The sequence below is a fragment of the Dendrobium catenatum genome, unplaced genomic scaffold, assembly GCF_001605985.2.
Source record: "Dendrobium catenatum unplaced genomic scaffold, ASM160598v2 fragScaff_scaffold_1105, whole genome shotgun sequence".
Taxonomy (NCBI): Eukaryota; Viridiplantae; Streptophyta; class Magnoliopsida; order Asparagales; family Orchidaceae; genus Dendrobium; species Dendrobium catenatum.
Window position 1 is genome coordinate 1,085,289 of NW_021319567.1, and position 72,089 is coordinate 1,157,377.

The window sequence follows — 72,089 nt, forward strand, 5'->3', positions numbered from 1 at the left end:
CACCAATCCAAATGCGAAAATGCGAAAGCCGAAAAATAAATAAAATGTTTTAACGCGAAAAATTCGGCAAAAATTTTGCCCAAAGAAAAAAGTCCTCGAGCAGCTAAATACCTAGAAGTGAACAGCAAGCGATTCCAGGCTTCCAGCTAAGACCCAGGGGTATATTGGACTTTCGATCCCTGCATATTAAACGAGGAAAAAATCGTGGGAAGCTGTTCCCCGCTTCTTTTTACAATTATGTGCCGATAATGACCCTGCAATTTCATTTATTTCCCTAATGCTATATCCTTTACAATGACCGCCCTCTATTGAATTCAAGGTGGGGGATCGAAAAGAGAAAGAGGGGAAAAGAATGCGTTCTTCCTGTTTCTCTTAGGTCCCGTGGCAGAAAATTCTGACTTTTTTGTCTTCTGGACCTTCTTCTATCTCTATTTCTTTGGTGAGCGGATTAAGATGCAAGAGTTTGAGGTCCGCGTTCTGGATTTTCTTCTTGTTTATTAGTACGGAAGATCATCGTCTTCCATGGCAAAGCGAGTTTATCAAGTTTGGAAAGGGAGCAATGTAAGAGTTTAACGTCTTTTCTTTTATGGAATTGCTTTTATTTTTGGATATTGCCGAAACGAGGAACTTGGAAAGGTTTCAGCAGTAGTTATTTAAGGGCTTTGCTATTTAAAGCTGGGCGTGCCAGAAATTTGGAGATCTTGTTAGGTGTTTCCCCTTTGGGCTTTTTTTGTGTTTTATGATTCGGTTGTGGTGCGGGATTTTGGTTCAATTTGGAACAATATTAGCTATTTTTGGCGGACTTGTCTGACGCCTGAAAGCAACTTGGTTTTTGTCCATGATGGCGTATCTAGTGAGTGCTTTGGTGATTGGGGTGATGGTACACCTTGCTATTTCATTGTTTTGCTACGTCAGGTTGTATTTTTGCTTGATTATCAAGTTTTTGTTTTACTAGCTAGATCTTGATTTCGACACTTCCATTAGGTATTTGGACATTTTACTGTACTTAGCAGTTAGCATCATCACTCCTCTATGCGAAAATTGGTTTTGATTGTTTGTGCTATCTATGCATGGATATGTTTATGCAGGCTAAATGAGCCGGACATTCCATCAAAAATGTTGTTTTTGGTTCTAATATATTAGTATTGTATACGTCTGAGTTAGAAAGGCTTCTTCACCAGCTCTCCATACTGCATTTCACTACTAGATAATGTTGCCTGTGTATTATCCTAGAAAAATTGCCACTCTTACTCAATGCTATAAAGTGTTAATTTGGCTCATTGAATCTGATTTGACCTCAGTAGATTTTCCTTTGTAGTAGGTCTGATTGAGTTTTAGCAGCTAATGGGTATGGCTTTTCATATTTGAGAAGTTGAAAAGCTGTCCTCAGAAAAATTGTGGGGAAAAGCTATTGATTTTTTTTAGCTCAACTGTTTTGCTTGTTTTGATATAACGTTTTATATGTGGTATAAAAAAGATGAAAGAAGTTGCTATATTGCCAAATGTTGTCGGCGATGGATAATCTTTAATACAATGGATGATGAGGAGAGGAGCCCGGAGGTGTGGGAGGTCGTGCATTTCCCAAGGTGAGGGGTGATGAGTTGAAGAGGCCAAGAGGGTTTCCATGATCACAGTCTACAGGGCATTCAATGGCGCATTAGTTGGAGGGTTTGGATTAGCACACAGTGAGACTACTATAGAATGTGCGGAATGAGATCATTGCAATTGAAATGTTGCAACCGGCGGAGAGCTTCTAGTTGATGGTGCGACTGTTGTTGTTGTTGTTGTTATTTTTTGAGAAGTTAGATGGAAAACCATTATTGAAACAATTATGATGAAAGCTATTATTTTTTATTTGGAAGATCTGCGGTTGACTTGCTTTTTGTAACTCAATTGCTTCACTTGTTTTGATATAGCATTTATTTGTGCAATAAAAATAGATGAAAGAAGCCACGGTATTGCCAAGTGCTGCTAGCTATGAATATTTGGTAATCTCGGTGGATGATGAGGGGAAGAACTTGGACATGAAGGAGGTTGCATAGATCACCAGCATAGTTTGGGGAGTGTGCTGATGAGACCAAGGAAGCTTTCATGACCTTATTTGAAAAAAAAACATTTGATAATGCACTAGGGGAAGGGTTTGGATTATTACATGGTGTGGCTATTGCAAAACGTGTGGAAGGAGATCATCACCATTGGCATGCTGCAACGGGCAAGGAACTTTGCGATGATGGGTGGGGGCTAGGGAAGCTTGAGGACAGTTACAAGGGGAAATGGGGAAGGAAGGAATTGTTGCTATAGGAGTATACGCCTAGGGTGGACAGATCAATGGCCATTGTTCTTTGTGTGGTCTCTGTAGGTGAACATTTTGTCATTCTTTGAGTGGTTACTTGGCCCATCTTTTTGCACAACTTCTATTTATGCGACCTTTGCTGTACTCCTTTTTACTAATCCTTAATATTAATTTTTTCTGACTATCTTATTGTTGCATCTTTATCATTTTTTGTACATGTTCAAATCAAAGTTTATTATCTACTACCTTATATTCAATAGATGCTACTTCAACCAACATTTTAATATAATCATCTTTTAATCTATATTTTATAGTTTTCCCTCTCATTTATTTTAATATCATCATTTTTATCACCCCTCAACTTGGCTATCTATCCAACACCCATAAATCGGGTCTATAAAACATAGTTAGCCTAATCATAATTTTTATGATTTATCTTTAAGTCTGTCTCATGTCACATAATGCTATTATGGTATTGTACCTTTTTAACAACTAACATTAATTTTAGAGGTCACATTATTATTCTTTGGTAGAATAGATCGTATTTATTTAAATCTATAACACATAGGTATTACTTATCTTTAAGGACTGATAATTGTTAATTATCACTCTTACTAAAGTTTTCTACTTTTCTATTATATACTCAATCTATTCTACTAACCTTGATGTTGTAATATCATTTTTCCAAACAAAGCTTATATTATTCGTAAATATTTGTCCATAACGTGAATTCTATCATCTATATTGAAAGTTAAACTTATATAGCAAGAGGAAATTGTTGAAAATATGCAAGTAATCTAATAATATAGAATGCATAGTAGTATTATATTTTTGATCTTTTGCTAATCTCAATAGTGATTTTGGCATGAATCTTTAATATTTTCTCAAATTGTTTAGATTTCTTACGATTTGATAGGATGTCAATATTATCTAGGGTTCTTGTTCCACAGGATGAAAAGCTTGAATTTTATTAAGCAATCTACTCCCTATTTATAGATCTATACAAGGTATATCAATAAGGAAACAAATAACTCTTATAATAATATGAATATACTTATTCCTAAATCAATGGGAGGAATTAATGCAATCCTTGTAGTCCTCCCACGGATTACTGTTCACAGCCGTGGATGTCTTCGGGATCGTAAGGTTGAGATTTAACAATTATCTAGGGTTCTTGTTCCATAGGATTATTGCTACATGCTCCTTGATACCCTGGGAGATATTAAACATTCATTTTTCTGGAAGGATGGACCTTTGGAAATAAAAGCCTAGTTTGGTACGATGTAAATTTGCATAAATTATTTAGGATAAAGTTCTTTCCTTTTGTGATCAATTGAAACAATTGAAGTTTTAGGCGAATTATTGCCATGAATGATGCCAAAATGATTTTATGAACATTGATATCAGAAGTGCACTTGTACTTGTATTTTGTTCTCTAAATATAAATGGAGGACAAAGGTGATTGAATGTCACAACCCAGTTTGGAAGCTTAGAGTACTGAGGTGTTAACAAATGATTGATTATAGATCTAAAATTTCTGAAAGGTGTGTTCCTTAGCCAATTTTGGAAGGAGTTCTTTCGTTTGCAGGGTCAGTCTTGAAGAGAAACACAACATATCATTTCCATACAGATGTCCAGACAAAAGTATTCAACAGAAGCATAGAGATCTATTTGAGATGATTTGTATCAGACACGCCGATGAGTTGGGCAAGGTGGATTGCGTGGGCAGAATATTAGTACAACACCTCATACCATTCAACAACAAAGACCACTCATTTCAGGATTCTCTATGGAGAGATCCACCCCATCTGATTTATTATGGGCAGAGTGCTACACCCATGTCTAGTATTGAGCAGTAGTTAGAGGAGAGGAACAAGGTATTATATGAGCTAAAGGGACATTTGTTTAGTGCCCAACAGATCATGAAAGGAAGGATGGTGAGAACAAGAGAGAAGTAAACTTCGAGCCAGGAGATATGGTTTACTTAAAATTAAGGCCCTACAGACAGAAAATACTAGAGAAATCATCCCTGTGGTACTTTGAGCCTTATGAGGTCATGGAGCGTATTGGAGCAGTAGTTTATAGACTTATGCTACCACCTTCATCAGTTTTACACCCACCCAGTCTTTCATGTCTCACAACTGAGGAAGACAATAAGAGAGCATACACCATCATCTCTACCTCCAACTTTGACAAAGGACATGGAGGTCATTTTGGAACCCCTGGAAGTAGAGGGTGTGCGCAGAGGGGAGATAGGGGCACAAGGGGTGCTAATTAAGTGGAAAGACTTGTCAGAGCATGATGCCACATGGGAGCCATACGAGGCAATCATGAGACAATTCCCTAACTTTCACCTTGAGGACAAGGTGCATTTGGGGAGGGGGGTATTGATACGAGAGAGGACAATTCATCCCCCTTGTGGGGCCCATCATTAACCTATCATTACATATGTGAGAAGAAATTATGAAAGGGAATAAGGGATTAATTAGGAGATGTTTCCTAATTAAAAAGGGCTGATTTGAAGGAGATTAATTAGGAGTTATTTCCTAATTAAAGGGGGCAAATTTGGGGGCTGAATTGGAGAAGATTAATTAGGAGATATTTTCTAATTAGAGAGGGCTGATTTGAGAGGAAGTTGAGGGAGGGCTGTTTTAGAATTTGTTGTTTTATCGTTTGCTGTAAGTGGTATGATTTATGTTATGTTTGTATGTATAATTTGATAGGAGAGTGATGTAGTCTTCTTTTTGTGAGGGATCTTAGTGGCGTCTTGGGTTTGAGAGAGAAGATCCTCCTCTCAAAAGAGGACCATTGTATCTTGCTTTATTTGTATTTGATTTCCTGTCAATAAAAATTTGTTTTTGTGTTGAATCTCTTGGAGTTTATTATTTTTTATGCCATGACACAGCAGTATGGTGCAAAAAAAAAAGAATTATGCTGATGTTTCTTCTAGCTTTATCTCATCGAATTCCTTATCCACAATGTTGTAGCATGCTCCTTTGTTGACAACTTGTGATCATTCCTCCCTTCAAATTACCCAACTCTATAGGGTTAACCATACATGTCAATGGCGTAAAATGGCGCGTGCCATTTGCCATCATGGAGTAGTCTCCATCCATTTTGTTGATGATTTTCCATTGGGGCAACGAAACAAACAAAGGATGGTGAGATTGGCTATACAACTTGAAGGGGTTGAATTCCATGGTAAAAGTTTTGTTTATAAACTCATTGGAGTAGAAAATTGATTGAATAGACCTCTTCTATAAATGAGTTCTTTTTTTTTTTCTCAGAAATATAGCACAATGCTCTAAATTCGGGCTGCTCTTAAGAATACATGCTAAGGGTATTATGATTGTGACCAAATACTTTAATACTCTTACGTAATTATGACAATATATGAATAAGTTTTATAAAATCAATTGGATTTTTCCAAAAGATAAATTGAAGTATAGATAAATGCTTGAGAACTAACGCATATTTAATTTCCTTATTGGATTGAATAAAGATTTGAATTAAGAGAAAATTTATTGGGAATGAAAATTTTTCTCAACATACATAAAAGATATGCAGAATTATCTAATATATTATAGTAGAAGTATAATAGTATATAAAGAGTCGTTTAGGACTCAAGAAACTGCTCAAAATTAGTCTCACAATGCCAAAATCAACTACAGTTAACTTTCCAACAATTATAATCAACTAGCCTTTTCCACGTCAGCTAATGTATGAAACAACTAACGTTCTGGTAAATCATACTAAATTCATTTTTAACATATAAAATCACATTTAAAAAATTCAAGGACTTCAATGGAATATGAATTAAGTCTGAATTCATTACTTGTTACATATTTTATTTATTAGTACCAATTTTTACATAGTTTCAATAAATTTTATATAGATTAAATGAACTTTAAAAAATCAGTAGCATACCTTTAAAATTTAAAACAAAAATAAGAAGTTTAAACCTACTTAAAAATTAATAAGATATAAGATAACAATCCATAAATAACATAATTAAATATGATTAGCATCTAAATAACAATCTAATGATATAAACTCAAATATACCTTAGAAAAATGTTAGTAATTAATTCTAAGCGTAATTTTTTTTTAACATATTATTGAGAAATAGTAATTATTCTAAATCATGTAATAATAAATATTAGTAAATTAAACAAATAAATCTTTAACATAAGTTTATGTTCATCATCTTTACGATATTTTAAAATAAATAATAATAATCATTAGATGGAAATTCTCATAATCCCAATATTAATGTCCGTATTATAGGTAAGATAAAAAATAACCTCAATTACCTTGATGATACTTTAGTTTTGTGCCTTGCCATTATCTAATATACTCATTATGTCCATGCTTGAGTATGAATTACACAGGTTCTGTCATTGTATGGCTTGTTTCTGAAAGCTTTCTTGCTGCTATAAATTCACCTCAATGATGTAGGGCTTACCTCATTTGCAATCTACTTGGCTTATGCTTGGTTTCTGTACTAGTCAGGACCCTTGATGTTAATGTTTTAGATTGTTTTTGAATATCTGATATCCTTATCTTGTAAAAAATTTGGTTTCTTTCATGTTACATTTGGAAAGCTTAACAATTTTCTTTGACTTTTGTAGAGGTTCATCTGTGGTGGGAGGTTGATATTTGGACCTGATGCGCGGTCGCTCTTTATCACTATTTCACTTATAGTTATTCCTCTTGTGATATTCTGTGTCTTTGTTGCAAGACATCTTCTCCACAAATTTCCTACATACAATGCAGGATATGCTATTTTGGTGGTTGCAATTGCTTTTACTATCTATGTAAGTCTTCAAAGCTTTCACTACGAAATCCACATTGGTAGACAAACCATGTATTTATTAAATCTAATTTTTGTTTGTGTTCACTTACCATTATAAGCTAATCTGGTATTTAAACTTTTTTTTTTTGTTTTTTCTTTTCATAGTTTTAATGAGTTCGGTCAGACAAAATATTCTCTGTCATTATTTTAGTCTGACTTTTCTCTAAAACCGTTGTCTTTTAATTCATCTTCTCACATAGTATTTGTGGTCTAACAAACACATTCAACAAGAAACTTAAAGAAGCACAATATTCAAAATTTGAAATGTGCTTGCAGACTATATTTGAACGGGTTCCCTTCTACTACCTCAACTTCGATGGACTCAATTTTGGTATATTGATGTGCAATGTAGTTCAACGCATTTGTGCTATGTTTTTGGCATCTTCATTTTATTTTTGGTGGTTGCAATTTCTTTTACTATCTATGTAAGTCTTCAAAGCTTTCGCTACGGAAAATGTGCACATACACATTGGTGGACAAAGCATGTATTTATTAAATCTAATTTTTATTTGTGTTCTCATAACATTATAAGCTAATCTGGTATTAAATTTTTTTGTTTTTGCTTTTTTAATGTTATGACCATAGTTTTAATAGGTTCAATTTGACAAAACATTATGTCATTATTTTACACCGTCTTTTCTCTTAAAGCGTTGTCTTTTGGCTCATCTTCTCACATAGTATTTGTGGTCTAACTAAACACATTGTTAGGAAACACTTGAAGATTTAAAGTAATTCCCATCAATTTCGGAAAAATAGCAGGAAAAATTCTTCCAAACTCAACTAAAACTAGAAAAGTAGTAGCTTTTATTGCAATAATCAAAGATATGGATGGAAAATACCAAGATACAATTGATCCTCTATTTGAGAGGAGGATCTATCTCTCCCAAATTTGTAGACGCCGCTAGAGCTCAAAGAAACTAAGAGATCAAATTTAGCCAAATTCAAGATGCCCTAACCCTAGGAAAATAAACTATTTAATACATACAATCCAAAAGAAAATATCTAAACAGTCCCTACATTCAAATTTCCCTCCTAACTTCCTCAAAAAATCTTCCTAAACTGCTCCCTTAGGCCCGGCGGCTTGAACGACACGTATAGGAGAGGCGGAAGACTTCGCCTAAGCCGGTCTCGTGTGGATCGGTTCGACCGGTCTAAAAATACTCCCCTCACAAAGACCCACCTTGTTCGTAAGGTGGAAAGACGACACCCTCCTCCATTCCTTCTTCATCACAAACGGTAAGAGCCTGAAGAGTCCGGTCCTTACACCTGTACCCTGGTGTATACCCCTCGTTACATCTGAAATAGAGCCCCTTCATTCTTTTCTCTTATAATTCAATTTATGTGAGCTTCTTGAAGTTTTTCACAGGTCTTACTCCTACAGTCTTCTCCTTCGAAGTCACTCGAAAAGTATTCGATGTTGGCTCCTTGGTTCCAGAAAGGTAGTGGTCCTCATGTTCGGACCTCCTGAGTTGTTGCCTTCCGTCTCTCTCTCCAGGTGCCTTTAATCCTCCACCAATTAAGCTAGCTCTATAGCCTCTACTAAGTCGCGATGCCTCATTAGTCTCACAGTTGCCCGGATCTCTAGTGTTAGTCCCTTCATGAAATTTCTCTCTAACACTATCTCAAGAAAGCGGTCCAATCGACTAGCAAGTTACTCGAATCCCTCCTGGTATTCCATCACTGAACCATCTCGTGTCAAGGCGAAGAAGTGCTTGTAGAAGTCTCTAAGGGTGTCAATATTGGACAGGATCTAAAAACCCGACACAAAAATTTCATGTTCGGGTCCTGATTTTAGACTCGTTTGGAATTTCGGATTGGGTTTGGGTTTACTCGGAAACCCAGTTTTGACCTGACATCCAGCCAGGAACCCGAACCCGGGCTCGAACAAAAAAGCGCATGAAAGGGAGAAAGTTTCCTTCACAGCGAGCGAACTCCCCTCATTGCTTCCAATCCAAATGTTGTAACTTCCAATCCGAATGGAAGGGAATGTCGTCCAAGGAGCGAAGTCAAACAACGCACGAAAAGGAGAAAGTTTCCTTCACAGCGAGCGAACTCCCGTTGTTGCTTCTGATTAAAATGTTGTAACTTCCGATCCGAATGGAAGGAAACGTTGTCTAAGGAGCGAAGTCGGACAACGCACAAAAGGGAGAGTTTTCTTCACAGCGAGCGAACTCTCGTCGTTGCTTCCAATCAAAATGTTTTACCTTTCAATTCCGACTGGAGGGGAACGTCGTCGAAGAGCGAATTATGCGGGTTGGGTTCGGGTTGACCCGAACCCGAAGCGGGGTAGGGTTTGGGTCCAAACAATCGATCCATTTATAAAAAAGGGTTGGGTTCGGGTTGAACTGAATAGTGCTGGGTCAGTTTCAGGTTGGACCCGAACCCGACCGCGACCTGATTTTGACAGCCCTAGAAATTTCCTCCTCTGCCCGTTCGGAAACTTTCTACCAAACAATATTTGAACCAATTATTACGTCCTCTGACCGGACGCAGAGGAACGTCAGGTCGGAGGCCAAATCCCGTCAAAAAATAAGTTGTACCGAGCAATACCAAACAATAAGGAGGAATACCATCATTTGAAGACCCAATACCAAGTTATACCGAGCTAAATCGAGAAATACCGAGTTATACAAAAGTTGAACCGAGTACAACTTTTGTATAACTCGGTATTGGTCTTCAAAGAGCGGTATTTCTCGTTAATATCAAATAATACCTAGTTGTACCAAGCAAATACCGAGTTTTTTGGCGGGATTTTGCCTCCAACCGGACGTTCCTCTACGTCCTTACACCGGACGTAATAAAAGTTCCGAACTTCTTATGGGTTGTCGCATGTCCCTCCACTGCTACCAAGACAAAACATTCCCTTCCAAACATAGGCCCGCTGCCATTAGTTTCTCCTTCTCCGCCAACCCATTGACGGTGAAATATCTTTCTACCTTGTATTTCCACTCATGCGGGCATCCGACGGTGGACGATATTCAAAGGAAGAGTCGAAAATAGACGACCGAGATCACTCCGTTTTATTTTAGTTTATTAATTGTATTTTGATTTAATTTTGCAATTTTCCTTTTTTACCATTTTTATTTAAGAGTCTTATCTTATGTAAGCCCAAGGGGCAAAATTGTCTTTTAGTTTCTTTTGAGGCCTATATATAGAGGTCCCTTCTCTTGTATTATGAATGATGGAATTATAATAAAAATTTGTGTTATGCACTTGTGTTCTTTTGGGAGGATGTTAGTGAGATTTCTATGGGAAGGATTCAGAGTTTTTACCAGCCGCAGGATGGGTCCGATCTCGTGGCTTGAAGTCCCTTGGAGAAGGGCAACGTATCACCTGTCAGTCTTCGGAAGAGTCCAAGGCTCGCGGTTTTATCTTTCTTTCCATACACTTTTTTCTCCTTCTCCCTTGACCACCGACCATATCCCCTCCATAGCCGTCGGCCAAGCTTCTCTCCTCCCACTCTCTAAACCTAACTCCACCATCCTCATAGCCGCCAGCAACTCCCATCCTTTTTCTCTTAATGATGATTTCAATCATCATTAATACCTACCAAAATTAGCCTACCTAATTCGGGGAAAGAATTAAAGCTATTTGAAATTCAAATTTGAATTTCAAATACTTTCCTAAAATAACTAAGCTAACTTAGGAAAACTCCTAAATTAAGTCTAATTTTATCTTAAATTAGATTTGATTTAATTACATTTTTCCTAATTTAGAATCATGATTTAGGAAGTTTAAATTCCCTCCAAAACCCCCTCTTTCCTTAATTAGATTATCATTAATTTGGAAAGAAATTTAAATTCATATTAATCTGATTTGAATTTCAAATCCTTCCTAATTAATTACTTTAATTTTGGAAGCTTCCCTCGTCCTATTAATTAATCAAATCTGAAATTGATTGATTAATTAATCCCTAATCTACATATATTGAACCTAGACACATCTTCCCTCCCCTCTTTCTCTTGATTGGAGCCAATCTCGCTTTGATAGCCTACTTTCCTAAAATATTATAGATAATTTTGGAAAGAGAATCAATCTGATTTGAATTCAATTCAAACTTTAAATTCTTTCTAAAAATATATAGTGTTAAATTAGGAAATCTCTTAAATCAATCCAAATCAATTTCAAATTAAATGGGATTAATTATCCCTCTTTCTAAAACTGAAATTTAATATTTGGAGATCATTAACTCCAATCCACTTCCCAAACTCATGCATGCCGCCAGTTTCCCCACCTTCTCTCTCCTATCTCCCTCTCTCCCCATTAATTCCCCTTCCCCTTTGGAGTTAAATTTAAATTTCAAATTCCAAATCCCTCCAAATTAAAAATTTGAAAATTAAATTTAGATTTTAAGTGGCTAGCTGCTCCCGTCCTACATCATCCACCCATGCACATCCTCCCCCTGAAAGATTGACATCTTCAGTTTCCTCACCCTCGGATCGCCTCCGTTCCCTCCATAATTTCTCATTCCCAAGGGGGTGGTTTTTCCCCCCAAGTGTCCAAATTATCCCTTCTACGCTCATACCCAAACCTTTTATCAAATTCTCATAGTCTCCTTTCAAATTCAGCACCCCTTGGATCATAATAAATCCCTCTCCTTTCAATTCCAACCCCTATTCAGTTATAGTTACCCCTTTCCCTTTCAAATTCTCCCCTCTTCTCCAATTTAGCACACCTTTGTTCATGCTCCACCTAACGCTTCTACCCATACCCCCTACCCGGCTCCCCTATAGGAACAGGCTCCAGGGGAGGCATGCTCTCTTTTCTCTTTTGAGTCTTCACCTCCTAGTCTTCCCTTTGCCTTATTAGGTTAGAGTTTTCCCCGCTTCCTAGGTTGCCGGAGGCTTCCCTCGCCTCTGATGATGCTGTTTTTATTGGCTCTCGAGCAACTTCTTCAACGTCTCTCCCAAGATGGAAAAATTCCCATCCATCTTCTCGTGGATGGCTGAAATTTGACCTTTGTCATCTGAAAGTTGAGTGTGAAGATATGAAATTTTGAGTTTTCAATTGTTAGATCTCCCCTTTTAACACTTCTATTTTCCTTCATGCCATAAGAACTTGGATATAGGCTCCAATAGCAAGAGCTGCAAATTTGACGCAAATTCTGGCCTCCAATAAGCAAAAAAACAACACGATAGGATACAAAACATAACAAAATTCAGCGAACAAGACTTCTATTTCAGTCCAGGAAATTGCTATGATACCAATTTGATAGAAAATACTTGAAGATTTAAAGTAATTCCTATCAATTTTGGAAAAAAACAGTGAGAAAAGCTCTTCCAAACTCAACGAAAACCAGAAAACAATAATTTTTATTGCAATAATCAAAGATACAGACAAAAAATACCAAGATACAATTGATCCTCTATTCGATAGGAGTATTTATCTCTCCCAAATCTCTAGGCGCCGCTAGAGCCCAAAGAAACTAAGTGATCTCAAATTCAGCCAAATTTAAGATGCCCTAACTCTAAGAAAACAGACTATTTAATGCATATAATCCAAAAGGAAATATCTAAATAGTCCCTACATTCAAATTTCCCTCCTAACTCCCTCAAAAGACCTTCCTAAACTGTTCTCCCTGAGCCGGTCCCGTATGGACCGACTAGACCGGTCTAACACATTCAACAATAAACGTAAAGAAGCACAATTTTCAAAATTCAAAAGGTGTTTGTAAACTGTATTTTAAAGGGTTCCCTTCAACTCCCTCAACTTCGACAGATTCAATTTTGGTATATTGATGTGCAATGTAGTTCACCGCATTTGTGCTATGTTTTTGGCATCTTCATTTTATTTCTTCTTTTTTAGGGGTGAATGGAAAGAAGGATTCATAAAGAAATGGGGACAAAGATTTATAAAGTCATTCCAAAATAGTTGGTATAAAAGCCTAATGATGAGGAGGGTTACATTTGATGTGTTCAAAGCTTTGAAATGCATTCAATTAAGATTTCATTATTTCAAAAACATTGGTTCATCACTGACTTTTAAACATTATTCTATTAATTGTTCCTAAAATTAGACATTGATATTTTATGATTACGATGTTTCTAGATCTCTTCAGTGGTATCTTAAACATCTTAGAGTTTGTTTGAGGCGAATGCAAATTTTGTAAAGGTGGTTGTAAAGTTGTTGTAGGGAAAATAATTTTTTTGAAGGTTGTTAGTATTATAAATATTTACCTTTTTTTTTGTAAGTTTAACAACAACCTTTTTACAGCTATCACATATTAGCACATTTGATTGTAAAAATAACTTTCCATCATAGAAATTAGTGTAGAGCAGTAGCCAAACAAAAATGTAAAAATGATTTGAAAAGAAAAGCAATGAGAAAGTTGTCCCAAACAAGCCCTAAGGATTTCTTTGGCATGTTTTGCGCTGTAGTATGAAATAAAGTCATCACACGTCATGGAGGTTGACAGGTTGCTCTACAATTATGTTTTTCATTACCGCGAAGCTTTGGAGGGGTTGTGCTTGATGGCTAGGAATTGTTGTTGTGCATTTTTGGCTATAAAGTGCATTTCTCTTCTTCCACACTATATAAAAGCAGTATATTATATGTTAAAGAAACTCAGCAATTGAAGCCTTAATTTCATTACACAATGAATATGTGAGACTTGTCTTCCACGCAACCATGGGTTCTTTCATTGAGTCACTCTTTTTTGTCATCCAATGGGTTGCTCAGTAGCATTGGTTTTAATGATTGAGCTAGTTTTTCTAGTTAAAAATTTTCTGTCTCAATATTTCATCAGATTTGGTTTCACTTTTAATATCACAAGTACCTGTATATTTGGGTGGAAATGCATTTCTGAAAATTCTTTTGCTTTTCATGTTAATTAGTTGGGAATCTGTAAGTATTACCATGTTTATGCTAATAGCAATATTTTGTTTTAGGTACTTGTGCTGCTGATGCTCACTTCAGCTCAAGATCCTGGTATCATTCCCCGGGCTTCCCATCCTCCAGAGGAAGAAATCTCCCATGATTCAAGTATTCTGGATTCGACACCCAGCAACCAAATTCCTCGTTTTAAAGAAGTGATGGTTAATGGCATGCCTGTGAAAGTCAAGTACTGTGATACTTGCATGCTGTATCGGCCGCCTCGGTGTTCGCATTGCTCAATCTGTAATAATTGTGTGGAACGCTTTGATCATCACTGTCCTTGGGTTGGGCAGTGCATTGGATTGGTATTTGAATGCTTTACTGTCCATTTACAGCTATAATATGCATAATTCCATAATTTTAATGCATCTCATATTTTGTTTATTATTATTATTATTTTTAAATATTTCATCTATTTCTTATTGCTATTTCTGGAATTTTTTGTATCACATTTTTTTCATGTGGACTAAAAAGATGCTATACATTTATTTAGAGGTTTGATGGAGAAGTATAGAGAGAATGAGGACTACATATGATATTTATTGATTTAGAGAAAGCATATGATAAAGTTCTAAGATAAATGTTATGGAGAGTTCTAGAAAAGAAATGAGTTAATAATGCTTATATTCAAGTCATTAAGGATATGTATGTAGGAGTTTTTGTGTTCAAACACAAGGTGATTTGATCAAGTATTTTTTAATTTCAATTGGATTACATTAAGGATCAATTTTTTAAGCCCGTATCTTTTTTGCTTTAGTCGTGGATGTTCTTGCTAGACATTTGTAAGAGGATGTACCTTGGTGTATGCTTTTTGCAGATATATTCTTCTTGTTGATAAGGCTAGAGAGGGAGTTGAAAGTAAACTTGAATTATGGATGTCAATCTTAGAGTCTAAATGTTTTCATTTAAGTAGATTTAAAATTGAATACATGGAGTGTAATTTTAATAGTAATAGATCTAGTGGAGGGATTGTGACTTTGGGCGATCAAGTCATTAGTAAGAGACTAAGAGTACACGTTTTAGATATCTCGTGTCTATTGTTCAAAGCGATGGTGAAATAGATGTGGATATTATTAGTATAATTCAAATGGGATTGTTGAAGTGGAGTAATGCATCGAGCTTGTTGTGTAATAGAAAAGTACCTCTCTTAAGTTGGATTGTTGAAGTGGAGTAATGCATCGAGCTTGTTGTGTAATAGAAAAGTACCTCTCAAACTTAAGAAAAAATTATATAAGATAGTGGTAAGACCTGCAATTCTTTATGGCGCAGAATGTTGGCCGTTAAAAGAGAAGCATAAAACGAAGTAAGTGTTGCAGAGATGAGGATAATTAATTAACATAATTTAAATAATGAAGTAATTTTAAAATATACAATCAATTTTAAAATACAATTAATCAGCTAAGTAATTGATTTTAAATTAAAACTTAACTTCATTTAAAAATTTATTTAATGAATTAATATAATTAATTAATGCAATTATATCAAAATTAAATAAAATGGAATACATAACAACGTTCACACTAATTGACGTTATAAAACTCACACTAAAACTTAAACTCTTAAAATACTAAAAAAAAAATACAAAACAGAAAAAATACTCCAAAAATCCTAATATAAATCGAGCTCCTAGCAAGTTCTAAACCTCTGGTGAGCTCCAGCTCCTGGCAAAGACTGCAACTGTAGCCACTTGTGAACTCTCCATCTATTGTAACTTTTGTTGACATGCACTTGCAAACAAATAGATAAAAATCAGCACATCATAAATAAAATTAATACTGGAAAGTAAAACTAGCAGGTAAAGCTAATTACTATAGGCAGAACGAAGTGCTGGAAAGCATTTAAAGAGCAAACAACAGTGCTAAAGTAGAGTGACAATACTAAGTAGAAAAAAAGCTACAAGCACACTACTGAAAGCTAGAGTAGAAAATAATTGTTGGCTAGTAAGTTTCGAAACAACGACTGTAGGCTAGTATTGAGGCAAAGCTGGCAAAACAAGACGTTTATGTGGGTGTCAAAACACTGAAATGTGCAAAACATCAAATTCCTAACACGCCAGTAACTTTCAATGAAAGTTGTAAGTCCAACTTAAAAAAAAATCTTTAGGAAAAAATGATTTAACCCCTAATCCGTAATTAACATGCTGACAACTTCTAATAGAAGCCATAAGTCCAACTTCTGAGGGAAATGTCTAGGTAATAACATAACCCTAGACCCATTGTAAGTGCATCATGGTCTATATGGCTAGGTTGTAAGACCCATCATATGGATCATTTAGCTTACAGGGCTAGGTCGTAAGATCCGTCGTCAGGCAACTTCTAGATCTAGAAGTCATAAGACCTATTTAAACATTCAAACCCACCAATGAACATCTTAGTCTATAGGGCTAAGTTGTAAGACTCGCTATTTGGTAGAGGTTGTAAGAATTGTCATTAGGACTACTTTCAAATGAAAGCCTGTGGGCTCCGAAAATTCGTCCCCGGCCTCCGCCCGCTGATGCTTTTCTTCGGCGAGGGAGTTTTAACGAAACTATGTTCCGAGGTAAATTATGGAAGACAGATGGGTTTGTAGATAAGACACTACCCAGAGATTTTGCTCTCATTTTGTGAGGACTTTATGATATGAGTTATGGTTTCCTATAGGCGCAAGCCCCTATAGTTAATTACCCCTCCCGATAACGAGAAAGAACTTTCGATTAAGCCAGTCGTCAATTAGATACGTAGAGTATACGCATTATCAAGCATATAGTAGCAGTATGGGTTTGAAGTTTGAGAATTTGGAAATTTGAAGGTTGGAAGATTGATATTTAAAAAAACTTGAAATTTCACCATCTTGCACTTAAAGCGGATGGTGGGGGAATGGATGATGGACTCGATAAGATCCCATGGTTCCGTCATCCCGGGCCATCATGGTCCCTGGTTTACTTAGTCAGAGGAGGTAGTCGACCCAACCTGACAGAAGGATCCTTGTCGGCAACCATGAGTTTTTTCGTCCAATGGTACCTTGTAGACATGGGGTGAATGTTTGTTTGAGGGGATAAATTTGAATCCACCTTAGCTAACAGAGGGCTTTATACCCTATCGATCATATCCTATTGATTCATAACTCAAGGATTTGATCAAAAAAATAACTCAAGGATTTGATGCCATTAAGGAGCGTATTGGCTCTGACCATAAGAGATGTTTCGTGGTGCCATTTGGTGGCAAAACTACTCAGTTCAGAGGGCCTCGGGTCATAACCGTTTATCCTACGGTGCCATTTGGCGGCAAAATCGCTGGTTAGAGGACAAGTACCACGTCCTTACTAGTAGGAGATTGTTTGAGAGTGGATCATAGTGATATTTTCGACCAGACATTTAGCTCTATGTGAGCTGAAGTTATGTTTGAATTTGTCCATCTCGGCAAACTATTGCGAATGGTGGATGAATTTTGCTTTAAGTGGTGTATGGTTAGATTTTAGTTTTAAATATTTTTAAATTTCTGGATTTTGGATCTTGGATTTTTTGATATATGGGATGACATTTGAAATATTTGTTAACCCCTCCGGTTGAGATTTTCGTTCAACGTGGCCATCATCGGGGTGAAAGGGGTTATTTCTCTTTGTTGATTGAACCCCGTCGACCCTATTAACTTGCCGATAGGGGATCAAGTTTTGTAGGTTTTGAACATTTATTAGTAAATTCTCTTGATTATAGGCCTTGAAGGCCTAATATGAATGTATTAAAATAAATATATCGGTCTCCACAACTGTATATTTATTTGATGGTTCGAACCCTGTCTACTCCTATTGATCTGTATAGAAGGATCGGGTTCGAACTTGAATTCACTTATTGACCAGCGCAGCATTCCTAGACGTCACATGTGTTCCTACAACATGCTCACCGGGGCCCTTGCGGGTGTTTGAGGGCATTTTGTAATTATTTATTGATCCTTATCGACTCTTATCTACCTGCTTAGGAGGATCGAGTTCAAATTTATTGATCCGCACAGCATCCTTAGACGTCACGTGTGTATCAATAACACACTCGTCGGGGCCCATGCGGGTGTTTTGGGGCATTTTATAATTATTCCCTGTCGACTCCTTTTTACCTACTTAGGAGAATCAGGTTCAAATTTAATAACCCGCGCAGCGTCCCTAGATGTCACGTGTGTACCAATAACACGCTCACCGGGGGTTCGTGCGGGTTGTATTATACATTTACCCATTTAGTGTACCTATGTGTATACAAACTATGGTGTATGTGCGAGGTATTTTTAAATATTTAGTTTTGATCAATTGAGTGGGCAACCATCATTAGAATTCAACGTCTACTTGAAAGCTCGTACACGCCTTATGTTCACTTGTATACATGTTATGGATCCGGTGGCATGGCGTAGTAGCTTATAGATTGAGTTGTTTGCTGCCTTGTACATGTAGACTGTCGTGCACCACTTACATGATTTATGCAGGTAGATTATAGCGCACTAACTAATCTCCAGCTTTTGTCAGTAGGTGTTGCTATCTACTGTAATTCCCATGAATTCTTCTTGTAGATGGCATGTTAAGTGTATAACGGGGTTCCTTCAGAAGCTCGTAGGCACTTGCATTTGTCACATTCTTTTCATATTTTGCTTGTTGATAACATCTTGGATGTATATCCATGTTCACCCTTTCATCGGTATTTGTAGCCGGTACATATTCTTTAGTGTAACTCCTTTGTTTGTATTAGCGGGAGATTCGTCATGCTTAAGCCGTGTTGTTTGTGATCGCTTATAAAAGTTTGAAATATTATTGCATTCATTCTCGCTCTTTCTTGTGTGTGTTGATTAATAAGATGTTGCATTTGTCATCAGCTTCCTTATACCCGTTGATCAGTGAGCTGCAAAATCAACTCGTAGGTATTTTAATGTTCGTGGACATTGTTGTAGATACTTGTGTACTGATCACTGTTGGCTCTAGAATACTATACCATTCATTGTTTGCCAATGATTGTCACTTGTAAATATGTTATTACATCTATGACTGGATTCTGGCTTCATTGTATGCATTGATTGGTGAATTGATACATTCCTTGTGTATCAATCCTCAAAGCCCATGGGCATCAGCATCCTTTGTTTATGTGTCAACCGACATCCGTTGAATGTCTCATTCGTTTTGCATCTTATGCTTCATATTCATGAATAACTCATGACATATATATTCTCACCCAGCACTTGTGTGCTCATTTCTTCTTCATGGACAAGCTATTATCCTTGTGTGAATATCATATGCATTCATTTATGGCTAGATCACATATCCTTATCATTGCTCATTGCTTGTAGACAAACTATACCCCTTGCCCCTACATATTGTTTGCAACATGTATGATGATTCCACATAAGTCTTTCATTTGATTATGATCAAATTATATTCATTGAGATTTTAACATAAGTCTTTTGTTTTCAAATCAAGCTTTAGTTAATATTCAATTTGTTTCATTTGAGTTCAAATTGTGCAAGCGCACTTGAGTCCAAATCAAGTCCCTTGCATTGTTCAAGTTCAAGTTCATCTCCATTGTGCTTGACTCAAATCAAGTCCAAGCTTACAAGTTTCAAGCTTACAAGCTTCAACCTTACAAATCCAAGCTTGCAAGTTCTCTTGCTTATGTTCAAATAGTTCAAATCTTATCCACTTAATACTCAAATCAATACTTAAGTTCAAATCAAGTTTGATTTGAGTTTCATTTCATTCAATCACATTAGGTCCCAAAGTTCTTTAATCAAGCTCAAGTTTAAATTATTGTTATTTGCATTCAAGTGAAGCTTGCTTGAGTTTATTGTGAATTTGAGTTCAAGTTCAATGTCAAAGTTCTTCATATGTTCAAATAAAGTTCAGGCTCAATATGAGCCTCTTCCGTTCGTCGAGTCCCCTGTAGTCCTTGCAAGTCCAAACTTGTATTCAATTTTATTTTACTTATGTTCAACATTTTTTTATAGTTCATTTTATGTCCAAATACAAGTCCTCTGTTTCAGTTTATCCAAATTTTGTCGAAGTCCGGTGTTTTAATGAAAATTTCGGCTGCCTCCTGGTGTCTTCCCCGTTTAGGGGAAAAATCAAGAGGCAACCTTCCCTTCGTTGCTACTTGAGCGCTTCAGGTAGGTGTCAAATGACACTGTGGTTGCATTTTTTTTAATCCTCGCCTGCTATATGAGTGTTTAAGGATTTTTTTTTTTGTTTTAAAAGAGCACATGTTAGAAAGAAGCACAGTGATTTCCCCACGTATGAGTACTTAATTTTTGTCCCCCTCACGCTACATGAGCGGTCCAGGGATTACCCACATCGTCGCAAGCGTCGCACCGGTTTCCCTCCCTACTACGCTACGTGAGCATGTAGGGGGTTTGCCGGCTTGTCGCAAGCATCGAGGATAAGATTTTAGGCGATTTCCCGTCTCGTCGTAGGCGTCGCACTAGCTTCCCTCCCCACTACGCTACGTGAGCGCGTAGGGGGTTTGCCAGTTCGCCGCCAATGACGAGAATGAAAACCTAAGTTTAGAGATTATACATTTGCATGTCGGCGGCGGGGATGATGGCGACGAGATACACAAAATCTTTTTTTTTTTTATAAAAAAACTCTTCTCTTTTTTCTCCTCTTATTTTTTGGTATAAGTAAATCTTCATACATACCTATCTCTTTTCCTGCTTCCCACTTGTACTTTTTTTAAAAAATAAAACAATAATAATAATGATAAAAGAAAATAAATATTAACATCAACACTAGTATCAAAATTGATATTACTGTTGATGTTAATTGCCAAGAGTAATTAAAAAGGCTAGAAACAAATATACAAGAAGGGATTTGAGAGAAAAATGGTTTCTCTACTAAGAGAGAAAGTACAAATTGAGACGAACAATCTGAAATAAAATTCAGTAAACGGGCTGTAAGCAAAACATACAATGTGGTGGGTAGGCCATCTCATTTACCTGACGTCAAATAGTAGAGGGAAAATCTGATTGAATAGGGATGAAGATGGCTGGTTTGGTGGAGGCAGGTGTTGGGCCTTTGGGCTGTATAAGTTGCTGTTGGTGGAGTTATGAAATACGTATGCAATGGGCTGTAGAGAAATTGGCAAATTAGGGCTTTGAGGTAGATTTGTGAAGTGGAAGTGATGGGTTAAGTGTAAATAAGTAAAACAAGGGGGGGCGGCGGCTTTTTTTTTTTTTTTTTGACGATTGGGATGGCTGAGCAGGTAGAGGAGTTTGGCCAAGGTTGTTTGTGAGGTGGAGATGGTCAAGAGTGAAGGCAGGTTGGAGGATTTTAGCGGAAAAGCTTTCGATCTCCTGGAAGAAGAAAATCACGCTCTGCCCTCATTTCTCCTTCAATGCTAGGCTTTGTTCCAAACGAGACAACGACGAAGCCGTGATTTACAAGATTCATTTCAGCGGGATTTGTGGATTTGGCCAGATTTTCACAGATTTTTTTTTTGCCATTGAGGTAATAATTAATGTTGATTTGAAATTTCATTTGACTTTTTATTTTTTGTTAAACAAATATGTAGTGTTAATAATGACCTACTATTATTGGTATCCCCATTAATCTGAGATGGCAGCAATGCATTGATTACCAAAAGTTGTCTTTGTTTGCGTAATTCTTTGATTAGCGTGGAATTTGTCTCTTTTTGTGTCGATCACCTTGTTTAACATGTTGAATTCGCTAAATGGTCAGAATTGGACGAATTAATAGTGAATTTAGGGTATTGCCGATGTCCCGATTACAATGACATAGTTCGTTTCGCGATCGGACGTCATCCGAGTGACCCCGAGGCCTGATTTCCTCGAAATGCATGCTGTCTCGAAATTCGTGTCACCCATTAGGATGATCCAAATTGAACAAATAAAATATAGTTTTTGAGTATTTGCAATGTTCAGAACATAATGACGAAGTCCGTTTTGCCATCGGATTTCGTCTGGGCAACATCGAGGCCACTTTCCTCATATGTGTACTTTGTCTCGAGATTCATGCCACCAATTCAGATGATCCAAATTGAGCATAGAAAATGTAATTTTTTAGTATTTGCATTGTTCTGAACGCAATGACAAAGTCCGTTTGTCGATCCGTCATTGTTTGATCAACCTCACGCTTTAATTTCTGGTGTCGGTCGTCCCTTTTGACTAATCTCATTCGATTCAATTGCGACAGGCCTCGACCCAACAAAATTTAGTGTCATGATCGCAACGATACCATCCGTTTGGCATTTTGAGGTCATTTGACCCCTTAAGTGATGTGTTTTGTCAATGCACGCATTGCTTAAATCATCGTTTTCGCCACTTTTCGCATGGTTTTTTGTGTAGGGGTCAACAAAGCCGTAATCCCCTACCTAAATCCAATCACACGGCATCTCCTAAACGGGGCCATAAGACTTAATCCAAACCTAAACTATGGACAAATTCTAAATGAAGTCATACATCCCTACCCAAATTAAATAACTAATATACATATATCCACCTCAGTTTACTTGGGATCCCTGAGATGAGACAACCCATGGCTGCTAATCAGATTCCCTGGACACTACGATCAATAGTAGTTAGTGTTGTAGATTGAATCCTACGGTATTCCCTGGATGACGGAATCATGGGATCTTGATCGAGTCTACCTTCAACCCCCACTACCAAGGTTTAGAATATTCACCACTATTACACACACATCTGCACTTCATGCACATACTAAATATATTTTATCCTTAATCGAGAGTGCTCTTCTAATGCGTTATGAGGGGTAATTAATTATGAGGGCTTGCGCTCATAGGAATCAGGACCCATATCAATATAAACCCTAACACTACTCTTAGGAAAATATGGTTAAATGTTTTATCCAATCTTCCTTAGGGAAAATAAGGACCTTAAGCTTGTGAGGTTTGCGCTTATTGTTCATGGGCGAACAAAGTCTATTATGGATGTAATATTAATTTTGGATATTGAACCTTTCTTAGTGTGATTCTTATAACTTAAAGAAGTACGAATCAAAATCCAGCGACAATATCAAATTATGAAACAGAGTTTCAAGCAAAGCTCAGGGTGTTGTGAATTATTGGGGTTGACATCATGTTTTCGGATTTGAAAAATCAATGGGATGGCTCATTGCGATTTTATTGCGACTATAAATATGCAATCAACTTAACCTACAATCCAGTGTAGTTTGATCAAAAAAATTGTGTAGAAGTTTTTTGATGCTTCATTAAAGAAAATCTAAATAGTGGCTTGATTTGCACACTCTATGTATCTATTGATTAACAACTTGTAGATATGCTTGTCAAAGGATTGAATATTAGAGTTTTTCAAAGAATTGTTCTAAATTGGGAATAAAGAGTATTTATTCAATGACTTAAGGGGGAGTGTTAGAAAATGTGCATTAAAGGACTCGACAACCTCATGTGGATAGTCTGAGATTCAAGTTTGGTTGCAAATAATACATTAGGGAAATTTGTACGTTTGAATGTTTCATCTAGTGGTGTAATTCTATATATATTTTTCTTGTTTTGCTGTGGGCTAGTTTCCTTTCTTTTCTTAGAAGAATCTATATATATTGGCTTGTAATTAGTACCTTCAACCAAGAAGAAATGAATCGATTTTTCTGGATCTTCTTTTCCTTACAAATTATGTTGGAAAAATAAATAAAATTTTAAGTTCAATTGCATTACAAAATTGAAAATTATGCCAAATAGATTATTTTAAATAAGTACACTAAAGCTACTTAAGTTTGTAGCATGTAGATCTAAGGATAATCCCTTTTTCATTCTATCTTAGTAACATCCCTGCTCTCTTCTCTATTATTGAATTTTTTGCCCCCAATCTCTTACTCAGATTTCTCATAATCTTATTCTTCGTCTTAAATATTTAGTAATCGATAACTGAGATTGTTGCACCTACCTTTGATAATCTGTGAAGGCGCATATCTTACCACCCTACACCTTTAGAAACCAATGCATACCTCACCAATGTTGCCTACCTAGGTGGTGTGTGAACTGCTACTTATCTTGCCCAAGCACTTAGGTGAGTGCTCGGATTGGCCTTAACAACACTAGATATTTCTTCATGATAATGATGTGTGCTATTTAGCTGTGTTTATTGGAGTCATAATATGTTTTATTGGAATTATTGTTGTTTGGATTAGCAAAGTGAAGTGAACCTACTGTTTATATCCCCATTGCATTAATTTGAATATTTTATGATATTTTAATAATGGCTATTTGTCTTTTTGAAATTTATTTTCTTTTTCTATTTATTATTTTCAGTATTTCTCACTATATTTGGTTCCTTATGCAGTGAAACTATTGCTACTTGTTCTTTATCAGTATTTCTCACTATGTTTGGTTTCTTGTGCAGAGAAACTACCGCTACTTTTTCTTCTTCGTCTTCTCAGCGGCTCTTCTTTGTATCTATGTGTTTGCCATGTGTGCGTTGTACATTAAGTTTCTCATGGGTGGGGATTACCCCACGGTATGGAAGGCAATGAAACAATCCCCTGCTTCTGTGATTCTCATGATATACTGCTTTATCTCTTTGTGGTTTGTTGGTGGACTTACTGGTTTTCATTTTTATCTCATCAGTACTGGTCAGGTCAGTTTTGCCTTTTTCTTCCTCTGCCAGATTTGTCTGTGGATTTCATATTAGCTTTGCCTCTGTTTTTGGCTGCTCTTATAATATATGTTTTTACCCTTAAAGTTAACTGATTGCATAGATAATTTGTACTGGATCATGCAAGCTTATATTTGTATTTAGCTACGCTTTTGTGAAAACCTGACTATTTTAATGAATGCAGGGTACCCTTTTATTGACAGTCTGGTTAATTTGATTCACAATTATGATGCAAGGACGTTCAAAGAACTATATTTCCATTAAACTAAAGAAAGATAATGTAGATCAATAAAGTTTTTCCATGTTTATGTGCACTTACGAAACAGACAAATCCTAGTTAGATCTACAATCGTAAGTTCTGATATCAAATTCAATATATTACACCTTAGGTCCTAAGGTTTCTCATGTTGATCTATTTTGAGATACAGAAAATCTTGACACACAAGATTCGCAGGTCAATAAGTCTTAATCATTTAATAATTATTTGATAATTTCAATGAAAATTGAAAATGCAAAGGAAATAAATTTATAAAAAAATTTAATATCTTTCTAGTTTCTACTAAAAATTTAGAAACTAGAAAGCCATGCAAATAATTTGAAATACATATACTTGTTGAAAATCAGATTCCATCCAATTTGTTCAAATTCAATCACATTCTCAAATCTATAACAATAATTAGTTAAGAAAAAGGTAGAAGGGTAAGAATTCAACTAAAATAAGCATCATGTTTATATAAGGAGATAATCTCTCCGAGAAATCTTTAATCTCTTGATTTTGGGGTTTACTCCTAAAATTTGAAGAATAGCGCGCATTCATTTATAATTTCATTCAAGAACCAATTTGATTTGTGCATGTTTCAAACACTTATTTATAGTAACAAATCTTCTTGGAATTCCCTGATTAATAATCAAAGCAACCAAAAAGTTGCATATAGCTGCAAGATAGAAATTCTTAATAATAGAGGAAATCAAGTCAATCAATTCAATGTAAGCAATGGAAAGAAAAGATTGCCACAACTAACTTTACATATGACAATAGAAACTCACCAAAAGTGAGAGAAGGATGCCTTGTTAGATAAGGATCCATGCAGAATACTACGTGAAAATGTTATTTTCTATGACCTACATGTATTTACAAGAACGACCAAACCAGAACAAAACTGTCATATGCCGTAATGATCATAGAAGCCAATTAAGGGAATGCCAAAGTTGAAGAACAAAAGGATGGTAAAAACCATTAAATACATAAGGATCATAAGGAGATGTTGAACAAAGAATCAAACGCATAAGTCGTTAGAATAAGATCCATTTCAAATTTTTTATTGTGAAATCAAAGGTGAGTGTATTTGGATATTTCTCTCAGTTAAGAATGCCAAGCACTTCTACTTGCTAAGGTGCAACTACAAGAAAGGCCCTATGCAAGTGCTTAAGCAAAATAAAACAAAGCCCAACCAACAATAGAAAAATGGTAGAAGTGAAATGAAATTAAATAATAAGTTTACAACCACTGGCTGAACATATTTATATAGTAGTATTATTAAAATTTCTAGTTTGTCACAAGGCTGTGGTTTCCCATCATCGAAAGCATTAAGTACCAACTTGTGTGCTTTCTTGAGCGATGTTAAATGGTTAAAAATGGTTGTATGACTCACAAACTTAATGAGGCATATTTTAAAGTGTATTTACTGATAATTTTCACTTTAATCTAAGCAGAGAATAATTCTGAATTGTCATTTTTCACCTTATCCTAACTTCAAAAATTTTTATAAGTAGACATCTTAAACAGGGATAGTATCTTTTTTTAAGTTTGTATCATTTATATCATTCAAAATGACAAAATCTAATCTTCGTTGTTGTCTATTTCATTTTTGTCAACATTATACTCTCTTTTTAATTATTGGATTTGTATTTCCCCATCTCTTTCTCTATTGCTGCATATTTATTGCTCTAGATCTTGAAGCTCTAGTTTTTATATATAGCCTAACTTGTTTTCTGGTGCCATCACCATGTTTCTTACTCTTGATGCTCTTTTCACACCACCTCATGCCAAATTATTTTCATAAAAAGCTAATTTCATCTTTTGTCAATTGTTAGACCGGTTCAGGAGTGATCGACCCCTGTTATAGGAGGTGGACATGTTCTGCCTCAAACTACCCCCTCTTTTTGGGGTGGGGTCTAACAGTAATTAGAAATGGAATTTAGGAGGTTTAGGGGGGAAAATTCAGGAGGGGTTCTTTTAGCATTTGACTATGTTTTGTATGCTTTGAGTAGTTTGTTTAGGCTAGGGTTTAGTTTTTAGGCTTGTGTTTGTTGAAAGTAGGATTTTTTAGGTTGTGAGGGCTCTAGCCGACGGCTAGGAATTTGGGAGAGCCGGGTCTTCCTCTCCAATGGAAGATCCACTTGTATCTTGCTATTTCTGTCATAAATCTTTCAATAAAAAGTGTCTTCAGTGTTTCTATTCCTAGTTTTCTTGTTCTCTGGTTATTCTAAAATCAAATTTCAGCCTAGGGTTTTCTAAATTTCTACATTCACTTCCTATCAAATTGATATCAGAATCGTTTCCTGGGTTGAAATAGAAGTCTTCCTCACTGATTTATGCTTCTTTTCCTCTCCGATCATGCTGTTTTTTTGCTGTTTGGAGGCTATATTCGCATCAAAGTTGTTGTTTTTTTGCTATTGGAGCCTAAATTCAGGTACCTATGGTAAGAAGAAAGGTAGAAGTGTTGCAAGGGGAGATCGGACAATCGAAATATCAAAATTCAGATCTTCTAACTCAATTTTCATATTTCAAAAGGCAAATTTCAGCCTTTCACGAGAAGATTTATGGAAAATTTTCTATCCCGGAGGAGATGTTGAAGAAGTTGCTTGAGAACCAACCCAAAACGGCGTTGTCCGAGGCAAGGGAAGTCGCTGACAACCAAGGAAGTGGGAAAAACCTAATCCAATAAAGCGAAGGGAAGATCAGGAGGTGGAGATTCTAGAGGGAGGAGAGAATGCCTCCCCTAGAGCCTATTCCTTAGGAGGAACTGGGTTAAGGGTATGGGCGGAATTTGAGAAGAGGGGGGCGGAATTTGAATGGGGAGGGGCTAATTATGATCGAAGGAGTGTTGAATTTGAAAGGATTGGGGTTGATTATGATCGAAGGGGTGTTGAATTTGAAATGAGAGGGGCTGATTATGATTCAAGGGGTCCTGGATTGGATAGAATAATGTGAGAATTTAATAAAAGGTTTAGGTACGAGCGTATAGGGGATGATTGGGACACTTGAGGGGAGCCATCCCCTTGGGGAATGGGAAATTATAGAGGAAACAAGGGGAACATTGGAGATTCGAGTGTAGTAAAGCTGAAGATGCCTATTTTCTAGGGAGAGGTTGCACATGGGTGGATTTGATGGGTGGAAATGTACTTTACCGTCAATAGGTTGACAGAGGAGGAGCAACTGATGACGGTCGGGATGTGCGTGGAGGGGAAAGTGTTGGCATGATACTAGCGAAGGGATACGATGTAACCCATATGAACCTGAAGAGAGTTTAAGGATTGCTTGTTGTAATGTTTCTGAACGAATAGGAGAGGGAATTTTTATGAGCATTTCTTCTCCCTGACGTAGGATTGGATAGTCGTGGAGTATCGTGAGTAATTTGAGCACTTGGCCAGTTGATTGGACCGGCTCCCAGAGACTGGATTGGAGTGGAGCTATATGAAAGGGTTCAAATCAGATATTTGGGTGGCAGTTAGAGTGATGAGGCTTCGTGATTTGGGAGAGGCTATGGAGCTAGCCCAGTTAGTGGAGGATAAGAAGCACCTGGAGAGAGGGATTGGAGGCAGCAACTATGGAGTTTCATACAGGATGACCACCATCTTTTTGTTATCTTAGGAGCTGACACCGAGTACTCTTAGGGAGACCTCGAAGGAGAAGATTGTAGGAGGGAGACCTAGAAAAAATGTTAAGAAGCTTGCATAAATAGAGTTTTAGGAGAAAAGGGCAAAGGGACTCTATTTCAAATGTGATGAGAGGTATACAATGAGGCATAAATGTAAGAACCCAACTCTTTAGGTTCTCACCGTTTGTGATGGCGAGGAAATTGAGGAGGTAGCCATTTTTCCACCTTGCAAACAAGGTGAGTCTTTGGGAGAGGGGGGGGGATTGTTAGACCAGTACGGGAGGGACTGACCCCTATTACAAGAGGCCGAGGGGTTGGGTCCACAATAATTAGAGAAGGAATTAAGGAGGGTTAGGGGGAAAATTCAAAAGGAGGGATTGTTTTGGCATTTGACTATATTTTGTATGTTTTAAGTAGTTCGTTTAGGCTAGGGTTCAATTTTTAGGCTTGTGTTTGCTGAAATTAGGGATTCTTTGGTTGTGAGGGCTCTAGCCGGTAGCTAGGGATTTGGTAAAGTCAAATCTTCCTCTCCAATTGAAGATCCACTTGTATCTTGCTATTTCCTTTATAAATCTTTTAATAAAAAGTGTCATGAGTGTTTCTATTCATAGTTTATTTGTTGTATGTTTGTTGGTTTTGCTAAAATCAAATCTCAGCCTAGGGTTTTCTAAATTTCTCATCCACTTTCTATCATCAACATTTATACTCTCTTTTTAATCATTAGATTTGTAGTCCTCCATATTACTTCATATATTTATTTCTCTTGGTCTGGAAGCTTTTTATCAACCGTTAATCCAACTTATTTTTCAATGTGCATCACCATTTTTCCCACTCTTGATGTTTTTTTTTTGTCGCATCACCTTATGCCAAACCATGATCATGAAAAACTAATTCTTCTTATGCAGTTGAAGTATGAGCACCTAACTCTTCACCCATGCTTTGTTGTTTGTCACATTAAGGCAGGCACTTGGGTAGGGGTTGTTGATCTAAAAAAATGAAAAAAAAACTTTCATATTGATGCACGAATCCCCAATGTTGTTGCCTACGATCTTGTACCATGTCATCACACGCACACCCTACCCTTCCTTGCCTCTATCTATTCTTCACTCTTTATCTCACTCTCTCACGCATTCACAAGTTTCTCATGCATTCTCTTGTTTGTCTTACTCCCAACCCCCTCACCCTCTCTCAATCACTTGCCCTAACACCGGGTGGACCTATCTAGACTGGTTTAGCCAACCAAACCCACATCTTTATTGTTATATGTTACTTCTTCCTCTTGTTAGTTTTCTTTAATATTTTCCTACAAAGGGTACCTTAAGGTAGCCTTACTTTATAAATAGAGGGCTATCTTATCTCTTGTAGGTAGATTAGAGAGATAATAAATGTTTTCAAATTCTGTTTTTGTGCGATCTGTATCCTGAGTAGATCAAGTGGTGTTCAAGTGGTGTTACCTTCCCCACAAGCTCTTTCTTGGTTATTGTTTGAGCTGTTGTTTCGTGCAATTCGTGTCTTGTTCGATGTCATTTGGTATCATAGCTAGCAAGATGTTGCCTCAGGGAGGGTTTTGCTTGATTAATTCATTAGGATGGAGGTGGCGGTTTCCTCCCTTGTTGTCCTAGGTAAAGCTGGACGTTATTTCTATGAGAAGATCGTGCTAATGTTGAAGAGCTAGATGCTCTTTATTTGTGAAATTAGGCTCATAATTCCTCTGGGTGGTGGAATTCGACAATTCAGCCGAAAAGAGCGGAGTTATGCTGTCCTGAAGCTAGCCTAGATAGGGATAACTTTGATATCAGTCCGACTTCTTATCCTCTTCCCTCCGTTTGTTAGTCCAGCATCAACAATTGAAGTCCAAGTACCGCCATTTTTGCTTCCACACTAGCCGTAAGAGTTCAACAACATTTCTTGTTGGCTTGTACTAGTAGTTCCAACCGTTCTCCTCTCTTTCATCTTCCAGCCTTCGATATCCTGTACTTAATAGTGTGTACGTATTAGAGATTCTTCCCCAAAAGATAAACCTGCATGGATCTGCCCGTGTCGCGCCCTTCGACCACGCGGCCCGTGGCCTGCATTGGTCCGACCAAATCCCCCACCCTGTGCTCATCTCGTTTACGTGTCCTGCACTCATGCCAGACCGCTTGTACATGCCCAATCGCGTCTCGACAGTGCAGGAATCCCTTCCAAGAAAGCCTGGGGGCTGCCGTTCTTCTTCCAGCTATCAAGACACCTGTGACCAACCTATTCCAGCCACTAATAACAAAATTCCTGGTTCTTGGTCCAGAAATCAACAACTAAACAAAGCAAGATGTGGCCTAGTCGGAATCCACATAAACCAGTGCAAAATTTGGTGGTTGACGAATTTCAAAGAGAAATTCAACCGCTTCAACAAAGGTTAGCAAGATTATAGCAAAGAAAAGTTGGGGAACGTCAAGAAGAGGAAGAATACATTAGCTTTTTCATCAAAATTTGTCGAGTAATGAAGAGGCAAGAAGGCGACATCAGAACCACGCTAGGCGAGGATTATGAGATTATGGAGATTATGGGATGATGGAGAAATCAAGATTAATATATTTGATTTTGATTAGATCCCTTCTTCCTATGAAGACATGTTTGAAGACTCACCCTGTAAGTCTTCATCCACACCCTCAATCGAGTCCATCTTCAATGGATTTAAAGGTCAATTGTAGAAATCGTCGTCTATGGATGTCTATAATGAGCTTGTGTTTGATGACAACATATTTGTTGAAGTTCTTGGTCTTGATAAGCCCGTGTATGATGAAAACATTTTCGGTGGAGTTCTTTGTCTTGATAAGCCTGCATATGATGATGACATGAGCAAGCTGGGTGCATTGCTGGAGTTATTCATTCATATCATTCTTGATAAGGCAACAAATATGCTCACCTTCATTGATAGCAAAATTGGTATAACCAAATCTGATCTTGTCAACATCCTTGGTACCATTGCGCGTTCCAGCACAAAGGAGTTCATGGAGGCGCTAGTTGGTGGTGCTGATGTTAGCATGGTTGATCAGTTTTTTGTTGGGTTCGATTCATACTTTGAAGATGCTGTTTAAAGGAGCTAATAAAGAAGCATTCTGAGTTTATCAGCTGTCCCATTTTTCTCTGGATTGAGAAGACTACTAAGAAGAAGATTTCTGATGATGAGGATAAGAAAAAAAAGAAAAAAAAAGCAAGATTCTTAAGTTCATCAGCAAGTTTCATCGACTTAAACTTCTACCAAAGTCTCTCCTAGACGGGGAGAATGACATCGGGTGGACCTATCCAAACCGGTTCAACCAATCAAACCCACCTCCTTTCTATTGTTATATGTTACTTCTTCCTCTTGTTAGTTTTCTTTAATGTTTGCCTCCAAAGGGATCCTTGAGGTAGCCTTACTCTATAAATAGAGGGTTTATCTCCTCTGTTGTAGGCATATTAGACAGTTGATAAATGTTTTCAAATTATGTTTTTGTGGGTTCTATATCCGGGGTAGATCAGGTGGTGTTTCCCTCCCAAAAAGCTTGTTCTTGGTTATTGTTCGAGTTGCCATTTGCCGCAGTTCATGCCTTGTTCGATGTCACGCCCTCTCTCATTCCCATAGCCATCGATACTGCTAGTCGCCGTCCTAGTTGCTTCTACCTAGTACCCACCACAGCTTCAGCTGTCAACCTGTCACACTAATGTTTGGCATTGTCGATGCTGTTGTCTGCACCTGTGCCACCTTTCACCTATTTTCCCTTCCTCCTCTCACTTTTACTCTCTTTCTATTTCCCATACTCTCTCTATCTCTCTCCTCTCTTCCACTCTCTTTCTCTAACTCCCTCTTTCTCTTTCCACTATCTGCTCTCTTTCTCTCATGTTCTCTCTCTATCTCTCTCTTTATCTCAATCTATTTCTCTCTCCTCTCTTTCTCCCCCTTTCTTTCTGAAAAGAACAAAAGAGAAAATAAACCAAAAAGAAGAAAAAAAACAAAATTGAAAAAAAGAAAAGAAAAAGTAAAATTAAAGAAAATAGAAAAAAGGGAAAAAAAAATTTATGCCTACTCACCTCACCCTCTCATCATCATCACCACTACATGCACAGAGGTTTAATTTCACAAACTTGTAAAAATTTCCAAAATTTTGAATACATGTTTGACACAACGCTCGAAACTCATGTGCACTTTTCTTAATGCTGCGGGGTCAGGGTAAACTCGTAAGCGTCTTTTGCAATGTAGTAGGTAATCCTTTTGCGTGCTTTTCTTATCATAGCGAGAAAAATTTAAGTAACTTTGCACTTATTTTTTGATGTGGTGGGGAAAATATTATGAGTTCCAAGCAAGTACATGAAGACCCATGCTTTTTTTTTTTGCGCGTAATGGGATAGAAGATCCCCAACTATACTGTCTTACAATATTGATTAGACACATCTTTCTTGGCATGGTAAAAATGTCTAGTACTCTTAATCATGCCTCTTACATGGGGAAGACATTAGGTGATGTCGAAATTTATATTTATGACCTGAACCGGAAAAAAAAAAAAAAAAGATCATTGAAATCAATTTAACCGTATGTGCTCCGACTAATGCATCGTTGAAGATGAAACGAATTAAAATTCTCTCGCTTTAGAAAATATGTGACCGCTCAACAAAGCTTCCAATTATTTTGAAAATCATATAGTTTCTTATTTAAAATCACTCACGTGTTCCAACAAATGCATCAAATTCCTAAATTTGAGGCATGAGAATACTGCATGGGTTAAGATGAATGAACATATTCTCTAAATAAAGTGCATGTTGACTCCAAAAGGAAGCAATTTTTTGAAACTTAACAAATCTCTTATTTTTCAAATTTAACCTAGTTCGCATGTGCTTCGACATATGTTTTAAGTGTTTAAATGCAATGTCTAAGAATGCTATATGGTTTAAACTAGTTAAAATTAAAATTCAATCCACTCTGAGAATCGTGAAACTAGAAGAATGAATAACCATTTTGGAAATTCACAAACACACCCTCAAATGTAGAAGTCAAATTTATTTTTGCACGATGTTTCTCGAGTTTGTCGCCCTGCCTATAAGGTAAGGTCATAAATTCCTCATTTCAAGTTTAATTCTCCTCCTTGCAAGGACTAGAGTTGACGAGACTTGAATTTAATGAAGGATACCCAAGCAACAAGTTTTAAATAATTTAGCATAAAACTTATTCTTACAAGTGAACATAGGACCGTAAAATCCATGGTTATTTGTTTTACATTTGCATTAGGTCTTCAACACCTTTAACGAAAAAAATTCATTACAAAATGCTAAATTGAAAGTTTGACGCTTTTATGGTAGCTCATAAAGTTGATATTTGAACTCAATCTTCTATTAGAAAACAGATAAAGTTAACAAAGTTCAAATTTCAAAATAAATATTCAAACCCCAATGATGGCTGCTTTGACTGAAAATACAATCGGATGAGATTATACCTTTTAAAATGACCTCAAATCTCAATGTAGGTACTTTTGGGGTTGCATCCAAAAAATTATAAAAGTTAATAAAATTATAGAAAAAAAAATCTAAAATGTTTTTTGAGAGAAATTCATCTCACAAAAAACTTGGAAGTAATACTCGTCCACCTTTCGTAACTTTTTATCAATGTTGCTGATTTCAAGAATAATCTTAGCTAACAAAAAGCCAATTTCTTGTTGATTATATCATTATGATTTATTCTCAAACGACGCCTCAATGGTAAGGATGTGACGCATGTTCTCTAATCAATGATTTTGCTACAATATGGCATTACAAATAAATAGTTATGACCATGTCCCTTTGATCAAGTGTTATTGCCGCAAAATAATTCTATTAAATTACGGTCACAACCAAAACCTGCAAGTTCTCCAATAGCTAGAAGTCTCTTGAGTAAAAAACATAGTGTACACTTGATAGGGTACGAAGCTCTTTATTAGTTAAGGTCATTTTAAATTTATTCCCTTAGTAAAGCTTCCACCCAAGACCATAAGGTTCCCTTGGACGTCGGTGATTGTTGATGAGGATTTCAATCAGGTTGGGTTGACGACCTCCTTTAACTAAATAAATTTGTGATAATGACAACCCATGATGACAGAATCATGAAATCTTGATTTGGCTCATCATCATTCTCCCGACCATATGTTTTAAGTTCATGATGGTAAATTTTAAATCCAATAGCAAATTTATTGCTACTATATGCTATGTACTTATCTAATGATCAGCCTTAATAAAAAATTCTTGCTCATTATGGAGAGGGTTAATTAACCATAGGGGTTTATCCCTATCCTATGAGAAATTTAGAATCAGATTATAAAGTCCTCACAAACTGAAGACGAAATTTCCGAGTGGTCTTATCTTCAATCTAATCAATCTTTTAAAAATTTGACTGGAAAATCACCTAAACTCTCCAAGTGAGAGACTGGGGAACAAATTTTCGAAGCCCATGGGCATAACTTACTAATAATGCCTGTTTGAGAGGCTTGTGTAGTGCTATGACCTCATCTTACTACACTGAGGGCATAGGAAAGCATCTTGTTCGATGTATGGCCTCATCTTACATCACTGAGAGCATAGGCAAACATCCAACTTACCTTTAATAATATTGCTATATATATTTCAAAAAAGCTTGAAGTTGAAACAACTTATAGGACATATAAGGCTGTATAGCTTATTTTTTTAGCATCTGGAAGTTTGTAAGAAGCAGCAGTTAAATAGTTATATAGTTTTTGAAAGAAGTGAAAATATGCAAACTTCTAAACTATCATGAAGACTATTGTAAGTTGATGCGGCTAGTAGTTCTTATATTCTTCTAACTATACTCGTAAAAAATATAATTGTATGCTTAATCAGCTTATGTTGAGCAAATCAAGCTAACTGGATGCTGCTGTGATGGCACTGTTCTAGCGCTTCGATTTTAGGTCATCAAAATCCACAATTATTTCATTCCGCTGAGGATTCAATGAAGTAATTTTTTGATAACGAAGTTTTTGAAATGTTTAAAAGCAAGCAGATTGATACATTTAAGGAGTACCAAGTATTTGAATGAAATTTATTTGATTGAGAAATTACTGAAGGGTGTGATGTGCTGAATCCTTTCTTAAGAAATTGTTTCCGGACTTCTAACATATTTCTTGAGCTTCTTATTATTTTAAAACTCTATCTAACGTCAAAAATTAGGTTTGATAAATAGTGAAGCAATTCAGGAAAATATAATTCAAGCGACACTCCATATACAAAGCTTAGAAGCATCATATGACATCATTGCGGTGAGTGTAATGAAAAATGAAAAGCAGCAACAGAGAAGTCTTCGAGGTGGTGAAAACTAATTGAACTTTATGTTAACTCCATAAAATATAGCCAACAAAATATCAAGGGAACTTGTAAATTCAAAGGCATGACGAAGTTATCTCCAGGAGTTGGATTTAATGATGAAAAACCCAAAGGACATGACAAAAATGAGATGAAATTTTCATTGGTTAATTATGCGCTTTCCTCCCGCAATATCCTTGATCAATTCCTTGGTTATTATGCATCGTCTCTTATCACTTTATCTTGAAACTTCTATATGATGGTACAGTTTATGGTTTCCTTGGCACTTATTGCTACATTTTCTTACTTGCCGCTCTCCAAAATGAGTTCAGTGCACAAAAGCTTATAAAACTCAACTTTTGTGGTCTTTAAATTAGAATCTGAATTTTGCAAACATTTTATTTCATACCTTTGTTTGTCTTTCAGAACCTTTTTTTTTTTCTTTCATTCCTGGCTTCTTTTCATAGCAAGATTCCAACATATTCTTGTACTACAGACCACATATGAGAATTTCAGATATAGAGCTGACATCAGGCTTAACGTATATGACCGAGGTTGTCTTAACAATTTCCTGGAGGTATTCTGCACCAAGATCAAGCCCTCAAGGAATGACTTCCGTGCCATTGTTCCAGATGAGCCCCCTCAACCTCCACCCACAATTCGCCCGCAGGACCTGGAAGATGATTCCGGAAGCTACCCTCGCTCGAAAGTACAAGATGACCTTAGTATCAGTGCAGATCTATCAATGATCTCCCAGCGGCACAACATCGACGAGTTCGACGAGGAGATTGGTGGGAAGAGCCCCGCAAGCATTCCGAGCATCGCACCGGAGTCGAAACTCGCCTTAGTTTTGGATACACAGCTTCCTCTCATGACAGCAGATGATGATGAGAAGCTAGTCATGAATTTGAATCAGAGTAGGAGAATTGATAGCTTCGGGATCTTGCATGAAAGGAGCTCTTCTCAAGATGGAAGTTTGAAGGATGAAAAAGGGGAGGTTTGTTGATGCAAGAAAGGAGTAGAGATGGAGAAGTTTAACGGCATACCTGTAATTACCTCAGGTGTAGAGCAAGGATGGATTCCACTGCCATTATTAGCTTGGTTATACAGTTATGTTGTGATAGTGGTTTTGTTCTTTCTGTATAGTATAGAGAACATGGATTTCTTGGACTTTCTGTGTAATTTCTTCCTTTTTTTCTCTTCAATTTATCTTATTTGTAGCATTCTTCACTTGCCAAACAATTTGCAAAGCAATTGCTGAATCTTTCAATTTAATTTTTTTTTTACATTGTGGAGTGTGTCATGGGTTAACGTGGGAACTGATGAGATTTTTGTTCTGATGATAAAGATTAAAGATTGCAAAGGAAAACAGTTTTTAGCACATCAGGGAAGCTTAGGAGGGAGAAATTTGTTGTATTTTTATGTGATAGCATCTATCAAGTGTTCTTGGAAATGACTGAAAGGAGCAGCTCATAAACCTTTTGAGTGATGATTTAGGTTTTGTTTGGGCTTTCTGATTTCTTTTAAAGTAGTTTTTTAATAAAAATAATAATTTTTTATCTAGAAAGTTATTTTAAAAAGCATTAAGAAAGCCATTGTTTGTGCTAGTTTTTTTGCTATTTTTTAAAATAATTTTTAAATATTTTTAAGCCATCGTGGTTAGGCCTAGTCAAGTGCCTACATAAAATTTTATTGTATTAAATGATTTGTCAGCAGAAAATTCAGATGATCAAGTATAAATCTTATGTTTCGTTTGGGACGGTTTTCTTATTGCTGTTTGAAGTAATTTTATAGTGCAAAAAATTTTAATTTTATAAAGCAATAAAAATGTTATTCAATTGAAATCTTACTGTTGAGTTCGAATTAAAAGTCAATGGAATAAAATTAAAGTCAACGAACTAATAGTCAAATTGAATGTTCCAACGAAATGAAGTTAATAACATGAAAAGTGATTTGTTTTGAATCTAAATGAGCATAAATAGTTTGGTTAAAAATTTTATGATATTATTTGAATGATTAATGATTTCTAATTTTTGTATGCTTACAGTTTAAAATGAGTGTATCAAAGAGAAATATAACAAATTTAAAATTAGTTGATTTTGAGTTCATTAAAATAATTAATTATTGAAAGAAACTATCGATGAGTATGGTTATTAAGGAGAAATTATTAGGTGTGGAGTGCCTTCGGAGACAAAAAAAAAAAAAAAAAAATTGCCACGTCACCTCATTGGTGGGTACCCAATTCGGTACTACTAGAATACTGCTGGGTACCACTAGGTACCCAGTACTTGTGCGAACAGTTCTCCCGCACGCACTCTGCACCTAATAATTTCTCGTAATAATTAATTAAGGCCCTCAATCCATCTATCCTAACAACACAACAAAGCTCTTCTTCAATTGAGGGAAAGAGCTAGCACTCCTCCATAATGTGTCTGGTACGATATTTTGAATTTTTTTATGAAAATATTTTAATGTCTTCATTTTTTATTTATTTAATTTGTAAGTTTGCAGAAGATCTTTATGTAAAACTAAGATGTAACATTATCCAATATTTTCATAAATTTTCTAACACGCACATTACAAAATTTATTGTATTTAAGGCCCTCAATCTATCAAGAAATTATTCTGTATGGACACCAGACGGCTCAGAGATCTATTAGAATGCGCCACATTGTCTAGTACACAACGGTACTAAGCACCAGTACCAAACAAAAAAATGCAATGGCGCGTTCTTATTGAAATTTTGAAATTTTTATTTAAAAACTACAATGTCTTCTATGTATATTTTTATTTTTATTTGTTAGTGTGTATAAGAACTTCGTATAAAACTAAGATATAAAATTATCTAATATTTTCTAACATGTACAGTACAATTAGTTTAAAAATTGATCTGCTTAGGCCGTTGGCTTACTCAAAAATGATTCCCAGGAGAAAGATTTTTAAAAAAAAGAATCATTTCTATTTTGGGTTAAGGTATTAAGACATCTGAGAAAATGTTGGAGAATCCACACAGAAAGAAATTATAATAAGTTAATAACAAGTTCAAACACAAGATAGTGAAATAAAATTGGTTATTTGTCAAATGTACTTTGTCAAATGTAATTTGTCAAATACACGCTAAAGTTTTGTTTGGGACAACTTTTTTTAGTAAAAACAACTTTCTAGTAAAACAGCTTTCTAGTACAAATTTTTTTTTTAACTTGAAATTTTTGTACTAAAAAGCTGCTTTAGAAAGCATTAAGAAAACTATCAAAAATGAAACCTAAATTACTTTTAAATCATGAAGACAAATCAACTGTCGATTTGCAACTTGTTATGTCCATAAAACTTAATGTTGACCCACACATTCAAAAAGTGCGAAAGGAGCAAAAATTGGCGACTTAAGTGACGGCCAGCGGGCGTGATGCGTCACTTGAAGGGTCAAATGACCTCGATTACCAAACTGACTGCGCCGCTGCAATCAAATGTCAAATTCACCTAAGTGGAAACCCATCTCCACCAAATTAGGCGAAAAGGCCATAAATGATGACCGACATCCAAAATTAATGCGTGAAGTTGCCCAAATGACATTCGATCGTAAAATGGACTTTGCCGTTGCGTTCGAAATGTCAATAATATCCAAATTCAACTATAATTTTATCCAAAGAAACTCCCCCGGGGAAATCAACATGTAAAATGAGGAAATCGACATGCAAGACAAGGAAATCAACATACAAAACAAGACGATGGCATGCAAATTAAAAACAAAATGAAATCCTCCCCTCATTTTCCTCTGTTATTTTAAAATTATCATAATTAATTAATTAACCATATTAAAAAGAAAATCAACTCAATCAGAGACTACGTTGGGTGTTTTGTGCATGTTCTCTGTTCAAATCCCCAGAAATCCTACGTAAATCCCACATATTGCCTCAATCAAATGCTATTCCCATCATTAAAATGAGGCCAAACGAAGGAACTTTTATTACGTCCTCTGATCGGACGTAGCTCTATGTTCGGTCAGAAGATTGTTACTCAGTTTTTGCTAGGTATTTGATCGGTATTGCTAGGTATTGTTTGGTAATAACGAGGAATACCGCTCTGTGAAGAGCAATACCGAGTAATCCCAAAAAATACCGAGTTTTTCTAGAAAAACTCGGTATTTTTTGGGATTACTTGGTATTGCTCGGTATTACTCGGTATTTGGTCTTCACATAATGGTATTTCTCGTTATTGTTGGTATTGCTCGGTATTTCTCGTTTTGTGCCTGCGATCTTAGTGCCGGCCAAACGTAGCTCTGTGTACGTTCACCAGACCAAATAAAAGTTCCAAACGAAGCCTAATTAATTGGTTATTTTGTTTCTCTTTTTTCTACAGCTTGATCGCGCTTAGAATTCCCGCAACCTTCTCCGAACACTTCACACAAGTCGCCAACAAGTCCTTCTACCCAACCCGATCAACCCTTTTGCAGCCTGCAATCGAGCCTGAAATTCCTCACAACACCATCCGCTCGTGCAAGCCTCCACTCGTGAGATCCGCACGAACCATCTACTCATCGTCGATATCGACGCCGCCACCGTCGCTAAGGTATATAATGCCCCTCAGCCTCAAAATCTTCAAATCCCGCTTTCTGCGCTCGCAGCGCGCCGGAGGAGCGCTCATACGCGCTTTTTTATAACATGGCGGAATAAAGCTTAGAGCAGTGCTTGTGGCGAGGTGGGTAGGCTATGTACACACTCTTCGTAGTATGGCATACACAACACCAAGTACCCATCATGCCTGTGGGGAAAAAAAGTTTTTTTCAAACATGTACCTTGAAGACACATACACGCTGTTCATAATGTGGTTGGATTGAAGAAAATCATGATTGAGGTGTTGCCCGACACCTACTATGCACACTTTTTATAGTGTGGTGGAAAGGCCTAGACTTCCAAAATTTTCCTAAGTGGGGGAGATTCTGGGAGGCTATTGAAATTCAGAGCACATGGAACCTAATTTGAATAAAATGACACATAACTTGAATAACTAAAGGGGACTTAAATGGACAACATGTAACTAGACTCTAATAAATGAATAAAACAAATCTGTAATTCATAAAATGAAAAATAATTGAACATAGATGAATAAATCCCCTTATGATGAAAAAAGAACTAGCAAACACAACTTGCTTACAAGCAATGACATGATTATAACTTTATAAGTCATGACATGGAATTCTTAAACAATAAGAATTGACTCACAATATTCATATCAAATTATGCTTATAAATAAATAGATACAACCATAATGAAAGGTGCAAGTACTAATAACCTACAATGAATGTAACAACATCCTGCATTTGATATCAACATATGAACAAACATATTAACTCCTGCAAGCAATGACGAGTAGCATGCAAGGGATGTAGCATGCTTACAAGTAAGATGAGAAGGTTGTAAAGGGGATGGCCTCTTTGTCATAAATACAGGTCAACTTGCAGATGAACACCCAGTAGCCTGTACATAGTGATAACAATTAGCATGCAACGAATGTTGTGATGTCCCTATAGTTAATGTCAGTTCACTTTTAGACAAATACGACTGGTCCTCGTGTATGACGATGGCAAAGAAGACGAAATTTCCGAGTGGTCTTATCTTCAATCTAATCAATCTTTTAAAAATTTGACTGGAAAATCACCTAAACTCTCCAAGTGAGAGACTGGGGAACAAATTTTCGAAGCCCATGGGCATAACTTACTAATAATGCCTGTTTGAGAGGCTTGTGTAGTGCTATGACCTCATCTTACTACACTGAGGGCATAGGAAAGCATCTTGTTCGATGTATGGCCTCATCTTACATCACTGAGAGCATAGGCAAACATCCAACTTACCTTTAATAATATTGCTATATATATTTCAAAAAAGCTTGAAGTTGAAACAACTTATAGGACATATAAGGCTGTATAGCTTATTTTTTTAGCATCTGGAAGTTTGTAAGAAGCAGCAGTTAAATAGTTATATAGTTTTTGAAAGAAGTGAAAATATGCAAACTTCTAAACTATCATGAAGACTATTGTAAGTTGATGCGGCTAGTAGTTCTTATATTCTTCTAACTATACTCGTAAAAAATATAATTGTATGCTTAATCAGCTTATGTTGAGCAAATCAAGCTAACTGGATGCTGCTGTGATGGCACTGTTCTAGCGCTTCGATTTTAGGTCATCAAAATCCACAATTATTTCATTCCGCTGAGGATTCAATGAAGTAATTTTTTGATAACGAAGTTTTTGAAATGTTTAAAAGCAAGCAGATTGATACATTTAAGGAGTACCAAGTATTTGAATGAAATTTATTTGATTGAGAAATTACTGAAGGGTGTGATGTGCTGAATCCTTTCTTAAGAAATTGTTTCCGGACTTCTAACATATTTCTTGAGCTTCTTATTATTTTAAAACTCTATCTAACGTCAAAAATTAGGTTTGATAAATAGTGAAGCAATTCAGGAAAATATAATTCAAGCGACACTCCATATACAAAGCTTAGAAGCATCATATGACATCATTGCGGTGAGTGTAATGAAAAATGAAAAGCAGCAACAGAGAAGTCTTCGAGGTGGTGAAAACTAATTGAACTTTATGTTAACTCCATAAAATATAGCCAACAAAATATCAAGGGAACTTGTAAATTCAAAGGCATGACGAAGTTACCTCCAGGAGTTGGCTTTAATGATGAAAAACCCAAAGGACATGACAAAAATGAGATGAAATTTTCATTGGTTAATTATGCGCTTCCCTCCCGCAATATCCTTGATCAATTCCTTGGTTATTATGCATCGTCTCTTATCACTTTATCTAGAAACTTCTATATGATGGTACAGTTTATGGTTTCCTTGGCACTTATTGCTACATTCTCTTACTTGCCGCTCTCCAAAATGAGTTCAGTGCACAAAAGCTTATAAAACTCAACTTTTGTGGTCTTTAAATTAGAATCTGAATTTTGCAAACATTTTATTTCATACCTTTGTTTATGTCTTTCAGAACCTTTTTTTTTTTCTTTCATTCCTGGCTTCTTTTCATAGCAAGATTCCAACATATTCTTGTACTACAGACCACATATGAGAATTTCAGATATAGAGCTGACATCAGGCTTAACGTATATGACCGAGGTTGTCTTAACAATTTCCTGGAGGTATTCTGCACCAAGATCAAGCCCTCAAGGAATGACTTCCGTGCCATTGTTCCAGATGAGCCCCCTCAACCTCCACCCACAATTCGCCCGCAGGACCTGGAAGATGATTCCGGAAGCTACCCTCGCTCGAAAGTACAAGATGACCTTAGTATCAGTGCAGATCTATCAATGATCTCCCAGCGGCACAACATCGACGAGTTCGACGAGGAGATTGGTGGGAAGAGCCCCGCAAGCATTCCGAGCATCGCACCGGAGTCGAAACTCGCCTTAGTTTTGGATACACAGCTTCCTCTCATGACAGCAGATGATGATGAGAAGCTAGTCATGAATTTGAATCAGAGTAGGAGAATTGATAGCTTCGGGATCTTGCATGAAAGGAGCTCTTCTCAAGATGGAAGTTTGAAGGATGAAAAAGGGGAGGTTTGTTGATGCAAGAAAGGAGTAGAGATGGAGAAGTTTAACGGCATACCTGTAATTACCTCAGGTGTAGAGCAAGGATGGATTCCACTGCCATTATTAGCTTGGTTATACAGTTATGTTGTGATAGTGGTTTTGTTCTTTCTGTATAGTATAGAGAACATGGATTTCTTGGACTTTCTGTGTAATTTCTTCCTTTTTTTCTCTTCAATTTATCTTATTTGTAGCATTCTTCACTTGCCAAACAATTTGCAAAGCAATTGCTGAATCTTTCAATTTAATTTTTTTTTTACATTGTGGAGTGTGTCATGGGTTAACGTGGGAACTGATGAGATTTTTGTTCTGATGATAAAGATTAAAGATTGCAAAGGAAAACAGTTTTTAGCACATCAGGGAAGCTTAGGAGGGAGAAATTTGTTGTATTTTTATGTGATAGCATCTATCAAATGTTCTTGGAAATGACTGAAAGGAGCAGCTCATAAACCTTTTGAGTGATGATTTAGGTTTTGTTTGGGCTTTCTGATTTCTTTTAAAGTAGTTTTTTAATAAAAAAATATAATTTTTTATCTAGAAAGTTGTTTTAAAAAGCATTAAGAAAGCCATTATTTGTGCTAGTTTTTTTGCTATTTTTTAAAATAATTTTTAAATATTTTTAAGCCATCGTGGTTAGGCCTAGTCAAGTGCCTAAATAAAATTTTATTGTATTAAATGATTTGTCAGCAGAAAATTCAGATGATCAAGCATAAATCTTATATTTCGTTTGGGACGGTTTTCTTACTGTTGTTTGAAGTAGTTTTGTAGTGAAAAGAGTTTTAATTTTATAAAGCAATAAAAAAGTTATTCAATTGAAATCTTACTGTTGTGTTCGAATTAAATGTCAATGGAATAAAATTAAAGTCAACGAACTAATAGTCAAATTGAATGTTCCAACGAAATGAAGTTAATAACATGAAAAGTGATTTGTTTTGAATCTAAATGAGTATAAATAGTTTGGTTAAAAATTTTATGATATTATTTGAATGAATATTATTTGAATGATTAATGATTTCTAATTTTTGTATGCTTACAGTTTAAAATGAGTGTATCAAAGAGAAATATAACAAATTTAAAATTAGTTGATTTTGAGTTCATTAAAATAATTAAATATTGAAAGAAACTATCGATGAGTATGGTAATTAAGGAGAAATTATTAGATGCGGAGTGCGTTCGGAGACCAAAAAAAAGTGCAACATCTCCTCATTGGTGGTACCCAACTCGGTACTACTAGATATTGCTGGGTACTGCTAAGTACCCAGTGCTTGTACGGACAGTTCTCCCGTCTGAGAACTGTCCGCACTCCGCACCTAATAATTTCTTGTAATAATTAATTAATGCCCTCAATCCATCTATCCTAACAACACAACAAAGCTCTTCTTCAATTGAGAGAAAGAGCTAGCACTCGTCCATAATGTGTCTGGTATGATATAGTTTTTATTTTGAATTTTTTTTTTAATGAAAAAATTTTAATGTCTTCTTTTATTTTATTTTTATTTAATTTGTAAGTTTGTAGAAGAACTTTCTGTAAAACTAAGATGTAAAATTATCCAATATTTTCATAAATTTTCTAACATGCACATTACAAAATTTATTGTATTTAAGGCCCTCAATCTATCGAGAAATTATTATGTACAGACACCGGACGGTTCGAAGATCTATCAGAATGCGCCACATGGTCTGGTACACAACTGCACTGAGCACCAATACCGAACAAAAAAGTGCAATGGCACGTTCTTATTGAAAATTTGAAATTTTTATTGAAAAACTACAATGTCTTCTATGTATATTTTTATTTTTATTTGTTAGTGTGTATAAGAACTTCGTATAAAACTAAGATATAAAATTATCCAATATTTTCATAAATTTTCTAACATGTGCATTACAATTAGTTTAAAAATTGATCTGCTTAGACAGTTGGCTTCCTAAAAAATGATTCCCAGAAGAAAGATTTAAGAAAAAGAATCATTTATATTTTTAAGGTATTAAGACATCAGAGAAAATGTGGGAGAATCCCACAGAGAAAGAGAGTTATAATAAGTTAATAACAAGTTTAAACACAAGATGGTGAAATAAAATTGGTTATTTGTCAAATGTAATTTGCCAAATACACACTAACACATCATAAAAAGGCTAAAGTTTTGTTTGGTACCATTTTTTTTAATAAAAACAACTTTCTAGTAAAACAGCTTTTTAGTAAAAAAAAACTTTGAACTCGAAATTTTTGTACTAAAATGCTCCTTTAGAAAGCATTAAGAAAATTATCCAAAATGAAACTTAAATTACTTTTTAAATCATGAAGACAAATCAACTGCCGATCTGCAACTTGTTATGTTCATAAAACTTAAAGTTGACCCACACATTCAAAACGTGCGAAAGGAGCAAAAATTGGTAACTTAAGTGACGGCCAGCGGGCGTGACGTGTCACTTGAAGGATCAAATGACCTCGATTACCAAATAGACTGCGCCGTTGCAATCAAAATGTTGAATTCACCTAAGTGAAAATCTCTCGCCACCAAATTAGTCGAGAAAGGCCATAAATGTTGACCAACATCCAAAATTAATGCGTGAAGTGACCCAAATGGCGTTCGATCATAAAACGGACTTTGCCGTTGCGTTCGAAATGTCGATAATATCCAAAATCATCTATAATTTTGTCCAAAGAAACTCCCCCGGGGAAATCAACATGCAAAATGTGGAAATTGACACGCAAAACAAGGAAATCGACATACAAAACAAGACGATGGCATGCAGATTAAGAACAAAATGAAATCCTCCCCTCATTTTCCTCTGTTGTTTTAAAATTATTATTAATATTAATTAATTAATTAAACATATTAAAAAGAAAATCAACTCAATCAGAGACTACGTTGGATGTTTTGTGCATGTTCTATGTTCAAATCCCCAGAAATCCTACATAAATCCCGAAAATTGCCTCAATCAAATGCTATTCCCGTCGTTAAAATGAGGCCAAACGAAGGAATTTTTATTGCGTCCTCCCACCTGACGTAGAGATACGTCCTCCCAGAGCTAAATTCGCGCTAAAAAATGAGAAATACGGAGCAATACCAAACAAAAACGAGGAATATCATCATGTGAAGACCAATACCGAGTTATACCGAGCAATACCGAGAAATACAAAAAAATACCTAGTTTTTCCTAGAAAGAACTCGGTATTTTTTTGTATTGCTCGGTATTGGTCTTCACATGATGATATTCCTCATTATTATCAAATAATACCTAGCAATACCGAGCAAAAACCGAGTTTTTTGGCGGTAGGAGGACGTATCTCTACGTCAGGTGGGAGGACGCAATAAAAATTCCAAACGAAGCCTAATTAATTGTTTCTTTTGTTTCTCTGTTTTCTACAGCTTGATCCCGTTTAGAATTCCCGCAACCTTCTCCTAACACTTCACACAGGCCGCCAACAAGTCCTTCCACCCAACCCGATCAACCCCTTTGCAGCCTGCAATCGGATATTTTATTGCCTCAGGTTATCTGACGTAAAGATACATCAGGTAGCCTATAATTTATCACCACATACTCTTACTCTTTACCGCGCGGCCCGACGACCCAACCCGAAACGAATATGCGCGATATTTGCTCGGTATTGCTGGGTACTACTCGGTATTTGCTCCGTATTGCTCGGTATTTGCTCGGTATTGCTCGACATTTCTCGCAGGCGAAATGTCGTTGAAATGTTGTAACTTCCGGTCCGGCGGCAGGGAATGCCGGATGAACGAAGTCGACCAACTGTCAGGTCGGGTTGACCAGGAACTGAACCGGCATTATTCGGGTCAACCCAAACCCGACCCATTTTTAAAAACGGGTCAGGTTTTCGGATCCGAACCCGACCCGATTCGGGTCCGGGTCAACCCGACCAGACACGAATGACTCGGGGTTGACCCAAAATTGCTAGTTTTTAGGTCAAAAATCAGGTCAATCTTTGATTTTCGGGTAAAAAACAGATTAATCTTGGGTTTTCAGGTCAAATATGAGTTTTCGTGTCAATTTCGGGTTGCTGGGTCAACCCAAACCCGACCCGATTTTTAAAATAGGTTGATTTGTTGAACCCGAACCCAACCTGTTTTAGGTTCAGGTTGACCCGAACCCAAATTTTTCTAGATCGGGTTCAAGTCATGTCAAAAATTGACACCCCTAATATCACCTTGCAAAAAGAGGCGAGTGTGCTTGGGTTTCAAGGTGGATAAGCTCCATGGTCATTTGACTCTATTTTTTAATAATAAGATATTTTCTAAAATATAAAAATAATTATCAAAACATTCAAAAGTAATTAATTTTTAAAAAATAAACATTATTTTATAGAGCAAAAAGGAATGGTTGTTGAATGAAACAAAAAATCTTACATAGGAAATTAAATTCAAATCATAATATATTGACCCAATTTCATTTAGTCAATTTTGGGTGCTGAGAAACTAAAAGTAAAACCTTCTACTCTTTTTTTTTTTAATTTCTTTAAAAAAATTCAAAGTTAAGATTATCCATGTTCAAATAAATCTCTCAACTCTATTCTACTTCTTACATTTTATCCATTAAATATAATAATACCTTTAATTGACCCAATTGAGTTGATTAATCAATAAGATGTTGAAAAACTAACCCCCCTTCAAATGGATGAATGTCAAGGTCAGACTCTGTAAGTGCTGGTGTTAGAATTCTTTACTATGCAAGTGCGCATTGAATAATAATAATAATTTATTTCTGACAATTTTATTATTGCTTTCTAAAATAACTTTTTTGATAAAAAAAATTTAATTCTAAATATTTTTATACGAAAAAACTATTTTAAAAAGCATTAAGAAACTTATTTCGAACAAAACCTAAAAAGCAAGCATAAATAGCGCTTAGGCTTCGTTTGGGACGGTTGTCTTCCTGCTTCTTAAAACAGCTTTCTAATACAAAATTTTAAATTTTGTCTTAAAAAGTTGCTTTAAGAAGCAAAAAGAAAACCATCCCAAATGAAGCCTTAGACTTCATTTGGGGCGATTTTTTAACTGCTTCTTAAAACAACTTTCAATTGAAAAAGAAATACTAAAAAACAGCTTTAAGAAGCAATAAAAAAATCATCACAAACGAAGCCTCAATCACTACTATTGACCTGCGACAAGAACAAGTTTCAAAGGTAGAGTTTTTGGTCTATCACACAATTGAACAATCTCACATTAGGTACAGAATTTAGACCAAAAGACATCACTTGTCCTCTTTGAACCAAACCTACTAAGATCAAAGCCATCACGTTTGAAGACCATATTCAAGAATACTGTTTACTATTCAATCAACCATGCTTTTATCATACCAAACGCCTTCTTTTTCTTCACAACGACATTGAAAGTCTTCGATGAGGATGAAGCAAACTGGGCAAGAAAGTGAGAGTTGAACTGAAGTCCAATTCATTTTTTAAATCTCTGAGAATTTGCAGAGCAGAAGCTGATCTGGAAAAGAGACATAAAGGTCTTCTGATAGGGATGGATCAACGAAGACTTTACAGATCAAAGAAGATGCAGATGCTTGGCTTTATTTAACAATAGTCAAAGCAATTTGCAGCCAAAACAATTTAGAACTATATATGAATGGGATAGTAGTGAGATTTGGACAATAAACTTTTCAATCGTTGAATGTGGAACTAAACCAAAAAATTTCATCATATATTTTGGTAAATTTATGAGTTGCAGGAGCTCTCCAAATCAACCATCAAATCGTTTTATGCTAATTACATAATTTGCAATAAGAAACCACTCAAACACAACCATGATCGGATTCACATCCACTTGAACCTCAATCAATGTGGCGTATATATCACTAAAAGGCATAAAAGTCATAAATCCCAAGGACAACTTGATCTCAACCACACATTTGACTCAAATTGTGGACAAAAAGATTATTAGAATTGAATTTAGGTTTCATTTTAGATAATTTTCTGATAGGAAACACTTGTAGATTCAAGTATTTCCTATCAATCTTCAGAAAACAAGGAGAATTCTACACAAAAATCCACACCAAACCACGAAAACAATAGATAATAAGTATTATTTGATGAAAGGGAAACAAAAAATACCAAGATACAATTGATCCTCTATTTGAAGGAGAATCTCTCTCCCAAATATCTAGACACCGCTAGAGCCCAAAGGAAAACCTAAATCTAAGAGATATCAAATTTAAGCCAAATTCAAGATGCACTAACCCTAGGAAAGCAAACTATTTAATGCATATAAATCAAAAGGAAATCCCTAAACAATCCCTACATTCAAATTTCCCTCCTAACTCCCCCAAAAACCTTCCAAATCTACTCAGCTAGCTTCAGCAGCTGAATCGATGTACAGGAGAGGCGAAGAAATCCCACCTCTATCCGCATGAATCAGTCCCTATGGGACCAGCTGGACCAGTCTAAATGTCCAATGAACTGGTTTAATATTTTCTTAATGCTTTATAAAACTACTGTAGAAAATAATTTTTTAAAAAAATATTAAATATAACAATTTTCTAACATAAACTTTTTGAAAGCCGTAAAAAAACACATTACAATCTAAAAAACAAAACAGTAAAATGGCTAAAATTCCAAACAAAGTCTTAATATACTAATGATGAAACCCATTTTCAACTTGAAAAGCAAGCTTAAAGTGAGAACCAATTAATATTCCTACGCCAATATAACTTCCACATATTTAATGTAAAACTAAATCTAATACACTCAAATATTTTAATACAAAAAAATTAGCGATCAAAACAAAGAGTAATATCAACTTCCAAGGGAGAAATGCATTTGCTAAAGGGCCAAAAGAGGCCATACTTAATGTAAAATACAATTAAATGCCATTTTAAAGATGGACTACTTTAAGAACAACATAATTTAAGTTTTAGCAATTGAACAATGACTCCATGGAAGAGACTAGATGAGCTGCAGCTTGGACTTACAGGAAGTAAGTCACATCAGCGAGGACTTCTGAATGCACAGATAGTCGAAGCAAAGTAGTGATATCAGCTTCCACAAGCCATGCAGGCATCTCTATTTTCTAAAGAACAAGCAAGTTGTGCCATGCCAACTTCTACGCCATTTTCCATTGCTTGTTCATTCTTCTGCATGCATCGAGAAAAGAACTAAATTAACAAGCGAAGATAAAAAACCAGGAAAACATAGAATGAAGATAAACAACCAAAGCTTACTGCGAGAAGAGATGTATCGACTGTGAACTTGATTGCATCAGCTGCTGCGCGCGAACGGAGATAATACATGCCTGTCTTAAGACCCTTCAATCAAAAAAAAAAAAAAATGTTCCAAGGATTAGCCCTGATAAATATAAACCAAAGGGGATATAATGTGATTTGACATTGTACCTTAGACCAGGCATAGAAGTGTAGAGAAGTCAGTTTTCCAAAGTTGGGCTGATCCATATGAATATTTAAGCTCTGACTCTGATCAATGTAGCATCCTCTATCAATAGCCATGTCAACAATGGTTCTTTGCTTTACCTCCCACACAGTTCTGATCAAACATTTATGTTAATTTTTTATCATAGAATAGGAACTTGTTATAATCCACAAAATAGGGGAATAAGAATAATACAGTACTTGTAAATTGCCTTAAGGTGCTCTGGAACTTCTGGAATCTTAAGGATGGAACCATCTTCATAAATAATCTTGTTTTTAAGAGTACTAGACCAGAGACCCATCTCAGTTAAATCATTTAGAAGATGCTTGTTCACTACAACAAATTCTCCACTGCAGAAGCCAAGTATATATTACTGTTAGGATAGCCTGAAATTTGCGAAGGGATGACACAAACAGAACAGGCAGACCTTAAAACCCGGCGACTATAGATGTTCGATGTGTATGGCTCAAAGCACTCATTGTTTCCAAGAATCTGACTAGTAGAAGCAGTGGGCATTGGAGCAACAAGAAGGGAGTTTCTTACTCCATTCCTAGCAATTTTTTCTCTCAAAGCAGGCCAATCCCACCGGGATGAAGGGATTACATTCCACATGTCCGGTTGGAGAATGCCCTACAGAACAGCTTCAATCAGATACCATGACACAGATAGGACAATGTAAAAATAAATCTAACGAAGTGTCCTATAACTCATGATGCTCTTGAATACTCATCTAATGTGTAAAACCTTTTGATATTTAGAATTCTGTTCTGTTTTTTATTTGTTTTTTTTTTTCAAACAAATATTATTTTTGCAGAGGTGCTTTAACTTGTTTTTCCAGTTTTTGAGAGAAATAATCCCGTACACCTGATCCGTATATCTAATGTAGTAAATCCTTGCATGTATATAATTTTAGTTTCACTTGTTATTGTAACAAGGTTTCCTGCAATTTAAATTCCAACAAATGTGCATGTTAACTTGGTAAAATTGAATGCAAATATATATAAACATGATGAGATTAAATAAAGAGTTGGATTGTCTTAGGGCCATTTGATTGCTTCAAGTTAGAAAAAATGTTTTTAAAATATAATGAATTTAGTAAATTTCATAATTTGATATAATGTTTAAAAATCTATGTTTATCCAAAAATCCTAAACTCAACAAACAGCTTCAAAACCTCTTGCATATTATGATTTCAAATTCATAATAAAAATGAATAAAAACAAAATCTTCATTTCCTAAAGTTTTCGATCTTAAAGTAACAAATGAGCCCATAAATCAAAGTTTTTTTTTACTGCAGACCTTACTAATTGGACTTCCTTGATATGTTTCATATGGGCCTTCTTTGGAAGCAAGTTGAGAAGAAGCGTTCAAAGCATGGTAGTATATGGTCTCAAAAATGTCCTTGTTCAATTGTTGGGCCTAAAGAAAAAATAATAATAATAATGATTAACCATCAAAACAACATATTCAACTAAGGACAATTTTAAAGATATGCACTTACCTCCGCTGAATCAAAAGCTAAGCCAAGTAAGATGAAAGTATCAGCCAAGCCTTGAACGCCAATGCCAATTGGCCTATGGCGTAAGTTAGATCTCCTAGCTGTTTCAACTGGGTAATAGTTAATGTCAATTATCTTGTTGAGGTTCTGTGTAACTATTTCAGTCACCTTCAAGGACAAGAAGAGAAGAAGATTATGAGATTATTGATAAAAGTGTAAAAAAAAGTTTTGAATGAAACAAAAAGTTGTGGCACCTCAGCTAACTTGTCAAAATCAAAAAATCTATTTTTCGCTCCAATGCTTCCAACCAGCTTTGATGGATGTGAATCTATAGGTACATTCTGCAAATAGCAATAGCTTAAGAATCCAAGGTAGCTACTTGCAAGCATAGATAAGGAGAATTTACCTTTTCCATCACATATCGAGGTAAAGCAATTGATGCCAAATTGCATACAGCAGTTTCATCGGGACTGGTGAACTCTATTATCTCAGTACACAAATTTGAAGACTTTATGGTTCCAAGGTTGTTTTGATTGCTTTTTCTATTGCAAGCATCCTTCAAATAGAAGGTTGAAAGTGGGACAATGAGAAAGAGATGGAAAGCAGACAGATTAAAAGAAATGATAATGGAAAAATTAAATAGTCTACCTTATATAACATATAGGGTGTTCCAGTCTCAATCTGGGATTTAAGAATCTCAAACCATAGGCTTTGTGCCGAAACAATCTTACTGGCCTTGCCCTAAAATTAGAATAGGTCCAAAGCAATGACTAAGACAATATATTCTATTAAACAGTGCAAACTGTAAGAGTTTATCATTAAAAATAAAGGAGTGCTAGTTAACCTCTTTTTCATATTTTGTGTACAAGTTGTTGAACTCTTCACCCCAAGAGTCAGACAAACCAGGAGCTTCGTTTGGGCAAAAAAGTGACCATTCTTTATTGCTCTGGACCCGTTCCATAAATATATCAGGTATCCAGAGTGCATAGAACAGATCTCGTGCCCTGTGTTCTTCCTATAAGATTTATCAAGAGTTAAAGGTACATCTAATTGTAATTTCAGTTAAATTGAGGAATTGTTACAAAAAAAAACAGTCTCTTACCTCTATCAGTCAAATTTTAATCAAATATTAAGGTTCACAACTAAGAAACAGCTTATATTTTTCTCATTCATGAAATTCCCAAGAGTTTGCTAGTGGCTCGTGCATGGATTTGCTAGTTTTTTATGCTTGAATGGATGATATTTTAGTGAATAGGATATATTTGAATGTTTATGTCCATAAATCTCCCTATTTTTTTACCATGAACCACATAAGAAATAAGAAAACAACAAATCATTTCAAGGTAATGACTGAACCATCATTAACCATATGCCATTTATTTAGGATGGGCAACTTCCATGAATCATGCCAATAATTATCAGTGAGTGTTGCATAAAGGCTTATTGCTCTGCTTTTAAAGTTCAACGTTTTGATATCTTTAATCTAACACTTCTTCATAATCATTCCATGAATCATACCAAAACAGATGTAAATACATTTTGCACAAAGCTTATTGTTCTGCTTAGAATCATGATATCTTAAATCTAACACTTCTTCAAAATCATTCCACATTGATTTGATACATAAAGCCAAGGCTTCATGTCTTGTATTAATCTCATTTTACAAACATGGCACCATAGAATGAATTTTATTAATGTTATTTATAAAGTTTGATCAACTGTAAAGCTCAAAATGCTTTTAAAGTTCAATGTCCCTCTTGAATTTTGAGTTTGAAATTACTATTCTTAATATTTTTTTCTTTCTACCCAAACTTCTCATTTATTTACATCCTCTTTGGTATCATCTAGTAAGCTTTCTATTAATGATTTACAATTTTACATTTTCTTATTCCATAAAGTTCACCTCAATTTCATAGTCCATCAGTGTAGCTTCAGTGACAGATTTACGATACTTGAGAACAAGAAATCAAAAACAAAAAATTCCTGCCTAGGTGGTAGCACCTCATACCTTCCCATGATTTTTTCTAAGATCAAGGAACTCAAAAATGTCAGCATGCCATGGTTCCAAGTACACCGCAAATGCACCTAGAACATTAAGAATAGGACAAAATTAATAATCATGGCTAACTAGTATATAAACCAATGAAATAAGACCATGCTACCTTTCCTTTTCCCTCCTCCTTGATCAACATAGCGAGCAGTATCATTAAAAACCCGTAGCATTGGAACTATGCCATTTGAAACACCATTTGTCCCACGAATGTAACTCCCAGTGGCACGAATGTTGTGGATGGAGACGCCAATTCCACCAGCAGATTTGCTTATTATAGCACACTCTTTTAAGGTATCATATATTCCCTCAATGCTATCATCTTTCATGCAAATGAGGAAGCAGCTGCTTAGCTGGCCAAATCAAACAAACCCAAAATCAACTTATGTTAAAGTAAATGAACTAAGAAGTCAAGTTTGATGGATACCTGAGGCCTAGGAGTGCCCGCATTGAACAAGGTAGGAGAAGCATGAGTAAACCACCGTAGTGACATCAGATGATAAGTTTTGATGGCAGAATCAATATCTTCTTTATGAATCCCTATAGCAACTCTCATCAGCATATGCTGGGGCCTTTCCACCACTTTCCCAGATAATTTTAGAAGATAGGACCTCTCGAGAGTTTTAAAGCCAAAGTAATCATAATCAAAGTCTCTATCATAAATGATCTCACTATCAACACGAGTAGCATTCTGCATGTGCATATTAATGAGGATGTTAATCTGAGAGCAAGCCATCCAAGCTTTGCAATTAAAGAATTGGGAATGATAAATTATCAAATAAACAATTCAACGACCAGCAAAATAGGCACCATCTGGCGAAGAACGAAGGCACCATAACATCATGGAAAAGCAACAATCAGGGGTTGTTTGGCTACAAGAAGGATTTATATCGAGTAGGATATAGTAAATCCTGTGAATACAAATTCAATAAATCATTGGAGTATTGAATCCTACAAACTACTTGGCAAGATAGATAATAAATCTGACTAAATTATATTTAGAATTCAATATTTAAATGTGTTAAAAATTTTCACTTGCTTAGAAATCTAAAATCATAAAACAAATAGCAAACAATTTATCCATGCTTATCAAAACTTAGTAGTTATCATGTTAAATAACTGCCATGTTTTAATCCGCTCAAGATTAACTAAATCTGGATTAAAAAGGTTTACTATATCCTGCTGGGATTTACTAAGCATCTGTATCTAAGGACGATTAAAATACTGATACGCGCTAAAAGTATCAACATAACATGAAGCCTGATGAAAATAACATATCAGAAACCAAAATTAACATTTGAAACAAGCAAGAAAATTCACCTTCATGATGATCTCATAAACATCATCAGAAATCAAAGGCGCCTTTTGCCCCGACCTCTCATTGAAATGGTTGTACATATCCTTTATCCTGAGTACAGATCAACCAATTCAAAATTCATATATCAATAAAATCATAACATCCAAAGAAAAAAATAAAATCCTGAACAGTCAAATAGATCCCTTACGTCTCAGAAAACGATTTCTTTGTATTCTTGTGCAGATTAGAGACCGCGATCCTAGCAGCAAGCTAAACGAAATAGATCAAAGGATGAGAACGGAGAAAGACCTAGGGCAAGCCTTGACATGAATAAATATAGAGAAGAAAGTATAATCACCGAGGCATAGTCAGGATGATTAGCCGTCATGGCTGCAGCTGTCTCGGCTGCAAGCTCGTCAAGCTGTGTGGTGGTGACTCCCTTGTAGACCCCAACGCATACTTTTTGGGCAACGAGCACAGGGTCGCAGTGCTCCTGGCTAAGGCCATAACTAAGTTTCTTCAGCCTTGCGGTGATCTTGTCGAAGTGAACCGACTCCTGCCGCCCGTCCCTCTTCACCACGTACATCTCTGATAGATGGAAATCCTGAATCTTACGTTCTCTCTGGCTGGTTGGGAGATTTTATCGAGCAGTTGATGGGCGGATGTTATAGTGACGGCGAATAGGATAAGGTGCGAGGGATTGAAGGGTTTGAAAGGCGGGATCTTGATTTCAGTGTTAGGGTTTTGAATTTCAATTATTGAGAGCTTCTTTTCGATCGAAATTTTGGCGCGAAGATTGCCGTTTGAGAACGATTTTTCCCTCTCTGGGGTGAGAACTGGACGGCTATTTTGCAACTATTTTGTGCTTCTAGTGGCAGCGCGGGAAAACGGTGGCAATACGGTAAATCAGGGTTTACCAATGAACGGTGAGACTAGTTTGAGCGAGCTGGCTGGTTAGTCTAGTTTGGCTCCGTCGATATTATTTGTATTTGAAATCATCTGCTTTTTCAAAGAATTTCATGAATATTATAGTTGTTGTTGCATCCTTAAATATTCGCGGCGGTAGAGAAATATAAAATATAATGTCCTAGCTTTGTACGATGATCTAGAACACAAGCAGAAAAATGGAGGGTGTAGCGTTCATAATAGACCAGAGTTTTTACGTGGAAACACTCGAAAAGGGGAAAAACCACAGGGCCTGGCCCAGTCTGAATTAATCCACTAGTATTTACAGTTAATTACAAATGAGGCACTTCTTTAAGAGAAGGCCTTGACTTGATGTCACAAATGTACATCATATATAGCACATCAATATAGACATATTTGTTTGGTTGGCAGAACCATAGTTGATAGAATAAAGGTCGGAAAGATCGTAGCAGGCGACAGAAGTTGGAAGGGCCGTAGTCGGTAGGAGACCGGAGTTAGAAAGACCGTTGTCTTGCGAGGGAGGTCGGAATGACCGTAGTCGGCAGGAGATTGGAGTCAAAAAGATGTTGTCTAGCGAGGGAGTTCGGAAGGACCGTAGTAGAAGGACGGTACTCTGGCAGAACTCTGAGGGTCAGGTGATGGTCCGGGAGAAGTTCAGGCCTCAGGTGGTGGTCCGGCAACACTCCGGTGTCAAGTGGTGGTTCGCCAGTGGCACTTCAGCGTCAAGGGGCACTCCGGCTTCGGAGGACACTTCGACGTCCTTAGATGGTATGGTGGTGGTTCGATATAACCTGGCGATGTTGTATCAGAGCTCCGGTGTCCCTTGGTGGTGCGGCAGAACTCCGACGGTGGTGCGGCAGAACCCCGACGTTCCTTGGTAGTACGGCGGTGGTGCGGCAGAACTTTGACGGTGGTGCGGCAGAACTTCGACGGTGGTGCGGCAGAACCCCGACGTCCCTTGGTGGTCCGGCGGTGGTGCGGCAGAACTTCGACGGTGATGTGGCAGAACCCCGATGTCCCTTGGTGGTCCGGCGGTGGTGTGGCAGAACCCTGGCGTCCCTAGGTGGTTCGGCGGTGGTCGAGGAGGAGCTAGGCGGCTTGAGCTTTCTTCCTTCTCTTCCTTCTTCTCTCTTACCTTCCTCCTCCCCTTCAAGAGGAAATGGGGTTCTATTTATAGAATTCTTGAGTGGCATGTCTTGCAAATAAGTGGAAGATCAAGGATAAATTGAGAGTGGTTTGGATGGACGGCTGATCTTGATTCTTACGATTGTACACAGTTTAAAGGGTCGCAAGACTACGATTCGGGCTTGATAATTTTCTTTCTTTCTTTTCATGTTTTACATGAAGGATTGCGACCCTTTATATTTTAAAAGTGCGTCTTTTGTCTATTTGTGTCAAAACTGAGTGAAGAAGTGAAGCCATAAAATGAGAGAGAAAAATAGATTTGTACAATTTCATTGTGAATTTCTTGGTGTGGTGTGACTCTGTAAGTTTTTTTTCTTGATTTCAGGTTTTTTCACATTAAATCATGTTGTTCATTTCTACTTTTTCCTTCTTTGTTTCATTGTGGGGTTTACTTCCAAAATATATATGACTAGTTAATAAGTTGAACACAATTAAGAAAATCTATTTATGTTTGGCTCATTCAATTAAGGAACAATTTGAACATGAGCTCCTTAGCAAGGAGAACAAAAGCTTTCCGTGAAGTACATTTTTTTAAGCCCCACCTAGTATAGATCAAGAATTTACTTAAAACACATAATGGGTAGCATGGGATATATTAGGCCTTCAAATCCATAACCTCCTAGATTTGTTGCTCTTGAATTTGTGACTACCTTTCTATCTTAAGAACTCAACCTACTTGTCCCTTGACCCTTGTACCCCCTATAGTGGCAAGTATTGAAATTATAAAGGTAGGTGGATAGAAATCCTCTTGGTAAAATAAAGGAGTTTCAATAACCCTCACATTTATGTGAATATGCTAATGGAGGGCAAACAAGTAATCACTTTTTTTTGTGTGCGAATATGCGATGGGGAAATTATTAGTATAATTCAAGTTAGATGGTTGAAGTGGAGGAATGCATCAGACTTGTTGTGTGATAAAAAGTGTATCCCGAACTCAAGATAAAAATTGGAAAATCTCTGTATTTCTGAAAAATGAGATAGACATGGTGTGACTTATCACGATCTGAATAACTTTCAGAACTAGGCCAACAATAAAAAATAACTTGAAGAGGCTCAAATAGGACTTTTCTCTATAGGATATTTCCCTTTCCCTCTCTAAGTTGGCGGCCTCAGATGAAAAGAATAGAATGTAGTGGCTTGAGATATTTTAAAATAATAAAAAATTTTCTAATATCACGGCTCTGGCCATGGCACTCTTTAGAAAACCTACAGAGCCATTGCACCCACCACACGTTGGAGTGAAAATTAAATGTAAATCTTTCTGATACTCTCACATTGGAGCGCTTCTAAACCCGGCGTCACGGTGCCCCAGAAGGACAATTCAAATTTTATAAACATGAAAAGAGATCCTTGGGACCCACTCCATAACACATGCAAACTTTATGATGCATACCAAATATTCCCAAGCATATGCAGAAGGGTTTAAAGTATAAATATTCTAGCAATTACCTCTTTCGAATCATGTCAAATAGTTTGAATTGAATGCGCAATATGGAGTTGTCACAAGTCTCCCATTCTAAAAAAATTGTCGTCCTTGACATTTCAAAACTAAGATCTTGGATCACAGAAATAGATAGGGATACATCTATCTCATCTCAAACTCCTCATCATAAGTAGCTTATCTCTTAGTTATGTTCTTTCATTGAATTTTAACCAATTGAACATGCTTGTTCATTAACCTTCCAACATCATAAGAAAAAATCCTCCTTGGTTCTTTTTAGATCAAGTTTGGACGTGCCTCGACTTCTTCAGTAGACAAGATATTTTTAAAGTCATATATTTATTTTCTTAGAAGCGATATGTGGAATATATTGTGAATGTCAGACATATGATCTGGCAATTGTAACTTGTAGGCAAATATATCAATCATTTCAAAAACTTCAAAGGGTCCAATATACCTTGAACTCATCTTTCCTTTTCTACCAAACCTACTAATGTCTTTCATTTATCTGATATTCAAATATGCAAAAATCTCCAACTAGAAACTCTAGACCCGATGCTTAGCATTAAAATAATATTTATGTTTGTCATGCACAACTTCTAATTTATCTTTAATCAAAAGGATCTTTTTAGTAGCATCATGCAGCAAAGCTGGTCCAATGAGATTTCTTTCATCCACGAGGTGTTACATTTTCTACCATACAAAACTTCATATGAAGTCATCCTATGCTTGACTAAAAATTGTTGTTGTAAGCAAATTCAATTAAAAGAATGTGGTTTTCCCAACTACTACTAAAATTCTGAACATACAATCTCAAAAGATCTTCCAGTACCTGAATAACCCATTCGGATTTTCCATCAGTCTGTAAATAAAAAATCATATTAAAATACATTTTCATACTCAGACTTTACTGAATAGCCCTACACATTTTGGAGGTAAATCAAAGTCAAATAGCAAGGTAAAAACAACTCTAATAACTCAGAAATTTTAAAATCATCGATACGCTATCAAAGAAAAGTTGAAATCTTTGGAGAAAACATCACATCAAGGAAAAAAAAAGTCTAATCTCAAAGACTTTACAAACTCTAAACAATAAAGATTAAGAATAAGAATCCACAACAAACTTCTTCTTGATTTAAATAAGAGTAAAAATTCAAATTAGTATGTAGAAGCAATGAAGCATTTTGCAAAACAGTCAAACTTGAAGTCCTCCGAACGCCAAACTGTGGCCTAAAAATAAGAGTCCCGAACGAACTCTGCAAAATCGTGATCCATATAATTAACAAATAAAAAATAGCGAGTCTTCTTTGTTTTACAGGTTTTTTCTTGTGCAGGTCATCATCAATATTATAAGAAAAATAATTAGGAATTTTCTTCATATATTTAATTACGTCGTCATCATGACAGCTTCTGCAGCATATCGAACCGAAAAAGATTGTGTGCGTGTGTGTATATATATATATAGGTTATTTGTCAAAAAAGATATATATTCCTGCTGTTAGTGTAGCATGATAACATAAAGGCCAATGTTTATAAATTTAGGTAGGGATGTCAAATTTGGGGTTCGGGTCGAATTTGGGTCGAATCAGGAACTTATATATCTGGGTTCAAACGGGTTGCCCCGAATTGGTTTTTCAAATGTGTCGAAAATTAGAACTCGGACCTGACCCATTGGGTTGCTGGGTTTACTCGACTCGACACGATTTTGTAAACCCGACAAATGTACGCAGACTCAACGAACATTAGCTTGGCGAGTCTAGCAGACGAACGCGGGCCTGGCCGGTTCAACGACGCTCACAGCACTGACAGCGCACGTTGGCAGACAAATGTGGGCTCGGCGAGTTGGTGACGATGACGAGCAGACGACGGGTAGAGCCGATGAGACCGCTGGCAATGCAAGTGAGGGCACCGCGACACGAGCAGGCGGACGCAAACACAGGGTAGCGCGGATGCTACCGTGGGCAATGCCATCAGCGCGAACGGATATAGGAGGTCTCGGGTTTACCCGGGTTGAGTTCAGGTTGTCGGGTCAACCCGAACATGACCCATTTTTTCAAATTGGTTGAATCCGAAAATCCGAACCTGACCCATTTGTGAAACAAGTTGACCCTAACCCGAAATTTTTGGGTCAGGTTCGAGTCGGATTTTCGGGTCTTGTCAAATATTGACACCCCTAAATTTAGAGCAAATTACATCTATGCTATAAATATATTATTAATATTTCTCTTCCTGTTTTTTTAAGGTTTTGTTTGGGATACTTTTCTTATTTTTTTACTTTTCAGATCTTAGTCAATATTTTTATTTGACCATTATTTTTTAATGTTTTAATATATATATATAATATAAATTTGATTTATGCAAAAGCTTTAAGAAGTTATTTTCTCTACAATCAACTTTATAAAGTAGAAAGAAAAGTATATCAAAAAAAGTCTTCGGCTTGATTTGAGACGACTTTTTTATTACTTTATAAAGTTTATTTTTAGTACATAAATATCTTAAAAGTAGAAAAAAAAGTTGTTGTCTAAAATTGCCTTAAAAGAAGCCTTAATTTGATAATCATTTTTCTGCCCTACTCATAAACTCTAAGGCTTTGTTTGGGGCTACTTTCTTACTGCTTAGTAAAATTATTTTAGATAAATTAAAATTTTAAAGTTATCTTAGAAAATAAGTTTTTAGTATCAAAATTTTTTAAAAGCAGCAAAAAAATAATAGACAAATAAAAATTATAAATACAATCTAAATAATAAAACAAAGGAAGCTCACGCAAATGAAACCTAAAGCTCTAACTAGTATGCATCTTAGGCTTCATTTTGGGCGACTTTCTTATTCTTTCTTAAATAAGCATTTTAGTACAAGATAAAAATTTTTGTACTAAAAATTAGCTGCTTTCACAAACATCTAATTGGGGTTTCGAGAGCTCTGCTAGGGTTTTCTCCCTGCGCCGCTCTCCTCTGCTGATCGCTCTTTTTCCTCCTCCTCCTCCGGCTACGCCGGAGGACTTCTTCTCTTTCTCATGGCTGAACCACCTTCCACCTCTGACTTTCCTCCTCTTGGATCGTTGTCTGGTGGAAAATCCCCTCCTTTGGCGAGAAGCTGGAACAAAGTTTTTGCTCCTGATCTTACAGCTCCCAAAGCTTTTCAATTTACTCATCACCCGGATGAGCCAGAGGTCATCCCTTTTTCGGGCGAAAAGTTAAGCAAGGGCGACGAAGCCTGGAACCTTTGCCTCGTTGGCTACTCAATAGGTCGAAGACCTTACTATGAAGCATTGTTGGGGGAAATAAACAAGACCTGGAGTCTAAAGGGCTCGTTGCAGTTATTATCCCTAAACGAAGGCTTCTTTCTTCTTCGGTTCTCTTGTCAAGAAGATTTTGATATGGCGTGGTCGAGAGGTGTCTGGTTCTTGCTCGGCAAGCCTTTTGTGCTTCAAAAGTGGCATCCAAAGTTCAAACCCATCAAGGAGGAATTTTCATCTGTTCCAATCTGGGTGAAAATACACGACCTCCCGCTTGCATGTTGGAATTCGGAGGGGATATCACATATTGCGAGTAAAATTGGGATCCCGGTAGCTGCGGACAAGTTGACGGAGCAAATGACGAGGCTTACATATGCACGTATATGTGTTCTGGTAGACAATCTTGCTACATACCCAGAAGAAATTCAGGTATCCCTTGATGGTGATGTGGTAACCTTGAGAGTTCAATATGAATGGCGTCCTAACCCCTGCGATCACTGTAAGTCGCTTATGCATTTTTCCTCTTCATGTCCTACTTTTCCTAAAGTAAATTCTGAAGAGCGTCCGAAGGAATCGGCTGATGTTAGAGGGAGGAGTTTCAGCCGGAAGCCGCATAAAAGGCCTAACTCTAAAAATAGGAATTTTTCCAGACCTCCCCCCTCCAATGCTTCACAAATAGAGCAAAATCCTATTAGCAAAAATGTCCAACCTTCCCCTGTCACAATAATATCCAACCCTCTGCAGCAGAATACTATAATCAACAATGTATTAGGGCAGGTTTTGACATACCAACCGCATTCCCCTACCGCAAAAAATAATCCCCCTTTGAATGTCATGTCCGCTGGGTTAGTGCCGCCTTTGGAGGATGCTATTGTCTCTGGTATCTCGAATCTAAACTCCCCTCATGAAACTATCTCATCATCCTCCACATCTCAAAATTTCAATCCACCCAAAGATATAATATCGCCAAATAAGTTTGACGCTCTTAACAGCTTTGATGAGCAAAATCAACTGAATGAGGATACACAGTGTTCTGTAGAGAACTTGGATTCCACTTCTAGTGGAAAATCAAAGGTTTTGGAGAAGGGTAAGCAGCCACAAAATAGTGTGGCGTCAAAAAAGCCTGCAAGGGGGAAGCAGGGCAAAAAACCTCAACAACAATCTCATTATTAATGTCTTTTCCACCCATGGCGGCGTGGAATATCAGGGGTTTCAATCACCCTGATAAAGTTATGTCCTGTAAGCGACTTATCAAGTCTTTCAACTTGAATTTGATCTGCATCCTTGAAACTAGGATCAACACCAATTCACTTCTAGACCCTTTCTTCGAAACCTCGCATTCCCTGTTTTCGAATGAAGAAAGCTGCCACAATTTTGCTCTATCCGCTTCGCCACATAAAAGGCCTAACTCGAAAAATAGGAATTTTTCCAGACCTCCTGCTCCAAATGCTTTACCAAAAGAACAAGAACCTATCTGCAATAATGTCCATCCTCCTCCTGTCACAACAATATCCAACCTCCGGCAGCCAAATACCATCATTACCAATGTCTTAGGGCAACCTATGACATATCAACCTCACTCCCCAACCGCAAAAAGCAATCCACAGTTTGATGTCAATCCCATTGGTGATGTGCCGCCTATTGAAGATGCTATTGTTTTTGGCATCCCGAACCTCAACTCTCTACATAAAACTATCTCCTCATCATCTACATCTCAAAACTTCAATCAACCCAAAGACATAATATCGCCAAATAAATTTGATGCTCTTAACAGTATTGAAGAGCAATTTCAGCAAAACGAGGATACTCAGTGCTCAGTTGAGAATTTGGGTTCCACTATTAGTGGGAAATCTAAGGCCTTGGAGAAGGGCAAGCATCCACAATATAGTGTGGCGTCAAAAAAGCCTGCAAGGGGGAAGCAGGGCAAAAAACCTCAACAACAATCTCATTATTAATGTCTTTTCCACCCATGGCGGCGTGGAATATCAGGGGTTTCAATCACCCTGATAAAGTTATGTCCTGTAAGCGACTTATCAAGTCTTTCAACTTGAATTTGATCTGCATCCTTGAAACTAGGATCAACACCAATTCACTTCTAGACCCTTTCTTCGAAACCTCGCATTCACTGTTTTCGAATGAAGAAAGCTGCCACAATTTTGCTCTATCCGCTTCGGGTAGAATTTGGATTAAGTGGGATTCTTCCAAACTTAGTTTCAAACCTAACTACATTTCGGATCAAGTGATATCTGGCATTATTTGGGTTGCTAATCTCCCTTTGCTTCAGCTCTCTGCAATATATGCTTCAAACAACTCTTTTGATCGTAAGAAGTTATGGGATTCTCTGGATCAACTTGCTCCTTCTAATGACTTCCCTTGGGCTGTAATGGGTGATTTCAATTATTGCAGGTTTGCCTTTGAAAAATCAGGAGGTACACCCTTAAATCATGCTGCACTGGTAGATTTCAACAACATGATATTTCGTAATAGATTAGTAGACTTAAACTCTGTTGGTTTTAAGTATACATGGTATAATCAGCGCACGATTAATCCTATACACATTAAGCTTGACCGTGTTCTAGTGAATGAGGCATGGGTGGATACCTACTATGATTCCTTTTGCAAATTTCATAACCCCTCCTGCTCGGACCACTGTCCAATTATTCTGAATAATGGCATGAAGGTGCAAGTTCAACACCGTTTTTTATTCAAAAACTTCTGGACTCATTTTGATAAATTATGGATGATCATTTTGGAGGTTTTTTCCAAACCTTGCCTAGGGAACCCTATTTCTCATTTCACCAACAATTTGAAACAAATAAAAATAGGGGTGAAGAAGGAGGTCTGGTCATCTTCTTCTTGCATTTCTAGGCATCTGAATGTTTTGAATGCTAAGCAAGCTGAAATCTTAGATAAGTTGCAGGGTGATCCTAACAATCTGGAGATTAATCACAACTACAAGGTAAGCACGTTAGAACTATCAAGGTTCAACAATATGCTTGCTTCTTGGATCATACAGAGGGCAAAAGTAAAGTGGCTAAGACATGGTGAAGATGATTTAAAGTTTTTATTTGCAAAGATTAGAATTAGAAGAGGTGGTGCAAATTCTGTTGGTAATTTACTTGCTAATCCTTCGGCTTCCTCTAGAGTTGATGTGATTAATTCTTTAATTCAATATTATCAAGGTTTGTACAACCAGACAGCTCCCCCATGCCACAATTTTAGTGATATACCTACTGGGTCTTTGCTTCCTCATTCACTTGCTGTCGGTATTATATCCCCTGTATTGGATGAAGAGGTGAAAAAGATTGTTTTTTCGGGTAATTCAAATTCTGCACCAGGACCTGATGGATTCAACTTCTTTTTCTACAAATCTACTTGGCATATCATTGGCTCTTGGGTTTGCAAGGCTGTTTCCTCATTTTTTAATAAATGCTACAAGCCTAATGGTGTTAAAGCCACTGCCTTGGCTATTATACCTAAGCATAAAAATGCTGCTGATATTTCTGATTACAGACCTATAGCCCTTTGTAATGTTCTTTACAAAATAATGGCTAAGGTTTTAGCTGAAAGAATGAAACCTTTCATGAATCTGATAGTTTTGGATAATCAAGCTGGTTTTGTAAAAAAGCGAGTATCTACTGACAATATTCTACTTGCTAATGATATATTATCATATGCTGCTAAGAAAAGTGCTTGCAACTATTTTTGTGCTAAACTGGACATCAAAAAGGCATTTGACTCGGTTAGCCGGGAATTCTTGCTTAGCAGGTTGCATCAAAAAGGTTTCCCTCCCCTTTTCGTAAATTGGATTAAAGTTTGTATAACTGATGTCAATTTTTCTATTCTGCTAAATGGAGCCCTAGAAGGGTATTTCTCATCTACTGCAGGTCTTAGACAGGGGTGCCCTTTAAGCCCCTACCTTTTTTGTATTGTGATGAATGCTTTCTCTAATCTTTTGGAGTGTAGGGGCTTTAGAGGCATTTCTTTTGACAGCCAATCCTTGTCTCATCTGTTATATGCAGATGACGTTTTAATATTCGGAGAGGCCACAAGGGAGAATTGCAACAAGCTGAAAAATATTTTAAGGGAATTTGCTGATAACACAGGGCTTCATGTGAATTACGATAAGTGTGCTATCATGTTCCCTAAAAATCAAAGGAACCAGCAGGATATATGTCAAATTCTATCTATTAACAATGTGGTAAACAAAATCATGTACCTTGGCATTCCCTTATCATTTTATAAGCTAAAGATAGAAGACTATTTGCCTCTAATGGATAGTGTTAACAAAAAAATGAACGGCTGGAAAGCTAACTTGCTGTCCTTTGCGGGTAGGCTCCAATACCTTAAATTCACTATCCAAAACACGATTGCGTATTGGATTAGAGGTTCCATTTTATCAAAAATAGTTCATAAGTTTATCAAAAGAGCTAGTTCTAGATTCTTGTTTTTTGGGGATTCCTTGAACGCTAAAAAACTTCATATGGTGTCTTGGGATAAGGTATGCAGACCAAAAAACAAAGGTGGTTTGGGAATCCCTTCTATTTCTGCTCTTCAATTTGCTTACAATTGTTCTGTGATTTTAAGGATGTATAATGTTGTGTCTCCTCTTTCCAAATGGTTCCTCTGTATTTATAAGACCCCGTGGAAACCTCCACCTGCTTTTGCTTCAAATGTATGGAAAACTATATGCAAAACTGCTATGGAGGGAAAACATTGCTTTAACTTTAGCATAACTCAAAATGCTCCTATTTCCTTGAAATGGGATCACTGGTGCCACAATCACACAATTGCGGAGTATCTGGGGGGAGAGCATATGGGCTACTGTCCTGACTATACTATTAAAAGCTTCATTTCTGGCTCTCAGTGGGTCTTTCCTGAGAATATTTCTCCTAATTTGAAAACACTGCTTGCTGGTTTCAATATTGTGGAAGGTGAGATATGTCTGAAATGGAAAAACAGCAGTACATATAATTTCAAAAACTACATTGAGGAGTATTACTCTGATTTACAAACCTGCACATGGTATAAATCGGTCTGGGCAAATAAAAATATTTTAAAGCATTCTGTTTATGAATGGATGTCTTTGGTCGGTGGGCTCAAGACTGCGGATGCTCTTATTTCTCGCAACATTTTGGTTCATGCTGCTTGCAGTCTATGCCATGATTTAAATGAAACGGTCTCTCACATTTTTTTTGAATGTGATTATGCTTTTCACGTCCTTACAGGGACTATACCTGGTATGAAAACTTTTCTTTTTAGGCCCACCATTTTGCAGGTTTTTGAATGGATTAAGGGCAACTTCAAGGGGAAAAAGAAAGTTAAAAACTTCCATTTTATTCTCATTGGCTGCATTATATACCACATATGGAAGGAGAGAAATGGTAGGAGATTTGGGCACATATTTAATTGTCATAATTCCCTGATCCTCAAGGTTAAGAGGAACATTTCAGAAAGAATTGCTAAATGGAAAAACTCTATGGATTATTTGGAAATTCTGTAATATGGAATGCGGATATCAAGCTGGCAACGTCCCTTTTATCATCAAGTCGCTGCGAGCATTTTTTGAAGTCTTACCTGGACAATGATGAAGCTCCCGCTCTGGATCCCTTGGATGGTCTACGGGCAACCAGGGATTTCAGGATTTTAATGTGCCGAAATATGTATAATCTGAGTCCAGGTTTTGGAAGGCTTGGGAGCTCTGTTTTTGTTGGCGGGATTCATTCTGCAGGCTTAATATTGGATTTATTTTGGTATACATGTTTACTGGTATACTTGTATTGGGGTTCAAATTTTGTTTTTGTTATAATTCTGCAGCAAAGCTGATAGGGTGTTCAATGTAATAGGTTTTTCCTTTTGGTTTGGTGCTGGTTTTGCTTAGGCAGTTTTGTTAAATTAGATTGCTACTGGGTTGTTGTGGTAGCAATCTATTTTTTTCTTATTTGTATTATTTCTTTTCATGAATGAAATGGGCTTAGGCCCCAATTTTCGGCAAGTGCCTGCAGCAACCGACGAAAAATGATGGCGGTGGTGGCTGTTGGAGGGTGATGGCCTATGGCGGGTGGCGGCAATTGTGGGCAATGATGGGTGGTGGCGACCAAATAAGCTTGATTGTGATGTAAACAATTTCCGCAAAAAACTGGGATAGTTTAGTTTACCTAAAAAATGAGCTAAAATAATTTACACTTTATTTACTTTCTTTTTCTTTGCATTCTTTTTTCATCTAGTCAAATATCATTATTTTCAAAACCACTGCATTTGAAATACTTTACAAACATTTTACTTCCAACCAAACAACTCGTTAATGTAATTATGTAATACAAATTATTCTAGTTTATTTTAAGGTTAACATAAACTTATCAATTTTCACCGCAATCAAGCTACCTTGTCACCACTCATGTCGGCCACCGGCGGCTCTAGTTGTCAGCCACCACAGACCACGATCATCATCATCAGCTACCACCGTTGAGCCACCCTCTACGGTCAACTGACCCCATCATTTTAAACTTTATAATGCATTCATTTTTCATTATGTCAAATATAATCTCATACATTCTTTTTAAATATAATAAAATAATCTCAAATATTTCAAACGCACTATATTCTTTTTATACTATATTACTTATTATTCTTAAACAAATCGAATAGCCCCAAAATATAATCATTAGCGCCACGTAAGCATAAAAAGCTACAGGTAGGGTTAGCCCAAGTACAGGTTGAAGAGTGATTCATTTATTTGCTTGCTTTTATATATATATAAAAAAACTTTAGAAAATAATAAAACTTCAAAGATTTTATTGTTTGGGTCAGTTTATTTGACTTTTATGAATAATTTGGGTTACCTAAGTCAATGTTTACAAATTAGGTTTAGATTTCCTTTTATGTCATCTTAAATGCTTTGGTTTCTGAGTTTCAATACGTCTGTTTGTTTTGATATTTAGTTTTTTTATTTTTTATTTTAAATTTAAGTTTTATTAGAAATATTTAAAAATAATATTTAAAATATGAAATGAAGATGATTATTTAATAAAATTTTACTTATAATGCATATGAAATTTAATAGAAATTAATTTAGTCATTTAGTACAATATTAGATACAATTCAATGATTACACCGAAGCTTTTATAAATATATAAATTTAGGGTTTATATGGGTTAGCTTTTTCGCTGTTTTGTTTTTCAGATAACAACCACAATTTTATTTGGTTACTATTTTATTGTTGTTTTTCAAAATTTTATGCAATAGTAAGCTGTTTTCTGCAACCATAATGACGAAGTTGATTTCTCTATAATAATTTCACAACCAATTCTATAAAATACTAAACATATATTTAATGTGAAACTTTTAAAGTTTATTAAAAATTTTAAATAAACATTTCAATATGGATCAAAGCTATAAAAACAAGCTTAAACCAAAAATACTCATAATTTATATATTAAACTTGATCAAATAAAACATAACCGTTATAGCTTAACTACACTGGTCATCCAAATCCGATGCTCCAACGATGACCAAATTCTTCATCTTGATACTGTCTAGTTAGCGATAAAATTGATCTGTCCACATAGTAATAACTTCGATATTAATTATTTGCTTTTAATCATTTCTTGATAGCTATTATCTTTGGCCTTCAACCCTGGAAGAAGAGAGATAAAATTTATTCATAATAATAGGCAATTTTATGACAATAATTGACATAATCGATGACCAACTTGCATAGATCACAATGATAATGCAAGACATTTCTTGACGACTAATTCAATAAAAAGCAAAGTTAAACATTAATTACATATGAAATAATTGATTAAGAAAGTCATAGGAGCACTTCAAGAATCATTATAGATATTCCTCTTTGACCCACCCTATTTTTGGAACGAACTATTACATGATGCAAATCATAGCATAGTAAGTTCATTAAATGTTCAGATTGTAGAGGAATTGGAAATACAAATGCTTGCTTGCCAAGTGTACAAGCCTGATCCTTATGAAAGCGATTAGACAAATGACCATAAAATTAATGGCCACAAAGGGATGAAGTATTGGAATTCCTCAAGTGCTTGGAGATTAATATTTATTATTATTATCATTATTATTTTGCAACTTCTTTACTGACTTTGTGTATAATATGGACATACTTGAGAGAATGTGGCTGGATAGCTGACAGCGGCGGAGCCCCGGTGAGGGCACGGCCCCTGCTGGCTTAATGAATTTATTTATTTATTTTTTATTATATATCTAACACACCTAATATTCTTTTTTTTTTTGGGAAAAAATTGGGGCGAAGCCTATATATTGATGATATATCAAAAAATTAGAGGCTTACAAAAAAAGAGCCAAAAAAAAAAAACACCCAAAACTTAAGAGCAATCAAAAAGGAAGAAACATAAGCAAAAAACAGAACAAAAGGAGCTTCCAAAAAGACATTAGGATTCAGGAAAGTCGGAACCCGCCCGAGGACAATCAAAACTTCATAGCGAGAATGCTCAAATGTCCAAAACCAGCTGCAACTTTGAAATAATCTCCCAGGTTGCCAACATACCAGAGCACGAGTGGATAGCAGGGTGCAAAGATAAAATGCCAGGTCAAATGACAAGCCACGAGTGATCTGAAACCAATTGGTCGTCCAAGGGGAAATGAAGCACATAGGCGATTATGTTCATCATCTTCCATTCAAACTGCAACCAGATCTCCTCCCCCTAAAAAAAATCATGACAAAAACGAGGCATAGAGAAAATCAACATGTTTTCATCTAGCCACTTTGCTAGCAATGGCTAAGACTAATTTCTTGCACAAATCTAGATAAGCAGAGTGTGACACGCAAATCTTCTAGCTCTCACTTCGTTCCCTCCATAAGAAATAAATTGCACAGCAGATCACAAAAAATAGAACTCCTTTTCCGCCTGGGTATATGTGCCCAAATCTTCAAGAAAATCAAACAACTGCAATAGAGAAGATCTAAACAGAAAACTATCCAGAGCATGAAGAAGATGAGAAATAACGACAAAAGAATAATCACATTGGAGGAACATATGAGAGCTATTTTCCTCTTCCAGCTGACAAAGAGGGCAAATAGCATGAATAAAAATATTTCTCCTTGCTAAAACATCAACCAACTTTAAACCATCTCGAACCAAAAGCCAAGCGCTAGAAGAGAATCTGAGTGCAGCTCTTTTATGCCAAATAAATTTACCCCAATTAACTTTAGGCATCCCGAAAAAGAAATTTAGCCTGAAATCTTTTAATGAAGGTTTAGCACCATCCCTCCATTCTAAGGAAGAAGAAGAAGAGTCCAAAATAGGTATAACAAGAATGAGCTGCCTAATCCTTTCGGGAAGGAACTCCGGCAAAGTCCAGGTACCCGCATTGAAGTAATCAGAAATAGTCCCAGAATGAATAGTTAAGGGGTTAAAAAAAATCAGCTAACGACTTTCCATCCACCCAAGGGTCCTATAACATTGAAATACTGCTATTGCTCACAACAGTCACATTGAGCTTAATGTGATCCTTAATCTTAATTGTAACACCACAAATGAACTTCCATAATTTAGAAGAATTAGGAGGGATATGTTTCCAAAGGGAGGAATATTTAAGTTTAATCCAATCAAATACCATAGAATTGGTATTGAACATACTCCAAATAAAGGAGTAGGCAACCATGAGAGAGAGAGAGAATGTTCGGGATCCCAAG

General features: G+C 36.3%; 3 protein-coding genes across 3 annotated transcripts; 2 read left to right on the forward strand and 1 right to left on the reverse strand.

The window, feature by feature from the left end:
- Positions 1-259: 259 nt before the first annotated feature.
- Positions 260-37,074, forward strand: LOC110107466 (protein S-acyltransferase 8-like). Its single transcript, XM_020837737.2, has 5 exons — positions 260-561; positions 6,924-7,109; positions 14,035-14,325; positions 24,355-24,588; positions 36,283-37,074. The coding sequence occupies exons 1-5, from the start codon at positions 523-525 to the stop codon at positions 36,790-36,792; spliced, it is 1,260 nt and encodes a 419-aa protein (XP_020693396.1). The 5' UTR covers positions 260-522; the 3' UTR covers positions 36,793-37,074.
- LOC110107467 (heat shock protein 81-1-like) lies at positions 29,934-32,335 on the forward strand. The gene has a single exon (XM_020837738.2). The coding sequence runs from the start codon at positions 31,190-31,192 to the stop codon at positions 31,562-31,564; it is 375 nt and encodes a 124-aa protein (XP_020693397.1). The 5' UTR covers positions 29,934-31,189; the 3' UTR covers positions 31,565-32,335.
- A 13,059-nt stretch (positions 37,075-50,133) lies between the features above and the next one.
- Positions 50,134-56,486, reverse strand: LOC110107491 (ribonucleoside-diphosphate reductase large subunit). The gene is made up of 17 exons (XM_020837765.2): positions 55,972-56,486; positions 55,822-55,883; positions 55,637-55,724; positions 54,744-55,007; positions 54,429-54,669; positions 54,275-54,351; positions 53,111-53,281; positions 52,915-53,007; positions 52,673-52,822; positions 52,521-52,607; positions 52,270-52,434; positions 52,068-52,187; positions 51,196-51,398; positions 50,969-51,118; positions 50,735-50,882; positions 50,564-50,647; positions 50,134-50,476 (listed from the first exon to the last, which is right to left on the reverse strand). Exons 1-17 carry the CDS (start codon positions 56,197-56,199, stop codon positions 50,378-50,380), a joined length of 2,430 nt encoding a protein of 809 aa, XP_020693424.1. The 5' UTR covers positions 56,200-56,486; the 3' UTR covers positions 50,134-50,377.
- Between the last annotated feature and the right edge of the window lie 15,603 nt (positions 56,487-72,089).

Coding starts and splice junctions, on each gene's coding strand:
- LOC110107466 (XM_020837737.2), top strand. CDS start 523: ATGGCAAAGCGAGTTTATCAAGTTTGGAAAGGGAGCAAT. Junction 562..6,923: donor AAGTTTGGAAAGGGAGCAAT/GTAAGAGTTTAA, acceptor TGACTTTTGTAG/AGGTTCATCTGTGGTGGGAG. Junction 14,326..24,354: donor TTGGGCAGTGCATTGGATTG/GTATTTGAATGC, acceptor TTTCTTGTGCAG/AGAAACTACCGCTACTTTTT.
- LOC110107467 (XM_020837738.2), top strand. CDS start 31,190: ATGGATGTCTATAATGAGCTTGTGTTTGATGACAACATATTTGTTGAA.
- LOC110107491 (XM_020837765.2), bottom strand. CDS start 56,199: ATGTACGTGGTGAAGAGGGACGGGCGGCAGGAGTCGGTTCACTTCGAC. Junction 55,884..55,971: donor ATCATCCTGACTATGCCTCG/GTGATTATACTT, acceptor TATTTCGTTTAG/CTTGCTGCTAGGATCGCGGT. Junction 50,648..50,734: donor ACTTCTATGCCTGGTCTAAG/GTACAATGTCAA, acceptor TTTTGATTGAAG/GGTCTTAAGACAGGCATGTA.